The sequence below is a fragment of the Amblyomma mixtum genome, chromosome 8, assembly GCF_055824585.1.
Source record: "Amblyomma mixtum isolate Tamu chromosome 8, ASM5582458v1, whole genome shotgun sequence".
Classification (NCBI taxonomy): Eukaryota; Metazoa; Arthropoda; class Arachnida; order Ixodida; family Ixodidae; genus Amblyomma; species Amblyomma mixtum.
The window spans coordinates 95,174,685-95,246,579 of record NC_143019.1 but is presented as its reverse complement, the minus strand read 5'-3'; the positions used below and the strand labels follow the sequence as shown (position 1 = coordinate 95,246,579).

The 71,895-nt window shown below is 49.9% G+C and overlaps 1 protein-coding gene and 1 pseudogene across 1 annotated transcript; one reads left to right on the top strand and one right to left on the bottom strand.

Annotated features, from left to right (window-relative positions):
- The first annotated feature begins 27,188 nt into the window (after window positions 1–27,188).
- Window positions 27,189–64,225, top strand: LOC149333609 (BTB/POZ domain-containing protein 2-like). The gene is made up of 4 exons (XM_089557759.1): window positions 27,189–27,272; window positions 61,083–61,306; window positions 62,436–62,744; window positions 63,868–64,225. Exons 1-4 carry the CDS (start codon window positions 27,189–27,191, stop codon window positions 64,151–64,153), a joined length of 903 nt encoding a protein of 300 aa, XP_089413885.1. The 3' UTR covers window positions 64,154–64,225.
- A 7,126-nt stretch (window positions 64,226–71,351) lies between these two features.
- The window catches only part of LOC149333608 (uncharacterized), a 2,048-nt pseudogene continuing 1,504 nt past the window's right edge, over window positions 71,352–71,895 (bottom strand).

The following is a 71,895-nucleotide window of genomic DNA, read 5'->3' as shown; positions in this document are numbered from 1 at the left end:
TGCGGTAGAATCGATGTTAGAGCGAAAACACGAGAAATGGCAAAGGCATAAAATAACGAAAACGCACCAACAATCGGCAGCAGCAAGAGAAATGTTTTCGCATTACTACACCTAAGCAGACTTGAGTGCACCCTTGAAATTTTTCGTTCACGGAGCAGCAAAGAAGTTTGGCACCGCGCTTCAATCCTGCAATTCAGCCGCAGAGCAATGCCTTGCAACATGAAGCAACTGTTTACTGTCAAGCGGTGTTTATTCTAGAAACGCATTCTGGTGGCTTTTGTGAATACCCTTGTATTGCCGTGAAACTCGCCTCGGTTCTGCCGTAAGTGATGAGGCCTCCTATTACCGTCTATATTCTTAGAAGGCCACATTTTCTCTACTTCAGTCATGTGAAGCAAAATAGGGTACAAGAGCAACATAGCACATAAAACTTGTTCATGGTACTCTACAAACTGCAATAACGAAGGATCGCTTTCAAACTGCTCTTGAAAGAAAAATGCGACATCCCAAGTGTCTGAATTTCCTAGTACCTCAACCATAATGGTTTACAAAATTAGCCGAATGCATACCTTTCTTCACCTAGGCTTCTTGCAATGGGAACAGATCATGCGGTAAAGGCTAGGAGAATGAAGCAAGTCGTGCGCTGTCAGAAGCCCACGTAACGTAACATAGGGTTATGCTGCGACGAGTTCATCACACGATTTGGTAAGTGCGTCTGCAAGAAAGGTTGCACAAAAAGGTGTTAAGTACGCCCTGCCAACATTTCATGAGGAGCAAAACCTGGAACGGGGGCTCTTGTAGAAAACGCAGATAGATACAGGCGTGACAGAAAATGGCTTTTAATGGAAATATAACACTCTTTATGCTGGTCCTAAAACCATATGCATATAAATTTGACACACTAGAAAGAAGACTGTAGTACGGCTTCCAGTTAAGCTGACCACTTAGGACTGGAAATATTTTGGGTACACAACCAAGAACAAGTATAGTAAAGAATAATGCTGGGCGAAGTGCTCTTGCATGTTAAGAGAAACTTAGCGAAAAAAAAAAACGACAAAATAGGCAACACAAGGACGTTCGCATGTGCTACCAACTGGTGTTTTATTCAAGCGAGTGACGTAACAAAGAAAAGATGAACACGAGCCAAGAAATTAAGCGCATTATCAGCAAGATGCCTTCAAAAAACCACACTCTGCCGAATGAAGATTTAATGACGGGGCGCTTATACAGTGGCCATTGCAGGCAGAGGTTGTGTTTTAAGCATCTAGCAGCAGACGAGCCTTTTAGCTCACGTTCCTGTCTGCAATCTTCGTCATCTCAAATCTTTTCCGGGCCTTACTCTTCCTGTCCTGTCTGCATTACCCGTACATTGCGTCCCAGATGCGTTGTATCTTCCCTTCAAAACTAATTAGAAACAACTAGTTCGCCTTTCCAGTCGTCTATTAAATGTGTATCAGAGTACGTTTTGCCAGGCCTCACCTGATGGGGTCTCAGAGTGTGTGTCTGGGAGTTTTTACAGCCCTGTTTCCTAGCTCATTAGTGAGTCTTGAAATGAGGTCCGAAATCTACTGATGGCAGGGTCGCTGTTTAACAGGTCAGTAGCTTACGAAAGGTATCCCCATGTTTGTTTAACATCTGAGGCTATTATCCTCGTCAGAAAGGACATCAGAAAGGGAGAAGTAGGCAACAAGAAAAACTGTTTCTTAAGGTAGGAATAAAAAAAAAGTCTAGTGAATACAGGCTTTTCTACGCTGATGAATACCAGGAGTATTTAAGGTAAGGCTCTTGGCGAACGTGGCTCACAGCTTAAAAAAAAATCATTGCACACAATTTTGATGAATATTTTTTACACTGCTGCGTTTAATACCGGCCGCCTGTTAAAAACATCAAAAACGATGAATGCTCCAGGTAACTGGGATTTTGTAATTTTGCGGGGGCAGAGTAGATGTCACCTTATATATTTCTACGTATGGGACTCAATGCATGACAGTTTCACTTCCCATGTAGAAATCCCGATCCAGTAAGTTGCGTTTTCGCATCCAGCTTAAGAATTCGCACTTTCCTGATGTATTTAATTTGCGCCACTTTTCGCTTTTCACGCCAAATCATATACTTGTTTTCATAGACTGAAATAACACAAATAAATACGAAAGAAACTGCCTCCTTTCGTACGCTCTGCAGTTCTAAATTCTGTTGTAGTTGACTCATCACTGTTGCCGTGTTCAGCAATTGCGGTGCTTTAATTATTAGCGACAACTTTGACATTTCACCGTCTTTGTCCATCGCTTTGTGATTCGCGCAGCCTTCGGTCTACCTGAGGCATTTTTGTGTATATGGAGTCAGGTGTAGATATTGTCACGTTGTAGTGACGCCAGTCCAGTGGTCAGGAAGACACCAGCCAGTCTTGGAAACGAAGCTCTTTATTTGGGCTGACTTGCGCCCGCAAAATAACTGAATCACTCGGCGGCGGCGTAAGCAACAAACGTGCTCGTCGGTCGTCGAACTACGAATGTCCGCCGCTCACGGCATCGCTCAATTTAAAGCCGGCAATGAAACTTCCAGATAGCAGGACAAGATCATCTACAGTAATCTGGAAAAACCTAGATGCAGCCTTTCATGGCTGCGATCAATCGAGATTAGACTGGTCGCTTCTCGCGTCACGAACAGAAATGATAACAGCCCTTTCCTGCAGCCTTGAGCGTGAACAAACAAATACTACAATGATACGTGGCATTACCCCCCTCTCAAAGAAGCATCGCCTCGATGCTTTACAATGAAAATAAACACAGGGAATGCAAAATTCGAGTCCTTTAGCGTTCGTAATAAGGTTTAAGGGCAGCGGCAAAAGCGTGAAGTCTGGCCGTGTTGTCGTCGTTGGTGTTGTCGTCGTCGTAGTCGTCGTCGTAGTTGTCGTCGTCCTAGTTGTCGTCGTCCTAGTTGTCGTCGTCCTAGTTGTCGTCGTCCTAGTTGTCGTCGTCCTAGTTGTCGTCGTCCTAGTTGTCGTCGTCCTAGTTGTCGTCGTCCTAGTTGTCGTCGTCCTAGTTGTCGTCGTCCTAGTTGTCGTCGTCGTAGTTGTCGTCGTCGTAGTTGTCGTCGTCGTAGTTGTCGTCGTCGTAGTTGTCGTCGTAGTCGTCGTAGTTGAGGCATAGTCATGTGTTTTCGTCGATGGACGATCTTTGTTCTTTCGCTCAGAAACAACCTCACCTCCAGAGGCTGCTTTATTCAGTTTAACCTTCGGGGGCTGGGGAAGCGTCCACGCACTGCGTAGCCTCGGCTAGGAGATACTTAGCGCGGTGACGATGGCGACGGAGAACGCGATAGGCGGCTCGGCGATGAGTATCCTTCCCGACGCAAAAAATCCTCGATTTCGGCTGGTCGCTGGCCGGGTCGGGGTCCTGGGGCGTCGTAAGGGAACCCTCGGATGCCCATTCTCCTGTATGGGCAGTACCGGAGAATGTGACCGGCTTCTCCGCAGTGGAAGCATTGTGGGCGGCGCTGGTCGGGTGTTCTCCACTCGACGCATTTCCTCGGCCGTGTACGACGCTCGTAGGACGGGCGAGTTGGGGCGAGAGGGCGGCGCTCCAGCGCAGCTGGCTAAGGGCGATAGGGGTTTGGGTCCCGTCGTCGAGGTACAGGACGGCGCACTGCTGCGGCGTAGTCATGGCTGGAGGCTCCAGAGGCTGCGTGGTAGACTGGAGTCAGGTCTTCCGGCGAATAACTCAAAGGGCTGGCGTCACGACTTGCAGGGGTTGCCCGGTACCTGGAAGGCTACCCAGCACCTCCACCAAATGTCACGTTGTAGTGACGGCAGTCCAGTGGTCAGGAAGACACCAGCCAGTCTTGGAAACGAAGCTCTTTATTTGGGCTGACTAGCGCCCGCAAAATAACTGAATCACTCGGCGGCGGCGTAGAGAGAGAAGTTTATTTTTTCTGTTTTAACATAGAAAATACAAAACAAAACAGATGAACTTAATTCTCTGATCAGTCTAGCACATGCGCAGTGACGCAGCACTGAGCACGTCAGTAAGCAACAAACGTGCTCGTCGGTCGTCGAACTACGAATGTCCGCCGCTCGCGGCATCGCTCAATTTAAAGCCGGCAAGGAAACTTCCAGATAGCAGGACAAGATCATCTACAGTAATCTGGAAAAACCTAGATGCAGCCTTTCATGGCTGCGATCAATCGAGATTAGACTGGTCGCTTCTCGCGTCACGAACAGAAATGATAACATCCCTTTCCTGCAGCCTTGAGCGTGAACAAACAAATACAACAATGATACGTGGCAATATTGCGCAGGTGAACTGCTACCCACTACACTTGCACTTCTCGACTGTGTCAGAATAAATACAAGAAAAACATTTACATACGCCTCCTGCGATCCGTGCTGTGCCCACAGAAAATGCAGCTAAGAAAGATTTCCGCTACCAGAGTTCCTGAAGACACCGCAAGGGAATAAGCAAAGAAAGTGAAGAAACCGGAAAGCTCTACCAACCGGTGACCTGAATCTACTGCGGAATTCAACCGCCGCAACTCATTTCTATGCTCATCTAATGTATTCTCGTGCAGAAGGTTGGTTTCGCGCACTCTGAGTAAGAACAGCCTGTACTGCACTTTCAGGCTAAACGTCTTTCGGATTATGGTAGTCACGAAGATATTACTCAACTTGTCCTTAGACACCCCGATACCATGACTTACATTCCTGACGACGTACGACGGCTGCTCTTCGACCAGACAAATATGGTCCTGCCTGAGCGCGCCCATGATACAGTTCTCGAGCATGTTTGTCTTAAGTTTTTTATCCTCACTGCTAGTACTGAAGGCCAGACTGACCTTCCGAGCCAGCGGGTTTGGATTTTGGTTAACCTTAACCTTGTGATGTATTGAAGATCCGGCTATCACGCAAGGGTACAGAGAACCGCGTCCCAGGGCCTCTTCCAACTCTTCGATCGTGTCCGGAGAGTTCAGTGCCTCTCGAACACTGAGCGTCGATATGAGATGACTTCTTATGTAAGCCGACAGACGAAAGACTCCCAGGAACCAGAAGCACAGCGCCGTATTTCTGCTGCGCTTCCATTGGCGCCATGCGGGCAGCTCAGCCGAAGTCGTATGCACGGCGGCCAACACCACCATCACGGAGTCTAAAGTGTGGTCTTGGAATGAGGATCTGAACTCGAGCATATCCGCGACGCACAACACAGCTGCGGATAACAAAAAGCCCGCTGTAACCGACGGGAAAGCTACGCGTGACTTCAGCAGAACGTCTTGAAACGAGAGCATCTCACTGCTAGCCCGTCGCGAATAAAAAACTGTGTTGTGAAAAGACACTACGGCCGGAAGGTCGAACCACTCTGCTAGCCGTTCGTGAAGCAGCACGGTCGTCATGGCCACTTCGATCGCACTGCGCAGCATTTCGAAGCCGTAAGTCTGTTCGTCTAGAAAGGTTATTTCACGAACTGTTAGGTTGAGAGCTCGCAAGAAAGAAATCAAGCGACTAAAAGGATGCACGTGACATGTCAGCTCTGCTGTTACACTAATCGTGCGCATACAGGCATTCTTTATGGCGGCTCCATGTGGAAACACCTGCGCCTCTGGAGTCACCTCTCCGCGTGCTCGGTCACAGTTCTTTGCGAGGATCCTGAAAAGAGTTAGGCCGTTCACGCACCCCGCCAATTCTCTGTCTGGTATTGTGCACACGAAACCCGTTCGGCACAGCTGGCTGCCACGAAGGCTGAAGTGTAGATTCGCCAAGCGTTCGACGGCTTCATCTTCGCCTAGTAGCATCCACACAGTTCGGTACGTCGTTACATCATCTTTATTAAGGAAGTTGGCGTACTCTTTGAAACCATCCGGGCCGCCGCGGAGGCTCAGCGGTTATGGTGCTCGGCTGCTGACCCGAAAGACGCGGGTTCGATCCCGGCAGCGGCGGCTGGAATTTCTTTGGAGGAGAAATTCTAGAGGCCCGTGTACTGTGTGATGTCAGTGGACTTTAAAGAACCCCAGGTGGTCGAAATTTCCGGAGCCCTTCACTACGGCGTCTCTCATAGCCTCAGTCGCTTTGGGACGTTAAACCCCATAAACCAACCATAAACCAACCAACCAAACCATCCGGCCTCAGCGAAAGCACAATAACTGCTGTTTCATAACCCTTTGCCTGGTTGGCCTTCAGGGACCTGTGCATGCCTGGGCCACGAATCAGCCAGTGGCTTGAGTCTTCGACAATAAACGAATCCGTGCAACGTCCGAGGGATCCCAACATCCTTTGAAAGACACAACGCAAATATCTGCGCCCTTGGCTGTCATTGACTCTAGAAGAGCTTCGGGTTGCAAAGCATTTTCTTCCAGACGTTTTTGAGGTGAACAATGAAGAATAACCAGGAGCGTTATCTTCCAAGAACTGATGGTAGATTGATGGGTTATGCTCCCAAACTGCATTGTGCCAGATAAGGGGTGACGGTGGTCTTCATTCGCCATGCTTACGGACTGGCCTCGGCACGCGCTGGACAGAAGGATGAAAGAACCATGAAACTTCCGCAGTGATTCTCGTGCTAACCTTGATGAGAAAATCGCGTGAGCAGAGTCTGTGCCCATCGTGCGTAGCAGAGTGATTGGACGCAAAAGTGCCAATTAAATGTCGCGCTGGCTAGTGCGGCCTAAAACTTTGTCCCGCAATTTATGGGTTCCTCATAATGAAGCGTCGTATCGTTCGACTGTGATAACAAAGTAAACTATTCGTACAGTATAATTTCTGCAAGAAACCGAAAATGTTGTCTTTCCAACTAAAGCGGCTGTAGAGACCGGTCACGCAGCCCGCCATTGATGTGAAAATGAAAAAAATAACTCACCCGAAGAAGTTTTGTGCTTGCGTACTGAAAACATTTCGCTTATGATTGTTCAGATTGAAATCCTGTTCCGATAGATTTTTTAGAGGTGTGAGATTACAGCAGTAAACCCATTCATGTCACCTCATATCTCACCTTATATCAAATTAGCCCTATATCAATTGTCTTGGTAGGGGCGCTTCAGGTGACAGGAACTTTTGAAACACTTTCTAAAAAAGTACCAGTCCAAGGAATTATTTGTACTTTATGGCATTTCATTCTCCGGCCAAAGCTGCGAAGAAGATAACACCTCACCTTACTCGCTCTACTGCGCTGGCGTATGACTGTAGAACAGGTACAGCTTCTTAGCTTCTCACAGGTCTACCCTTCGATCATATTAGCTATTGGTACTTTTGGTCAGCGTTATGTCACAACTTGCTAAAAGACAAAATGTGAGGAGTGGTTACGGAAGACCATAATTCTCTCTCAAAATTGGCTCGCGGCAAAAATAACGGCCACAGATACGGTAAGCCATTTTTGTGCAAGAAATTCTTATGGGGCGGAACGCGGCAGCGCAAGCATATCAAGGGAGGCTTCTTTTGTGTAACACCAAAATTTCTGGCATGGGGAATAAAGAAGTTAATGAGGACGTGCAAAAGATCATAGCAAAAAGTCGTTCATGCCCACTGCCTATACATAGTTGCATTATGCATAAAACAGCGCGAACAAACGGGGACGAAAGGAAGAATACACGGTAACAGCGCTTGTTCCTGTTTGAATAATGCATCACCAACTCGCCCGCTTAGCTATCCTGTTGAATAGTTGCATTGAAAGGCTCCAGAGGGCTCTAACGACGAAGCCGCTAAGTGACGCCATTACCAGATTGTGCACAACATATCGCTAGACTGTTGCTGCACATACGAACTAAACCAACAATGCGCAGCAGAGAGGTAGGCGATGTGGGGAACGTTTTCAAGGTCACAGATTAAACAAGCTCGACAGGTGGTCGGTTTGATAAAAAAATCTGTAACGATTGATAGAGCTGCGCTGCCTTAGTTTTCGCGGTAGAAGAGCTACTAATGTTTGTCAACAGCGCAACAGAGCGACAAGACACAAGGACGAAACATCGCTGGCTTCTCTTAAGTTAGTTTAAGATGGACAAAAAATTGATATTTGGCCATGTATCCAATTAAAAAACAAGAAGAATGTTATCAACGTCAACCTGACCATGCCCACTGTAGGGCGAAGGCTTCTTCAATATCTCTCCAATCAACCCCGCTATTTACCAGTTTTGGCCACTGTATGCCCGCGAACTTCTTGATCCCATCCGCCCACCGAGCTTTCTGCCACCTCCTGGTAAGCTTGCTTTCTCTTCAAATATAATCCGTCACCATCAAGGACAGGCGGTTATCTTGCCTTTGCATTACATGCCCTGGCCAAGCCCATATCTTCCACTTCAATTCGACTAGGATGTCATTAACCCGCGTTTGTTTCCTCACCCACTCTGCCCGCTTCCGTTCTCTTGACGTTACACTTATCATTTTTCTTTCCATAGCTCGATGCGTTGTCCCAAACTTAAGCTCAACCCTTTTAGCTAGCCTCCACGATTCTATCCCATAGGTGAAGACTGGTAAGGTACAAGTGTTGTATGCTTTTCTCTTGAGGGATATTGGTAAATTGCCATTCATGATCTGAAAGAAGCCGCCATATTTGCTCCACCCTATTCATATTCTTCGAGTTATTTCCCTCCCATCATCCAGATACGCGGTCGCTACCTGCCCAAAGTAGACGTATTCCCTTACCACATCCAGCACCTGCCGCCGCGGTGGCTCAGTGGCTATGGTGCTCGGCTGCTGGCCCAAAAGACGCGGGTTCGATCCCGGCCGCGGCGGCTGAATTTCTTTGGAGTAGAAATTCGAGGCCCGTGTACTGTGCGATGTCAGTGCACGTTAAAGAACCCTAGGCGGTCGAAATTTCCGGAGCCCTCCACTACGGCGTCTCTCATAGCCTCAGTCGCTTTGGGACGTTAAACCCCATAAACCAACCAAACCAACCAACATCCAGCACCTCGCTACCAATTTTGAACTGCTGTTCCCTTGCGAGACTGTTGAACATTACTTTGGTTTCCTGCATGTTCATTTTTAGACCCATCATCCTGCTCTGCCTAACTCATCGATCATGCTTTTGCAGTTCACCTCCTGTGTGACTCAGCAAGCAAATGTCATCCGCGAATCGCAGGTGACTTAGGTATTCTCTATTAAATCTTACCCCCAAAAGTTTCCAATTCAGGCCTCGAAATACCTCCTGTAAACAGGCGGTGAATAGGCATGACGAGATCGTGTCTCCCTGGCTGGCAGAGTTCCTTATTGTAATTCGCGATGATCAAAGTGCGAATGTTATCAACAGATGCCGAAAAAAAGAAGATGAAGCAAGGCGATTTCTGTTACTGAGAGTGCGACGCCCGGCTGAATGACTTAACCCAGGCGCCTGTTTTGAAGAAGGAGGCTCCGAATTTTTCCCTGTTGTTTGCTCTGGGATTTCTCAACTGATCCTCGCTGCAGAGGAAAAGTGGTAGCGACCGCAAGAGTGTAGACACGGATGTCAGACGTGAAGACTGCACATTTGAAAAAGTGCCCGCGTGCTCCCGTATTGACGCATGGTTCGGGCTCTCTGGAAATAAAAAAAAAATATACAGACATCGGTTCAGTTGGAAGACATTCCTGTTTTCAAGATAAAGCGTTGTTCAGAATGACATGATCATGATTTTTATCCTCCTGAATAGTTTATTAAAGGCATCGTAATCGCATTTGTTTAAAACTGTCGTCATTTCCATTTAATGCGCGAGCTGCGGTTCTCACGACCAACTAATCTAGATGTACCAGAGACGCTGCCGTTTTCTCCGTGGCAAAGATGTTTTGCTGTTTTCAATCTGTTTTGTTGCGCATAATGATGACGTCCTGGGAAATAACGTTCTTACTAACACTCTTCAAGAAATTGCGCAAAGGACTGCAGAGACTCTTGAAATATATTATTCTTCACAATCAGAACAATACTAGTATATTATTCATAGTGCAGATATGCGTCGTGCGCATGTAATTATTGCCCATGAAGCAACTCAGCAGTTTTACTTCCACCAGGAATATACAGATACAGGGCAGAAGCAAGCTTCTGCATAGGACGTCCGCAGTGACAGCTGCCGTTCCACAGAGTTGATGAAGCAGCTCAGGCACCCTCAGTCTGCGGTGTTGCTGCGTGCAATTTGTCAGTCTGCTGCGATGACCTCAAGTTTTGAGCACCTATTCATTCAGCGCAATGCAGGGAAATAATAAACAGGCGACCATCTAAAATTCCTAAAGTTCTGCATTAGAATCAGACCTTGCACATCGTAAAAACCAGACGCGCACAGGACGAAACGCCACAAACAATTGTTCATTCTTAACATTAACATAGGAATACATCAGATTTCATATCTTCAGGGAAAGCGCGTTTGTCCCGACGATATCAACACCACGAAAAGCAGAAAATGCAATCGAATAACGCCATGTGTGCGTAGAAGTCATCTGACGCCTTGACATCGGGCGCGACCGTCTCGGTCTGTTACTGCGAGTGTTTTGACTTCCCAGTTCACGGCAACGACATCATTGGCTTACAACTTTTTGAAGACTTGCACGCCAGGGAAATTGTAGCCTCTTTCTTCTATAAAACACGTTTATGCACAATCCGTTATTGATGGTACCATCGGAATCTGTTTCTGCTACAACAAATCAATTGAAGTGTCCTTTGTCAAAAACGTTCCAACGTCTCAGAGAAGAAAAAAGTGACAGCACCAGATAGGTTTTCCTATAGTAGGATACAATTTAAAAACAGCAGTTGCTAACACTGCGCCACGGTCTGCGGCGTTTTATATTACTCCGCTGGCCAATTGGAACCGTAAACGGAATCAGCTTTTTAATGTCTGACTGTATAAACTAGTTGAGCGTCAAAACTCTCTAGCTCGTAATTTTTTTCTTGTGATAATTTCTTCTTGTTTAGGTATAAAAGAAAAGTTTCAACAATGGAATACGTGGCAGAATTCTATGCGGCGGTTCTGAACGTGGGCGGAGCTTCACTGCAGACTTAAGTTGTAAGCGGCTATAGGTCTGCCGTAGCACTTCGTGGCGTTCTTGGTGACGGACGCGGAGGAGCAGGAAGAACAGGGGCTTTTTCAATGTTTTTTTCGGTTGCGGCAAGTAGAGCATTCTTAGTGGTTAGAGGAAGGTAAAGCAAAGTTTGATAAGAGGGAAAGGGGCGAGGTCAGCCGTGACCATGGCCAGCTACTTAACACGGGAGAAAGGGGAAAGGAGTGGTAGAGTGCGACTGGAGGGTGATGATGTCGTAATATAATGAATTGCGAGGGGTGACCCGGTCAATAGAGATGTCCACGCGCACACTAGCTGGCACTCGCTTATTGATGATTCGACGCGTAGCATATCCGCAGTCCATTTAATGCGCACACACCGACGCATGTTGCTTATGCAGTCTTCTGATATGGCTCGCCATACAAACACACACCCTAGCCCACCTAAGTATGATAATACAGGTTTGGCTATCAGTAATACATTTCTCGCACAGGTGCAGAGACGGGTTCTGTCACATACACACATGTCCTAGTGCACACGGGTATGCGCAGGCGTAGTCTGCAGTGCGAATCATGTAGGCCATGCGTAGATTTCAAGTTGTGTCACAGATAGGTTTCAAGGAGCGCGCGTGTGATCAACAGTCATAATCTAAGCTGGAATACACATGCTTTCCTAGGGAAGCTTTCCTAGGGAACTAACACTATGACATCTTTCCAGCGCACATAAAACACACGGACGGAGGAAGAGTAGACAACACAAGACAGCGTCCATGATAACCGTGGTGTCCGTGGCGTCCATTCTGCCTTTACCCGTGTGTTTTATGTGGGCTAAAAAATATGAGCCGTAGTCTTACAAACCACCAACTAAACCAGCTTTTACGCTTAGTGATTTCGTGGAAACTGTTCGAACAGTAGGACGGACCGACACCAGCGTGAGGAGGTTTTTAAAGCTGTAGCTCTACTTGATGACGAATAAAAAAAAAAACGTACGCGGACACGACGAGACGCAGGCCTGACAAGAATGTATATGCAGCGCGTTCGAAAATGTCTGCCTCTCCCGTAACCGAGAGTAGATTAAGCATGAAATGTTTACGGGCATAACACATTGCTTGTAGATGGTACTAGTCAAAATCTTGAATGGGTCTAGTGTTCGTTGTCGGCTGGGCAGGGGCGAGCAGTCTTCTTCTGTGGCGTATCACTCGCAAAGCGATAGGTTTCCGCAGCGCTTCCTACCTGTCGTTTTATCAGGCTCCTTTGCTCGGCTTAAGCAGCTGTGAAGGTGGCGGCATTGAAATGCAGGACGATGCAGAAGCGTACGCGGACACGACGAGACACAGGCCTGACAAGAATGTATATGCATCGCGTTCGAATGCTGCCAGAGGGGGAACCGGCATGAGCTGAAGGCCCAGCGGCTGGTCTTTTACATGCGTGTGTGTAGGACCGTAGCGCCATCCTTGGGGAGGGCACGAAAGCAGTTTTCCGCCGAAAGCCCTTCTCGCCCTGGAGTTCCGCTCTTTCTCGAAGCGGCCTTCTCTCAAAGCCCCTAACAGATCACGTATGACAACGAAGTGTATCGTGGCATCTATGTGCTTTTTGCACGCGTTATTAGAAATCGGAAATTATATTTCCGTGCATTATCAAATGTACAGCTCGAGTGATATCTTGATGAACATTGAGAAGACACTGGCAGCAGTGTTTTTTTATTGTAACTCGTTTGGAGAGCAACCGGCGCTTGTATGCCGGTCCCGTAGGAGGGCTTAGACAGTCTCGTTGAATCTCGCTGAGAAGATACATCTGTGGCATTCGGCCGCAGCCTTCGGGCTGCGCTCGTGTATCTGTTTCTTCAGCCAGCGTCCGTCCCGGCGGGCGCGGTTGTTGCGACGCGCGTCTTTATTCTCTCCTTTACTCTGTCCTCTTATCTTTGAACTCTCCTCTATCTGCACGTGGCAGCGGTGGTGGCTCGGCTTGAGCCAGTTGGCAGGCCCGTGCACTTTCGTTTTCATCCTTCTCTTAGTCGCAACCAACCAACCAACCAATCTCGCTGAGGATATCTGTTCTCGCTTCGGCGAGCGGGGCTTCGGCCGCTTATTTGCTGCAGTGTCGGCTCCAGCGGACGCAGTTGTTGCTGCGACGCGCGTCTTTTCTTTCCTTTTTCTCTATCCTCTATCTGCACGTGGCAGCGGTGGTGGCTTGGCTCGAGCCAGTAGGCAGGCCCGTGCAATTTCCTTTTCGTCCTTCTCTCAGTCACAACGACAACAATGTCGTTAAATTTCGTACGGTGCCCGGATGTTCTCGCTTCAGTGCCTGGATGAGTGGAATTGAGTACCCGGATGTTGGGTCTCGGCGTGACGTCACCACACTGCCGACAACGGGAGCTAAAAGCATTTCATGCTTAATAAATAAATATTACCATGGCTACGATTCGAACCGGCGGCGGCTCGATCAGATCAGCTTCGCTAGCCAGCGGACGAGAACATCATGTTGTCGCCGCGGCCGATCATGCCTCGTGTTAAACTGCAGCACACTCTCGCACTGTGCATTGCACATCGCGCCGCAGATGGAAGTTGAAGACTACGAACAGATCCCATCAGCTTAACCTCGATCAGAGGTTAACCTCAGTCTGACTTCGTCGCCGGACGTGCCGACCACCGAGCAAAGCAAGACCATGAGCCAATCAGGCTAAACACATTCATTCGCAAGTCTACTCCTTTCTTTCTTGTTTTCTTGGTTGCATTTTTTTGGTACCTTTGTTTTTTTTTTGGTTATGCGGCAAGGTTCGCCATAAATAAATCGCGCTAGGCGATGGTGGTAAGCCAATGCAGGGCGATTTTGTTCCGCAGCCAAGCCTGCAATGATGTACTTTCCGATTACCACGTCTTCCTTGAAGAGTCCGTTGAACTATAGTTTCCTTTCTGGAAAGGCTTCTGTCGTGCCCAGAAGCGACAGTACGCTGCATCTTTGCATGTGATGTGTTGCTCTTTCTGCGATTTCATCGTGACCCACCCAGCTAGAAGGCGTAGTTTCCTAACTAAGGCTGGCTATTACATAACTGTCCCGACAGAGTGACCTCTACTGTAAAATATATTGCACCAATACTTCCTTAATTGTTCCCCTCATACGAAGAATGGCAGGGAAGGGCACACGATGTATGCACGAATATCCTGGTGCTTGAGAGCGGCGGTTGTAGTTATTTCTACCACTGTGCACCTTTGTGGACTCTGGGAGCGTCATTTTCTCACGCTACGAAACGACCGCACGTAATCGTTTCGGCATCGGAATTTGGGGGAATATTCCTGTAATGCGCTCAAAGGGTTAAAAGCAGAAGTCGCTTTCTAGTAACAGCATGCCACCGCTTACATTCAGTGCCTTGACCCCCAACCTGCGGTGCGATGGCTCGCCACCACTATGGGTTCGTGCCAGCAGGGACAAACACGAGCATTCTACTAGGAAGAGCGTTTATTACCCCAGAGCAATACAAGCGGCAACCAAGAAAGAACCGCCGTAGAGAGGGAGTCTTCCGCTCGCGTACGGGGGTGAAAAAGCGCAAAAGGGGAGAATGCACGCGAAAAGGTGGAAGATGAATGTTCCGCTCACTTTGCATGGCTCCTCGCTCATGGCCCGCGGCCGCCATGTCACATGTGGTAGCCGGGCGATACGCTGACGGCAGCGGTCTCCGTGGCAGATGTGTGATCCGAGCGTTTTCACGGCTCCCGCCAGAAGACGAGGGAGCCTCGGGCGAAACTCGGCTCTCCCGGGCTGTCGAGATCTCTCTCCGTGCTGAGAGAGTAAAGGGGAAAAGCCTCCTCGCCAGCTTCTCCAAAAGGAAGCAAGGGCGGAGTGTGTGTCCTTGCATTCAGAAAGGAAGTGGTGCTAAGGGCGAGAGATAAACAAATCAATTAGAGAATGTCTGGCACTCAATGTGCGGCGGTCGTAACGTTTCTAGCCCGAAACGCTTGTCAAAGTGCTGGCGTTGAGGTCTTCTGTATAAACCCGTAATAAAATATGGAACCATTTATACAAAAACATTGGAAGGGCTGGCTGGGATTGGGCCAGTCCTTTTGTGCGTTATATTTCATGCACTTCTGTCAAAATGCAGAGCCACAATAATTTTCTTATGGAGAATGCATCGCTAAGGCCTATACATCCTAGCCTCTACTCATCCTAGCATTAACGACGGTGGCAATTTTCAGCCTAGCATGTGATTGCACCGAGACTTTTGCCCCTTTGAGATTTACCCTCGGTAAGCGAGTGTTGTAAGGAAAGATATTGCAGCTCGTACTTGTGTCAGTAGAAGTGCTGGAAATTAAGTTATACGTTAAGATAAGAATCGAATGGCTTTGCAGATACTCTGTCTCGACATCACCCTTTGTGACGCACCATGAAGAGTATTTAGAACCATATTGCTCGGTTGCAAGATCTAGTAGTTCACTTTCAGAAAGACAGAAGCTGGCTTTGAACACAGTGCACTGAGCGTTAATAAAAGCCCCATACTCTTTTATATAAGTTCGACTGATGTTTTCGCGCGTACAATTTACGTCCGTCAGATGCGATGCTCAAACTTTATATGACGGCTGAACTCACTGACGGCCTTCCATTGGTCACATGGCATGCGTAACCTTTGTCTCGTTTTTGCTCGAGCATTTAGCCCCAAATATAACAGAACGTGTCACTGATTTTCATAGCTAGTGAACCAACCAGGTGTACGAACTAAGGCGGAAGCTGAAATACTCGTCAAAAATGCCGAATGCAGGTCCTACTGCGTACTTGGCCAAAACAGATGACAAGGATTTCCGCGACAAAGACTACAAGTGAAGCCGTCAGGGAGAATATAAAGTACGTGAAGAAACCGGTAAGCTCCATCAACTGGTGGCTGGTTTCAGCCGTGGCGTTCATCCGCCGCAGTTTGCTTTTGAGATCTCCCAGGTGAGGAGGGTGCAGAATTCTAGTCTCGTGCACTCTGAGCAAAAACTGCCTGTACTGCGCTTTTAGTTCGAACGTCTTCCGCATTAGGGTCGTCGCAAAGATGTTACTCCACTTGTCCCTACACAGTAAAATGTCCGGACTCACAGCCTCAACCACGTACGACGGATGTTCTTCGCTTAAGCGTATGTGGTCCGGCCTGAGTGCGCATTTTAAGCAGCTCTCGGACACCTTCGTTTCGAGTTTTCTGGCGTGGCGGTTGGCGTTGAAGGCTAAGCTGATCTTTCGCGCCAGCGAGTTGGGATTGAGGTTGACTGTCAGCTCGTAGTGCAATGATGACCCCGCCATAGCGCAAGGGAAGAGGGAGCCGCGATCCAAAGCCTCCTCCAGCTCTACAAGTGTGTACAGAGAGTTTGGTGCCGCTCGAATATTGAGCGTCGAGATGAGGTGACTCCTCATGTAAGCTGACAGAGGAAAGACGGCCAAGAACCAGAAGCACAGCGCAGTGTATCTGCAGCGCTTACAGAGGCGCCAGGCAGGGATTTGCGCGGACGTCGCGTACACAGCCGCCAGGACCAGCATGACTGAGTCGTAGGCGTGGTCTTGGAACAAGAATTTGAACTCGAGTACGTCGGCGACAGCCAGCACAAATGAACACAAAACAAAACACGCTATGAGCAACGCGAATGCAAGCTGCGACTTCGCTACCACGACGTCAAACGAAAGCGCCTGCCTTATGGCTTGTCGAGAGCAAAATACGCTGTTATAGTAAGACACCACACTAGGGAAGTCGAACCACTCGGCGAGCCTCTCGTGCAGCTGCACTGGCGTCATGGCGACGTCGATAGCACTGCGCACCATTTCGTAGCCGTAAGACTGTTCGTTACGAAATTCTTTCCTGAGTACTGATACGTTCATGGTTTGTAGAAACGTAATCAGGAGACTATGCGGAAACACCGAGCAAGACATATCGGCCGCGTGACTGATCATGCGCACACACGCAACGCTTATGGCGGCGCCTTGGGGAAAAACGTGACTCTCTATAGTCACATTAGTTCGCCCGCGGTCGCATGTTCTAGCCAGGATTCTGAAACGAGTGAAGCCCGTCAAAAATCCCGGAGTCTTCCTGCTTGGCATCATGCGCACAAATCCGGTTCCGCACAGGTGGTTTCCAGGAAGGTTGATGTGGAGATTAGCCAGGCGCTCCACGCCTTCATCCTCCCCTAGCAACACCCACACTGTTCGGTATGTTGTCATGTCTCCCTGGCTTATGAAACGGGCGCATTCGTTGAAGCCATGTGGTTCCATCGATGGCACCAGGAATACCGTCTCCAAACTGTTCGCCTGGTTGGCCATTAGTAACCGGTGCAGGCCTATGTCTTGCGTCAGCCAGTGAGTAGAGGCCGCCGACAGCAGACGAATCCATGCGGCGTCTGAACGGTCCCAGTGACCCTTGCAAGAGGCAACGACGAAGACTCGGCCATGCCCAGTCAGTGAGCGGACAAGTGTTTCAGGTTCCTCAATGTCACTTCCGAGACAAATAAGTGTCGAAAGAAATGCCGTCAAGTGCAGGATTAGCCACATAAAACTTACGTGCGCCCTACGGGAAATGCATACAGATCGCATTGTATGTGGTCTCCCTGGACGCTTGCGTTCAACCCGTTTGTAGACTACACTCTGCGTGTTTGCAGAGTTGTTGAAGAGCAGTGAAACCTTGTGCGTGATGGGGGGAGTGGGTGCGATGGATATTTCGCGTGCGTAGGTCACGCTTGAAGAACGTGCGGAAGGGGCCCTGGATGTTGAGGGTCTAAATTAATGACTGGTATGGGCACCGTTGTTGTGACTGCGTTCCTGCACAGAGATAATAATGTGTTCACCGCGATGATATGCAGTCCGCCTGGTTCGTTAGTAGAGGATTGGGGATAAAAAGTGTTTTTCGTAAAAAATCAACCACGGTACCTGGCGCTCCACAAGGCGGCAGTTAGCCAAAAAGCAAAAAATAGGTCATGCCACATGGCGTCGCGCTTGCGTCCTTAGGCAAAGAACTATTAATTATTTCTGGTATTTAAATCACACGAGCGCGACGTCGTCTACCAAAAAATTTTCGGTTTCTCTCTAAAGAAAGTTCCAGATTGGTTGATGGTCGCAAACTTCTCAGCACTGCCAATCCGACAAATCAGACCCGCTAATCTACCTTAAATCACCGATTAATCCTCACTCATGCACAGATATCAGTCAATAACTCCAACTAAGTCGCCTTAATACATTTTAAAGGGTCTGCCTACTACCAAAATTTTCAGGTCTTTTGGAATTTTCGCAGGTGGGCCAACTTCCTAATGCTGTTGCATTTTCTTTAGATTGTGTTAAAGAGGCCTCCAAGTTTTCTGCGGATCTGATGGTGGATCTTAAACTCTGTTTTTAACCTTTATAACACTCGCATATTGTGAGCTTGCATACCTCTTGCCTTGTTTGTCACAAAATGTCGCTTGGCCAAATATTACTATCATGCATATTTCACTTGGTGCTGTCTTGCTTGTTATTGCTATTGCTAACAAATGTTATTAATCTGTACAACTTGTTAGAACACGTCCCCGTACAGTAGTAATGACCTCGACCTGTTTCTGCAGTAGAATATGCATTTTGCTGTTCTGTCTATCTTTACAGTGATCTTGAAACTGTTGTTCCTATATGGGCAACTATCACCGTCATCACCTGCTGTTTGCCCATCGACAGTGTTGGCCAGTGGGACAATCCGCCATGTTTTTTTTTTGTCAATCAACGTTGGCGACTTTCATTTTCCTAAGAGCTCTAAAAGTTCCTTCGCTACCTTGAAATGAGGGCAAGAGGCTGGGGAGTTTTTCTAATTTTTTTTCTAGAACGCAAGAAAAGGGTACAGAAAGCTTCAAACGCAAAATCAGGAGGAAGAGGGAAATTTATTAGAAAATGTGGTTGCTATGATTGGGATTGCCAGAGTCGTATTCACTACGTGGCAGAGTGCTGTTGTGACGGTAACCAAGATCTGCTTGAGAAAATCACGGACCGTATCGCAGCTCTGGCCATGTGTTAGGCACTTAGATTCTGCAGATGTGTTCTAGTATGCTTCTAGTATGCATACAAATTAGTACCATTGTTAAACGAAGCTGCTTCAAGGTTTTGTCTTGGATCTTCCGAAACGATTGCACTTTCAAATTATTAGCTTGTATGGCATAAAAATCACGCGGAGGCCTAATATATTTGCGTACGCAACATTAATGTCGGGGTTATAATAGAAGGATAGGGACGGTTCATTTTCACTTTTGTGGCAAGTGAGAAAATTTCTCAAGAAAAAAAGGGTGGTATCTAGACTCCAGTTACCATGATTTTCTTGTCGTGCCCACGTATTTCGCCTTCGCTCGCCACTGTGGCCAGAACTACCCCCTCCAGGATGAACTCTACGCGAGTGTTCATGGCCGTGTACGTTTGCACAGGATGGCGATACCAAAGGCGGCCGGAAACCATGTTCCTCACCTTAATTTCGCATCTAAGGAAGGGTTTTCAGCACCCCGTTTACTCCGTTTGCGGTGTGCTTGAAGAGTTTTATTGCGAACGTAATACTACGCCAGGTCTAACCGCTTGTCGCGTGGTCCGTGGGCCCCCCTGCTTTCCAAAACGAATTGGCCAACATGGGTGGCACATTCACTACCGTTGGCTCTGATAGAAACACGCACCTGTCAGTGCAGTGGTGCATCATTTAACCGCTGCCAATATGGGCGGCACATTCTCTACCGTTGGCTGTGATAGAAATAGCCATCTTCCAGTGCAGTGGTGCGTCATTTAACCGCTGCCAACATGGGCGGCACATTCTCTACTGTTGGCTATGATAGAAACAGCCTTCTGCCAGTGCAGTGGTGCATCACTTAACTGCTGCCAACATGGGTGGCACATTCTCTACTGTTGGCTGTGATAGAAACAGCCATCTGCCAGTGCAGTGGTGCATCACGTAACTGCTGCCAACATTGGTGGCGCATTCTCTACTGTTGGCTGTGATAGAAAAAGCCACCTTCCAGTACAGTGGTGCATCATTTAACCGCTGCCAACATGGGCGGCACATTCTCTACTGTTGGCTGTGATAGTAACAGCCGTCTGCTAGTGCAGTGGTGCGAGAATTAACCGCTGCCAACACGGGTGCCACATTCTCTACCGTTGCCTGTGACAGAAACACGCACATGTCAGTGCAGTGGTGCATCATTTAACCGCTGCCAACATGGCCGGCACAATTCTCTACTGTTGGCTGTGATAAAAACAGCCATCTGACAGTGCAGTGGTGGCTCATTTTGCCGCTGCCAACATGGGCGGCAAATTGTCTACCGTTGGCTGTGATAGAAACAGCCATCTGGCAGTGCAGTGGTGCATCATTTAACCGCTGCCAACATGGATGGCACATTCTCTACCGTTGGCTGTAAAAGAAACAGCCATCTTCCAGTGCAGTGGTGCATCAATTAACCGCTCCCAACATGGGTGGCAAATTCTCTACCGTTGGCTTTGATAGAAACAGTCATCTGCCAGTTCAGTGGTCCATCAGTTAACCGCTGCCAAGATGGGTGGCACATTCTCTGCCGTTGGCTGTAATAGAAACAGGCATTTGACAGTGCAGTGGTGCCTCATTTAACCGCTGCCAACATGGGTGGCACATTTTCTACCGTTGGCTATGATATAAACAGCCATCTGCCAGTGCAGTGGTGCATCATTTAACCGCTGCCAACTTGGGTGGCACATTCTGTACTGTTGGCTGTGATGGAAGCAGCGATCTGCCAGTGCAGTGGTGCATCATTTAACCGCTGCCAACATGAGTGGCACATTCTCTACTGTTGGCTGTAATAGAAACAGCCATCTTCCAGTGCAGTGGTGCATCATTTAACCGCTGCCAACATGGGTGGCACATTCTATACCGTTGGTTTTGATAGAAACAGCCATCTTCCACTGCAGTGGTGCATCATTTAACCGCTGCCAACATGGGCGGCACATTCTCTACCGTTGGCTGTGATAGAAATAGCAATCTTCCAGTGCGGTGCTGCATAATTTAAACGCCGCCAACATGGGCGGCAGTTTCTCTACTGTTGGCTGTGATAGAAGCAGCCATCTGCCAGTGCAGTGGTGCATCATTTAATCGCTGCCAAGATGGGTGGCACATTGTCTACCGTTGGCGGTGATAGAAACAGGCGTCTGCCAGTGCAGTCGTGCATCATTTAACCGCTGCCAACATGGGTAGCACATTCTCTACCATGGGCTGTGATAGAAACAGCCATCTGCCAGTGCAGTGGTGGATCATTTAACCGCTGCCAACATGGGCGGCAAATTCTCTACCGTTGGCTGTGATAGGAATAGCAATCTTCCGGTGCAGTGGTGCATCATTTAACCGCTGCCAACATGGGCGCCAGTTTCTCTACTTTTGGCTGTGATAGAAGCAGCCATCTGCCAGTGCTGTGGTGCATCATTTAACCACTGCCAACATGGGTGGCACATTCTCTACTGTTGGATGTGATAGAAACAGCCATCTGCCAGTGTAGTGGTGCATCATTTAACCGCTGCCAACATGGGTGGATCATTCACTACTGTTAGCTGTGATAGAAACAGCCATCTGCCAGTGCAGTGGTGCATCTTTTAACCGCTGCCAACATGGGTGGCACATTCTCTACTGTTGGCTGTGATAGAAACAGCCATATCCCAGTGCCGTGGTGCATCATTCAACCGCTGACAGCATGGGTGGCTCATACTTCACTGTTGGCTGTGATAGAAACAGCCATCTGCCAGTGAGTAATGCATCATTTAACCGCTGCCAACATGAGTGGCACATTCTCTACTGTTGGCTGTGATAGAAACAGCCATCTGCCAGTGCAGTGGTGCATCATTTAACCTCTGCCAAGATGGGTGGCACATTCTCTACCGTTGGCGGTGATAGAAACAGGCATCGCCAGTGCAGTGGTGCATCATTTAACCGCTGGCAACATGGGCGGCACATTCTCTACCGTTGGCTGTGATAGAAATAGCAATCTTCCAGTGCAGTGGTGCATCATTTAACCGCCGCCAACATGGGCGGCAGTTTCTCTACTGTTAGCTGTGATAGAAGCAGCCATCTGCCAGTGCAGTGGTACATCATTCAATCGCTGCCAAGATGGGTGGCACATTCTCTACCGTTGGCGGTGATAGAAACAAGCATCTGCCAGTGCAGTGGTGCATCATTTAACCGCTGCCAACATGGGTAGCACATTCTCTACCATGGGCTGTGATAGAAACAGCCATCTGCCAGTGCAGTGGTGGATCATTTAACCGCTGCCGAGATGCGTGGCACATTCTCTACCGTTGGCTGTAAAAGAAACAGCCATCTTCCAGTGCAGTGGTGCATCATTTAACCACTTCCAACATGGGTGGCACATTCTCTACCGTTGGCTGGGATAGAAACAGCCATCTGCCAGCGCAGTGGTGCATCATTTAACCGCTGCCAATATGGGTAGCATATTCTCTACCATGGGCTGTGATAGAAACAGCCGTATGCCAGTGCAGTGGTGGATCATTTAACCGCTCCCAACATGGGCGGCACATTCTCCACCGTTGGCTGTGATCGAAATAGCCATCTTCCAGTGCAGTGGTGCATCATTTAACCGCTGCCAAGATGGGTGGCAGTTTGTCTGCTGTTGGCTGTGATAGAAGCAGCCATCTGCCAGTGCAGTGGTGGATCATTTAACCGCTGCCGAGATGCGTGGCACATTCTCTACCGTTGGCTGTAAAAGAAACAGCCATCTTCCAGTGCAGTGGTGCATCATTTAACCACTTCCAACATGGGTGGCACATTCTCTACCGTTGGCTGGGATAGAAACAGCCATCTGCCAGCGCAGTGGTGCATCATTTAACCGCTGCCAATATGGGTAGCATATTCTCTACCATGGGCTGTGATAGAAACAGCCGTATGCCAGTGCAGTGGTGGATCATTTAACCGCTCCCAACATGGGCGGCACATTCTCCACCGTTGGCTGTGATCGAAATAGCCATCTTCCAGTGCAGTGGTGCATCATTTAACCGCTGCCAAGATAGGTGGCAGTTTGTCTGCTGTTGGCTGTGATAGAAGCAGCCATCTGCCAGTGCAGTGGTGCATCATTTAACCGCTGCCAACATGGGTGGCGCATTCTCTACCGTTGGCTGTGAATGAAACAGTCATTTGCCAGTGCAGGGGTCCATCATTTAACCGCTTCCAAGATGTGTGGCACATTCTCTACCGTTTGCTCTAAAAGAAACAGCCATCTTCCAGTGCAGTGGTGCATCATTTAGCCGCTGCCAACATGGGTGGCACATTCTCTCCTGTTGGCTGTGATAGAAACAGCCATCTGCCAGTGCAGTGGTGCATCATTTAACCACTGCCAACACGGGTGGCACATTCTCTACCGTTGGCTGTAATAGAAACAGGCATTTGCCAGTGCAGTGGTGCATCATTTAACCGCTGCCAACATGGGTGGCACATTTTCTACCGTTGGCTGTGATAGAAACAGCGATCTGCCAGTGCAGTGGTGCGTCATTTAACCGCTGCCAACATGGGCGGCACATTCACCACTGTTGGCTGTAATAGAAACAGCCATCTTCCAGTGCAGTGGTGCATCATTTAACCTCTGCCAACATGGGCGGCACATTCACCACTGTTGGCTGTTATAGAAACAGCCATCTGCCAGTGCAGTGGTGCATCATTTAACCTCTGCCAACATGGGCGGCACATTCACCACTGTTGGCTGTAATAGAAACAGCCATCTTCCAGTGCAGTGGTGCATCATTTAACCGCTGCCAACATGGGCGGCACATTCACCACTGTTGGCTGTAATAGAAACAGCCATCTTCCAGTGCAGTGGTGCATCATTTAACCTCTGCCAACATGGGCGGCACATTCACCACTGTTGGCTGTTATAGAAACAGCCATCTTCCAGTGCAGTAGTGCATCATTTAACCTCTGCCAACATGGGCGGCACATTCACCACTGTTGGCTGTAATAGAAACAGCCATCTTCCAGTCCAGTGGTGCATCATTTAACCTCTGCCAACATGGGCGGCACATTCACCACTGTTGGCTGTTATAGAAACAGCCATCTGCCAGTGCAGTGATGCATCATTTAACCTCTGCCAACATGGGCGGCACATTCACCACTGTTGGCTGTAATAGAAACAGCCATCTTCCAGTGCAGTGGTGCATCATTTAACCTCTGCCAACATGGGCGGCACATTCACCACTGTTGGCTGTTATAGAAACAGCCATCTGCCAGTGCAGTGGTGCATCATTTAACCTCTGCCAACATGGGCGGCACATTCACCACTGTTTGCTGTAATAGAAACAGCCATCTTCCAGTGCAGTGGTGCATCATTTAACCGCTGCCAACATGGGCGGCACATTCTATACCGTTGGTTGTGATGGAAGCAGCGATCTGCCAGTGCAGCTTTTCGCTTCAATAAAGCCCCGCTTTATCCAAGCCGTACGAACCTCCCTGAGTGGCGTAGGCGTAGCGCATCTCACTCGCAACCCAAGGGCCAGGGCCAAATTTCGGACTATTTACTTAAGGTTGCTTTTCAGCGAAGTTTATTCACTTTGTGTGCTTACGTGTCATAATTACGTGGGAGTAATAATCGGTACCAAACCGGCTCCTAGGCACACACCGACGAAGACGCCCACCACGGAGGGTTCTTCGCTGAGAGGGACCCTTAACACTACCGAGTTGAAAGATTTCGCCGATTTTAAGTTAGCCGGAGGTTCACAGAACAGCACTTTTACAACCCGGAGAGATGTATGGGGACAATTACACCTGAGTGAGATTACATTACAACACACAGCGGTTTAAACCACCAGAATGCAAAAGAGAGAATGAAATACACGCAATTATTTACTGGCCACTGCGATAGCCCAGCGATTCGAAGACTCTCAAGTCGCCGTCACGAAGTATTTTACTTCCAGCCTGGAGCGCATTTGCTGAAGTTCTTTGTAACGCTAACATTTTTACTACCACCCTGCTTAGAGAACAGCGGCAAAAATGGCTTGCGCTCAGACAGTGGAGCTAATTCTGATCTGAATAGGATAAACGTGCCGCGTGTTATATGACCCTTACTGTAGCTCACTGCTTCTTCACTACGCGCAAAGAAACCAATTTTTTTCGCAATCAGGCCCGCGAAAAACTATGTGACGAGGCTGACGCTGCATTTCAATTTTTGGAAGCCGAGGCCTGCATTTTGTGCTGCGTGCGTTTTGTGTGCCGTGTACTTCGCTTTGATTGCTTGCCATACAACACAAAACGGTAAAAGTAGACACCAGCTAGGGCTACCTTTCAAACGGCCGAAAGCCGGTGACAGCTGACGTCATTTATGCACGATATATTCAAACAATGTCTTTTTTCTTTTCTTCCGCACTTGACACGTCACACAATCGATCTTTAATTCGCCTGTATTTCTGTCAGCCTTTCCTGCTATTTGTTTTTTTGTTTCAGCCTTAAAGTTGTGTTCACAAATCTGACCTACGGCCACGGAGAGGAACCAGCCTGCTCTCCGGCACCCCGTAAGCATGAATGTGTTCTCAGTGGGCACCGCATATGTTTACCAATCGAATGCCAGAACTGCACACGTTCAGTTCCGCAGCCTTTTCGTTGTCTCCATCAGATCACAAGAGCTCAAGGAGTTAGTAATGCCAGCAAAGTTGGGATTTTTCCTGCTGGTACCAGGCTTGCTTCTTGAGCAGTATGGGAGGCGTAGTTATTGTCTGCTGTAGAGTCTAAAACGCTTCTGAGACCGCTGCTTAGTGCTCCGGCCGTGATGATTTTTATCATCTTTCATACGAGCTTGCTTATGAACTGAACCGACCTGCTCATGCAACTAGATGCAGTTGGCGAGTCCTGAGCCGAGTGGCAGAAGAAGCGTGAATTGACGCTCGTCGAAAAACTGTGGCACAGCTCTCAGGCAACTAATGTAGGGTAGAAGGCACCCGAGCTATTTCGAGGCAATAGCTCATGAGCACTACCCCGCGTTTCCGACAACAGTCAGGGACACGAAATCGAAATCAAATTTTCCGTTGAACGAACGACTGCCCACGTGGAAAAAAGTTTTCGGCGGTTGCAGTAGTGAAGGACGCTTTTGCGGTCGCCGGTGAGCACCTCCTGAATCTGCATTCTTTGTAAGCACGAGCTGATGGGCGAGTTGGTTGTACATGATATGATTGAAACAGCGCAAGTCCGAAGGCTAAAAAAGAGAGCGGAGGAAAGGAGGAAATGGACAACACAGCGCTGAACTAGCAACTGTCATTTATTTGGCACGCTGCGCGTATAAATACATTTAGGCACCAAAATAGAAAACAACGCATAGAGCAATTTATGCACCAGGATCCCTGCAAGCAAACACAAACTAAGAAGTGCGATTCAGGAAGCGAAGTTCTTTTTGTGATAAAGACACTTATGCAGCACTTACACATGTATCACCATGCTTCTTGATATTCGAAGCCTCGATAATTTCCCGGCAAAGCTGGTCTTTGTTCCTAGCAACAACTCGGCAAAAATTAAACTGTGGGGTGCAATAACATTCACGGCAATGCATGCTAAGGTTACGAGACTCTTTGTTATCTACATTGTGTCGGTGCTGCCTGAGCCTATCATTTAAGCACTGTCCAGTCTGGCCAATATAAAACCTATTACAAGTGAGAGGAATGGAACACACGACATTTTTTTGACACTTCACAAATTTTCATTCATGGTTTTTGGGGCAATCGGCGGAAGTTTTCCCTGGGTTGTTGACACGTACGCGTACACAAGCATGATAACTTAACGGGGGCCGAAAATCAACATCCACTCCGACTCTTTTACCAACACTTTTCAAATTATGTGATATCTTGTGGATATAGGGAATGGCTGCTACTCGCTTACTTGTTTGACGTTCAGAACTGGCGGAGCATTTCAGTTTCTTCAACAAAACTTCGGCCACAGAAGAAAGCACGTGAAGCGGATAGCCACTAGCAGTAAGCCTCTCTACCTGGTTACTAAAGCTGCGTTTGTGCTCGCGATCCAACCGTCTATATAGCTTCCTTGCATTATGGTAAAGTATCTCCACTCATAACTGGGCTCTTCTTGACACCTCTAGAATAAGGTAGCCGCATCGCGCCACACGAACAACGTACAAGAACACAGTTCGTTAAATTTGCCTTTTACACTGTGCCCTTCTCATTTTGATATGAAGTTTACAGATTTGGGATGCGTATCAAAACATAGAACGCACTCTTTAAGTGTTAGGGCTTCGAGCACTCTTGTCCTGTACGTTGCATCCCATCTTGAAGAAATGAGGGCAGTCGCTATGCCTCAGTCGAGACCTTGCACCATCGGGCTGTTTCTCGGGACAAAGGAAGGTCCTAAGGATGCCCACTCGGCGTACGACGAGGTAGGCACGAACAGTGTGTGTCGCTTATGTCGCCACTGCCGTGGACGGACGGACGGACGGACGGGTGGACGGGTGGGTGGACGGGTGGGTGGACGGGTGGGTGGGTGGGTGGGTGGGTGGGTGGCTGGACGGACGGACGGACGGACGGACGGATGGACGGATGGACGGATGGACGGATGGACGGATGGATGGATGGATGGATGGATGGATGGATGGATGGATGGATGGATGGATGGATGGATGGATGGATGGATGTTTATTTGAATGTGCCTCAACAGCCAAGTGACCTAAATGAGTGCACACTAGGTCAGATACATCAGAATTACCCTTTAAAACATTTAAAACCAGGCAAGAAAACCACAATTAGGCAAATATGCCCGAGTCAATAAACGTTTTGCTATATACAGGAGTTGTAAACGAGTCATTGGACAGATGGCTTGCAAATCGGTATAGATTGCGTCAAAACATTTTGCGGCTTTCGCATGCGGCACACGAAAATTCCGCGACATCAGTAAGGTCTCACAGTTAATGAAACCGCGCACGACTTTTTGCAGAAACTGTATGTCAGGTATGAGTCGCCTGTCGCCAAGGGTACACATATTGAGGTCTGCCAAGAGAGAATCATAGTCGTAGAAACGACGGCGACCAATATATCTGTCATAAAAGATGAGTATGAGCTTACGCTGGACATTTTCAATTTTTGTGCAACAGACGACAGATACGCTATTCCAGGCTACTGACGCGAACTCAAGACGCGGTCTCACAAGCGCACAGTATAGAGTGCGTAGACATTCGTGGCATCGAAATTTTTTTGTTAGCATAGAGATAAGACCAATATGCCTCAATGCGCGTAACACAATTGAATTTACATGCCATACAAAATCAAGCCTTCAATCAACAACGACACCAAGGTCTCGTACATGGGCCACACGTCAAATTTGACCTGCCAGAAGTGTATAATCAAACATTACTGTGTCGCGTTTCCTAGTTAGAGACAGGATGGAAGTCTTCTTAATATTCAGTTTTAAGCGATTCATCAAACACCAATTCTCGACGTTATTAATGTCATCTTGCAATTGGCGGCAGACCTCAATATCTCCAATATAACGAATTAATTCGAAATCATCTGCGAAGAGCAAAAGTCTCGCGTTCTTGACATGTAGCGGCAAATCATTAACAAACACAAAAAACAACAGAGGTCCTAAGTTGGAGCTTTGAGGCACTCCCTAAGATGATAGAAATTCGTTGGACACACAGCCGGAAAACCGGACCATGTTACGGCGGCTGCCAAGGTAGCTTGTGAGCCACCTGCAGTACATGGGGCAAAGTCCGTATTTTTCCATCTTCATCAGAAGTACAGTCTTTGTCAAAAGTTTAGAGCCCAGGGGGTTTACTTCCTAGCCTTGCAGTGGGACTCCTAAAGCGTTCTGGGAAGTCCTACCCACTGAAGCAGGCAGAACCAGAAATCTTCTTACCCAGAGGAAATTTGGAGTGCTGGAGATGCATCACGAACCACACAGTGAGGCTCAGAAGCAAACCCCCTGGGCTCGAAACTTTTGACAAAGGCTGTACCTCATGGGAAACCATATCGAAGCCTTTAGTCATGTCAAAGTAGATTGCATCTACCTGACCGCGATTAAATACATGGGGCCCAGTATAATCAAGAAAGCTGCACAAATTCGTTTCCACATATCGACGTTTTAAAAAACCGTGCTGCAGAATGGAGATCTGTTTGAAGTATGACTTCATGCGTTCGAACATAACCATTTCAAAAACTTTGACAAGAGAACAAATCAGTGACACAGGTCGAAAGTTGTTTACATAACTAGCATCGCCACACTTGAATACGGGAACAACTACTGACAACTTCCAATGAGAAGGAAAACCACCAGTTCACAACGATAAGTTGAACAAATGCGCCAAAACAGGGCCAGAAACGTCAGCGCATCCTTTGATTACCAAGCTAGGAGTTTCACAATATCTGTTGAAAGTTTTGGCTTAAGTTTCTGAGTCGCCGAAAGAACCTCATGCTCGGTGACAATATCATAAGCTAAACAGTCAGCGCTGTCTTCAAAAGCGATAATATCCGTTGTGTTATCATGGAGCAAAGAACAAGAGATGAAGTGATCAGCAGAAGCTTGGCACACATCTTGAGGTTTAAAACAGATACCATCGCGCGCCTTTAACACAGCACCACTAACCTTATCTTTTCTTTGCTTGCGCACGAAATCCCAAAAACTGTTTGGTTCCTTTTTAAAGTTCTGTTCAAGAAGTTTGTGATACTCGGATTCATCACGTGCAATCAGTTTTTTTCACAATTTGTCTGCACAATGAATATCTTTGGTAACAATATTCACTTTCTGATTTCACGTAGAGTTAGTGATACTTGTTTGTTTGTTTGTTTATGGGGTTTAACGTCCCAAAGCGACTGAGGCTATGAGAGACGCCGTAGTGGAGGGCTCCGGAAATTTCGACCACCTGGGGTTCTTTAACGTGCACTGACATCGCACAGTACACGGGCCTCGAATTTAGTGATACTTCCGTTTTTTCTTCAAGTAGTGTCTCAAATAGCGCGAAGACCAGCAAGAAAATCTACAGTTGTTGGATTTACGGCGAAGTATACATTTTTTCATTATACCCTGTACAATTGATGTAAGTAGCTCAACAACTGTGTTTACATCCTCACTCTCAAGCAATTCTGACTAGTCGTAGACGAGAAGATCATTGTACAGCCTAAGGCAATTGCCATACGCGTATCTAAATTTTTCTGGCACCATCTCACACACTGGACGAAAAGACAAGAAGAATGACAAGGTAAAAGAGCAGTGATATGTGTCTACCAGAACATGAGGATCGCGCACCACTTGCACGCCAAAAACAGACACATTAGATAGAATTAGGTTGACAATGTTTCCAGCACATGGGGTTGAAGCATTGTATGCACGTTCAGCCATCTCTTTCCGGGTTGTGTGATCAAGGTGTGACTGCGGGCCGATTCAGCTTGGATTTTTAAGCCCACGTATATTTCTCCCACTGCCGCTCAGGCATTATTGCTGTGATTATCGCGATTTCGTTTTTAGGAGGACGAGCTGATGATGTGACAGTTTGAGTGAAAGGTCTGCGTTCTTTACGCAGGCGTTCCAGCTGCTCGGATAACCACTCACACCCATTCAAGTGACGCTGAGGCACTTTATCAGTGCTGGCGGCAGTAATATAGAGGGGGTAAATTCGATAGCTGGAATAATCGTAAGTGTGTGTCAGTGTATATCAGTTCATGCATGCTTTAGCGCATTAATCTAAACCCGGCTACGAGACATTTGCATTTCACTCCATCTAAATGCGGCTGCTGCGGTCGGCATTCGATCCCACAACTGTCCCGGTTTCAGCCGAACGGCAAAGCCCCTGGGTCACCAGGCGGGTTAGCTGGATCTCGAAAAGATGTGTTCCGAACATGCGGTTGAAAAAGGCATTTTAGAAATGTTCTAAAAACTTCGTACTATAGACGTCTTCTAGGCGTTTAAATTGAACGCAAAGCGTGTATAGTCGTTTGTAGCGGTTCTCAGGCGTTTGAAGGACGTTTTGTGTTTTGTGGGTTCAAATAGGTTTACCCAACGTGCGCTGACGGCGCAGTGCATAATTGCATTTTCTTTATTTTTGCGGCCATCTAAATGCGGCCGCCGCAGCTAGAATCGAACCAGCAACCTTGGGATCAGTAGCTGAGCGCCTCAGCCACTGAGCCGTCATGTCGGGTCTCTTTTGTACATGCTTTCTGAGACAGCGAATGGTCCCAAAATTTATTGTTGCTTAACGTGGTTGGGCCGCTGCATCTCTATTGCACAAATGATATCGTACGTGAAAGAACGGAAGATGAGCTTTTATCTCTAGATGTTTTCTTTGTTAGAGCCGGGCTAACAATTCGAGAAGGGTTTTCTGGCGGGCTAGTTGGTGCTTGTCGTTCAGTATTAAACTGCGCGAAAAAAAAAAACACGGGCAGACACAGAAAACACGCACACACATAGAGCGCACAGCCCAGGGGAGGAGAAATATATTCACCAACATATTCACCAAAATATATAGCAGCAACTAGCCCGCCAGAAAACCCTTCTTGAATATATTTGTCCTACCCTGGGCTCTCCGCTCTATGTGTGTACGTGTTTTCTGTCTCTGTCCGTGTTTTTTTCGCGCAATTTAATCGCTAACAATTCGATTAACACAATCTGCAAACGTGTGATAGGGAGTGGCTAATAAAAATAACGATCTCACATCAGCTTGGCTGGCGGGCATTGCCAAATAATTCCCGAAAGCATATTACAGAAGCGCAGATTAGGTTTTTTTTTGTTGTCCCGTTTGTTATCCGGTAGCCTGGGTGCAATATTCACCCTGCATAGCGCAGACAGCTTTCGGTGGCTATGCATAGGCGGTAGCACGTCTAATTTTGTCTGCAAAAGAAGAACAAAGATTCTGCAACATTCTGCAAGAAAAGCGAGGCTGAACCGACTCCCGCACCGGTTCGAAACGGCTCTTGTCAATCGTTCCGGATCGCGTTCAGTTCGGTTCGGTTCCGGATTCGGGTTTAGGTTCGGTACCGGTTCGGCACAATCAACAGAACAGACTTTTGGACTTCATTCTATTGACGCGCGGCAATTTGTAATTCCAGTGGTGTATTGAATAAGTGGTTCGGTTGTACACACGTGTGTAAGCCATCTATGGAAGTTACCGAATGCGACTTCAATTTTATCACTAAACCGAATGCAGTTTGATTCTGATGTGGCTCTTATATTGTGACGCTGTAGTGAAGGCAGTCCAGCGGTCAGGAACCAGTCTTGAAAACGAAGCTCTTTATTAGGGCTAACTTACGCCCGGAAAAGAACTGAATCACTCCGCCGCGGCGTAGAAAGAGAAGTTTATTTTGATCTATGAAAACAATAATATACGAAACAAAACTTCTGAATTCAATGGTTTGAACATTCGAGCGCATGCGCAGTGCCGCAGCACTGATCAAGTTAGTGCTCAGGCGGCGGCGTGGAAAGAGAAGATTATTTCTTTCTAATGTCAACAAAAATACAAAGCAAAGCTGCTGAACTCAAAGTCCTGATCTTTCAAGCACATGCGCAGTGACTCAGCACTGAGCATGTCAGTAAGGCAGTAATGAGGCCGACACTCGACCGCCGCGCAGGACGATGAAGTATGACTACCATCTGCGCAAAAACTTAGCCTCGCTTATTGACACTGCGTACGCATGCTTGCTCAAAGAGGCGCGTGCGGAGGCGCTGCAACATTGGAAACATTGTTCTTTGCCGACGACCATTTAGGGAAGCCACTCCACGCTGCCGCGACAAAACTAACATGCCGACACACAACAGCATATTTTTAAACAATTCGGACGAATTAGTGCGCGCTTGCAGGCGGGTTACAAACATGCGTGACACTAAAATCAAAAAGGTGCGCGCCACTACGCAGTCGAACATTGCGTTCCGCAATGTTTCTAAGAGACCGCATTGCGGGCATCGGGCGTAGGGCGCCACGCCCCACGCCGCAAGGCGGTCTCTTGTGGGCAGGACCCGCCAGACTCGCAACCAGCCGAAGTCCCTGATATCTGCAGGAAGTGCAGGTGAGGTCAGTTGGCGCCAGCGCACCCGTCTAGACTTCAATTTATCACTAAACCGCATGCAGTTTGATTCTGAGGTGGCACTTATATTGTCACGTTGTAGTGACGGCAGTCCAGCGGTCAGGAAGACACTAACTAGTCTCTGAAACGAAACTCTTTATTTGGGCTGACTTACGCCCGCAAAAGAACTCTATCACTCGGCGGCGGCGTAGAAAGAGAAGTTTATTTTGTTCTGTGTTGACATAGAAAATACAACAAAACGGATGAACTTAATGCTCTGATGAGTCAAGCACATGCGCAGTGACGCAGCACTGAGCACGTCAGTAAGGCAGTAAGAAAGCCGATACTCGACCGCCGCGCAGGACGATAAAGTACGTCGACCAATTGCGCAAGAACTCAGCCTCGCTCATTGACAGAGCGTCCACGCATGCTTTTTCAAAGAGGCGCGTGCGGAGGCGCTGCAACATTGGGAACATTGTTCTTTTCGGACGCCCATTTAAGGATGCCACTCCACGCTGCCGCCACAAAACGAACATGCCAACACACAAGAGCATATTTTGAAACACTTCGGGAGAACTAGTGCGCGCTTCCAGGCGGGTTAAAAACATGCGTGACACTAATGTCCAAAAGGTGCGCGCAACTACACACTCAAACATTGCGTGCTGCAAAGTTTCAAGGAGACCGCACTGCGGGCATCGGGCGGAGGGCGCCACGCCCCACGCCGCAAGGCGGTCTCTTGTGGGCAGGACCCGCCAGCCTCGCAGCGAGCCGAAGTCCCTGACATCTGCAGGAAGCGCAGCTGAGGTCAGTTGGCGCCAGCGTGCCCGTCTCGTTTTCTGGAGTTGTTCGCGGGTCAGCGCAGCGACCGTTAGTGCTTCACACATCCTGGAGGGCGGGGTTTCATCAACATCCAGATCGGGCACGCTGGCAGTCAACGACGCCAGTGTGCGACGCACATTAACGAAAAATGCCGGCGGCTGCTCGGCTGTAGGGCCAACCACGTGTTGTGTAAAAATCACGTTACGCGCTGTACCCAGCAAGTATGTGAGGAGTGTTCTCTCGGGATAGTCTGGGTTGCGTACAAGATCTCGTACTCCTCGCAAGGCGAGTACATTGCACATGGTGCGGATACAAGGTATACCAAACCCACCCATGTACGATGGAAGGCGCATGAACATTCGTGACACAAGTTTGGTTTTGCCCGCCCAAACGAAAGAGCCACAGGCCAAGGTTAGCCTGCGAGCAAACGTGCGCGATGGGTTTGCGACGCGGGCGACAAAAAAACATGCGGCTAGGATTGTGGACTTAACTATATAGCAGCGCTCTGCCATTGAAAGGCGGAAAGTTGACGCCACCGAGAGGCGTTTCTCAGCGTTCGTGCGGAGGTTAGTCCAGGTTTCGCGGGCTACTTCTCCGCTGGCGAGGAATACTACTCCCAGGACTTTCACTCCCTGCACCCACTCCACCTCGCCCGCAAGGTTCGGTGTGAAGGTGCCAAACCTTAGTGCCTTGCTTTTACCTGTTCAATAGGGCCCCCGATATCTCGCTGTACTCGAGAAACAGCCGCGAAAAAGCGGCGTAGCTATCCTCGTCCTTGAGGAAAAGCGACACGTCATCGGCGTAGGCCGATACCTTGATTCGGCCCTGGCCAGGCAGAGGGAAGCCGCGTATGGATGGGCTGTCGTTAATGCGCCGGATGATTGGATCCAGGCATAACACGAAGAATGTCGGGGAGAGAGGGCATCCTTGCCTTATGCCCCTGGTGACTGAGAAGGGAGCGCTCTGGTGGCCGTTTACAGAGAGACGAGCATTCAGGTCTGCGTAAAGCAAGCGCAGCCTGCTGACAATTTGCGGAGGGAATGCGAAGGCTTCAAGGACTCCGAACAGATACGAGTGTTCCACCCGATCGAATGCTTTCGCCTGGTCAAGCGAAACAAAGCACCCGCTGAAGCCCGTCCTGCTGGCAAATGTGAACAGGTCTCTTGTGAGTGTCAATGCAGAAAACAAAGAGCGGTCAGGCACGCTGCTGGTTTGAGCACGGTGGATTAGGTGAGGCAGGATCGTCCGCATTCTTCTGTTTAGTAAAGATGCGACTATTTTGTAGTCTGTGTTTAAGAGGCTTATGGGCCGCCATGCTTGCGGGTCGGAGGGGTCACCGCCCGCTTTCGGAATGAGTATGATGCGACATTCGCGGAAAGAGTTCGGACGTAACCCATCCGCGAGAAAGCCGTTGACCATTTTCAGCAGTGCTCCTTGGATCTGGTAAAAAAAACTTTTAATAAAAACTTGTTGGAATGCCGTCTGGACCGCGGGCAGAGGCTGCATTCATACTCTGCAGGATGGCGTGCAGCTCTTGGCTTGTGGCTGGTGCGCAAAGGTTTTCATGCAACTCTTCAGCTACTCGTGGCAAGTTTCCAAAAAAACTTTGTAGAAGCCCGTCATAACCATCTTGAAGATGTAGCCAACTTTCCGTAGAGAACAGGTTCGAAAAGTGGCTTGCGAAGATCGTGCAGATATCGGCCGTGGTTTTGCTTTGGGTGCCGTCTGGGAGTGTCACGAAAGGCACAGTAGCGGGAGCGAATTCCTCCGCCATGCCATCGCGTACGTGTCGTAGCACAGCCGGGTCTGATATCGGCCGCCCGAGCTGGTGTGCACGACTAGCTGCCCGTGATGACTGGCAGAGCAACACGTGGTAACGTGCTTTAAGTAGACTCAGGTAATCGCTCATGGCAAAGGTTAAGGGTGCTCCCCTTTGAACTATACGGATGCGCTTGAGGGTGTCATTCAGTGCATGAGTTACCCGGCGTCTGCGGTCTTGACCGGCCGCCACCAGAGTTGCCTGCCAACGAGCCTTGAGTGTGTCCCATGAATCAGTCGCAACGAAGCACTTGCACGATGCGGCCAACGCCGTACGCAGTGACGCCATGCTTTCCGGGTCGCGTGTTCGCCAAATGCAGCCGGTACAGCCAGCGATGACTGCGCCGCCCACCGGCAGGTAGCAGCCACATTAAGGCTGGTTATAAATATTCATTCAGAACGACGGCTTGACATCGCCGCTATGGCGCAGTGGATTAGAGCCACGTGTTGCGTATGGAAGGTCGGCCGTTCGACTCCGCTCTCCGTACTGTAATTTTATTGTTTTTTAAATTTCATTTTTTTTCCAATTTTTTCCGTTTTAGGTCGCAAATCGTGATGCTTAGTGGCATATAACGCCGTTTAAGAGGATTTATTATCCCTTTTAGGTAAGCCGTTGTGACAATCTTCAGTCACCGTGATCAATTCACCGCGATTTCAAGCCATGTGGCTGTACAGGCTGCAGTTGGCGAATACGCGGGTCCGCCAGTAGGCTCGTGTCCATGCGCCACGTAACAGTACGTGGGGTGTCCTCACCAAAGTCGAGCCTGACCGACAAGGGGTGGTGATCGGAAATCACCGGCGTGCCTGCAGGGAACGCGAGAACTTCGCAGCTAACGACAAAAGAAGCGAGCTCTGGTGGAAAATATAATTTGTCTATCCTACTCGCTGACTGTGCTCTTTCCCACGTCGCTCCAAAGGCATCCCCGTGAAGCTGCACCCACGCGTCAGACAAGCGGAACTGAGTCACGAGATCGCGGAGCGCGGGGGCACCGCAATAACGGCGACCGTGACCCTGTCCGCGGACGTCACGGTCGATGTTAAGTACTCAATTGAAGTCACCGACGATGAAAGTGGGGTAGGGATCAAGGAGGAATGAGTCGAGGCGCTCAAAAAAATCAGAACTACTAGTCTGCCGTGCTGGCGCATATACAACCAATGCACGTACCCGCCGCTGGTTTAGTGTGAAGTCGACCGCAAGAGTGCGGCCGTCCAGCCCGAAAGTGCAATGAACACCCGCGCGCAGGCAGGGGTTTACAAAAACGACACCAACACCGTACATATGAAAATCAGTCAACGAAAAATGAGCAAAAACAGAAAACCGGGTGGTGAAATTCAGCACATCAAGTGAAGTACGGAAGTTGCATTCCTGTAAAAACAGGATGTCGACGCCCCTAGCCCTGGCAAAGTGCATCACCTCTCTCTGTCTGTCTACGGATTGAAATCCCCGAACATTCAGGGAGAGGAGATGCACAACCGCCATGACTGCCAAGAGCACTGACGGCATAACATACAACCTAAAGAGCGCTGCCATGGGCGGCGCTTGACGCGCGCGGCACTTTTTTACTACAATGTTCGTGAACTGTCCCTTCAGATTCCGATGATTGGGGGTGGGCACGTTTGAAGTCTGGTCGGGAAAAGTCCATAATTTCGGGGACGTCGGCGCTTGTGGCCTCGCTCACCGGTTGCTGCGTGGTCTTGGCGACGCTCGCAGCTGAAGCCGATGCCGACGCCAGGGTCCCCGATGGGAGGGTGTGGCTCGCTGGTGACGGGAAGCGCGCGTCGTCCGCACCTCGAGGAGTCGTCGCTCCTGACACCTGGCCGCACGTCAAGTCGCCTGTCAGGCGAAGCGGCGTGACTTTGTCCGCCACCTCCTCCAGGTCGTCCGACGTCACGCTCGACTCGTCGCTGCTGCTCACGGTGTCATAGTTGTCTGTGCCGGGTGGCGGCGGCAAGGGTTCCGCAAAAAAAGCAGCGAACGGCTCCACCTCGTTTGAAGGCGTCCCCTCGCGCTGCTCCTTCACGGGCCCCTCCGTCGCGGGGGCGGGCTCGAGCTCCCTCGGGCTGCTGGTCGTAGGGTCCACGTCGGCAACAGGCGTCCGGAGGGTTGGTGTGCTCCGTGTTTCCGCGGCCACGTTGTCTTTGCTCGGGGCTTTCCTCGAGGCGGCGGCCGCCGCATACGACCGTGGCCGCAGGCAGTCAGCTGTGGCGTGGCTTCCACCGCAGCGCCTGCAAGCCGCTCCGCATCCTGCCGTGTCGTGGCCGAACACCTCGCAGCGAGCGCACCGCGGCGTTCGACATGCCGCGCCGATGTGGCCGTCCTGCCCGCAGCGGGAACACACCTTCCGGACGCCTCGGTAGTCAAACATGACGCGGTGGCCCTGGACGGTCAAGAAGTTCGGCACCGCCTGCTTCATCTCGATCCGGAAAACGCGCGTCCCGTTGCCGACGTGACGACGGCCCTTGAGGACGGGGTGGGTGATGTCCAGCACCTTGCCGTAAGAGCTAAGTTCTGCCGCCAGCGCCGCATCTCCCACGTACAGCGGCACACGAAAAGCCGTCACGTGGCCCACGGCGGGACCCACGCAGGCTACTGGGACGAAAGTGCCGTTCACGTTGAAGGCGCCTTCCACTAGCATCTTCTCCGCCGCCGCAGCCGAGGCCAAGGCGACGCAGAACTTCATGCCTCCATGGTGCTGGAGGCTCTCTAGCCCTTTCGGGCCGACAACCGACTCGATGCCGTCGACGATGTCGTCAGCAGTCGCGTCGGAAGTAACTGAAAACTGGAAGCAGTGCGCCTTTGGGGGCGGCGCACGGAACACCGGAGGGGCAGCAGGTCCCGGGCCTCCCATGACGTCACGGGTGGCCGGCTGGGCTGCTGCTTGCACGAACTTCACGCAGTTTGCCCGAGCACCGGCAAAGGCACGGCGCCTGGGCGGGGAGGCTGGTTGCGGAACCTCCGGGTCGCAGTGGATCCGGGGCCCGCCTGCACTTGTCGATGAAACTTCTCAGGAAGCCAGCGCCGAAATAAAACTTCGCTGGGTCTGGACGAGCTCGGGCGTAGAAAGAGAAGTTTATTTTTTCTGTTTTAACGTAGAAAATACAAAACAAAACAGATGAACTTAATTCTCTGATCAGTCAAGCACATGCGCAGTGACGCAGCACTGAGCACGTCAGTAATGCAGTAAAAATGCCGATACTCGACCGCCGCGCAGGACGATAAAGTATGTCGACCATTTGCGCAAGAACTCAGCCTCGCTCATTGACAGAGCATCCATGCATGCTTGTTCAAACAGGCGCGTGCGCAGGCGCTGCAACAATGGGAACATCGTTCTTTGCGGACGCCCATTTAAGGATGCCACTCCACGCTGCCGCCAGAAAACGAACATGCCGACACACAAGAGCATATTTCGAAACACTTCGGGAGAACTAGTGCGCGCTTCCAGGCGGGTTAAAAACATGCGTGACACTAATGTCCAAAAGGTGCGCGCAACTACACACTCAAACATTGCGTGCTGCAAAGTTTCAAGCAGACCGCACTGCGGGCATCGGGCGGAGGGCGCCACGCCCCACGCCGCAAGGCGGTCTCTTGTGGGCAGGACCCGCCAGCCTCGCAGCCAGCCGAAGTCCCTGACATCTGCAGGAAGCGTAGCTGAGGTCAGTTGGCGCCAGCGTGCCCGTCTCGTTTTCTGGAGTTGTGCGCGGGTCAGCGCAGCGACCGTTAGTGCTTCACACATTCTGGAGGGCGGGGTTTCATCAACATCCAGATCGGGCACGCTGGCAGTCAACGACGTCAGTGTGCGACGCACATTAACGAAAAATTCCGGCGGCTGCTCGGCTGTAGGGCCAACCACGTGTTGTGAAAAAAAAAACACGTTACGCGCTGTACCCAGAAAATATGTGAGGAGTGTTCTCCCGGGATAGTCTGGGTTGCGTACAAGATCTCGTACTCCTCACAAGGCGAGCACATTGCACATGGTGCGGATACAGGGTATCCGGCGGATACAAGGCTCGGCGGTCGTCGAACTACGAATGCCCGCCGCTCGCGGCATCGCTCAATTTAAAGCCGGCAAGGAAACTTCGAGATAACAGGTCCAGATCATGTCCAGCAATCTGGGAACACGTAGATGCAGCTCTTCATGCCTGTTATCAATCGATATTAGTCCGGTAGCTTCACGCGTCACGAACAAAAATGATAACGCCCCTTTCCTGCGGCCTTGCGGGAACGAACGGACACTACAATGATACGTGGCAATATGCAAGAATTGTCGGTAAATCCCGTGTTAGGAAAGGCTCAATAGGCTCTCCCAGCGCTATCAGCCATCGTTGGTGCGCTGCCGTATCTCGCTTTAATCACAATGGATAGCTAGCGCCACCTCTTTACCATCGTGCGAACTTGCATTGCCCCTGCTGTCTGAAGGATGAGCCATAGATGAGCCGCTAAGTTTTGTTTCCTGACTGTCTTGCATGGTGCCTTGGTTCTTGAAGAACACGTTTTGGTCCATTGCGAAGGAGCTGCGCTCTTCAGATCAACCTGCAGCGATACAATGACTGAATACGTGAGTAATGTGCACCTGTGAATTTCTTCCACTGCGGCGTGTTTATGACCCATCGGCGTGGCTGCCGTCAGTGTGCTTGCGCAGAAAAATGTCAGCAGTTGCGCGGATCTCATGGTGTCGTCGTCTCGGGCTGGGCGCTGCAGGTCAGATTTCACCGCCGCTGCGGCGTGAACTGACGTTAATCTCCACTCGGGGTAATGTTTTCTGCCGGGCAATGGCATCATGTTCGTAGTTTACGGCGTAGACCTGCAGTAACGCCGCAGTACACATTTGTGCAACTGAAGGGTCAACACTGAGGCTGATACTCAGTTGAAAAGCGTAGTTGAAAGGACGTAGTTGCAGCGTCTTCGTTCGGCCCCATTTCTGATTTGCCTCTCTCGGACGTGGCCTCGCTCGAAGTTTGGCAGCGGGCATTTTCGCTTTGAGCTTCTCACCCGCCCCTGGCGTGTCGCCGACGCTTGGAGAGCTGAGAGGTTCAAAGCCCCAGTGCGGGCACACCTCGCGATCACGTGGGTTCTATGCGTGAAGGAAAAGTCGCCCTTTTTCGTACACGGTCGTCCACTTCTACTTTGAACCCGGCTCGCGCAGCGCCTCACCCGGAAGCATGCATAACTAGCGGCAGGCGTCATGGCCTCCGATGTTACCCTTAACTCGTTGAACCAGTGGGTAATCTCGGAGGCCATGCAGGCACACAGGAAACTACAGGAAACCGCAGCCGTGGCCGACATGGCTTTCGCTGCGTCGTCTGCTACAGCGCGCCAGCACCGCCGGATTGAGCTCGCATTGCGGTGAAGTTCATTTCGCATTGAGTGCTCAAATCACCCGGGGGATTGTTGTTTCCGACAGAGCAGCTTAGAAGCCCACCCCTCCGCATGGTTGATGGCCGCATCCAGGCGAGAAAGGCGCTTTCATATCGTTTCTTCTTGCAATAAACTCGAAATGAAAGGTTGCAACGGGAAAAGGCTTGGTACAAGTGCGAGTTCAAGCTGTTTACTCGCAGGCCATCACCTGTACTTAGCTGCAATATTTTATAATTTGAAGGACTACGTGCCTAGGTAGCTTCCGTCCAAATGACCCTCCCATACCTCTCTTGTTAACTGTGTCTTCTGCCAGCGACTGCTACATTATCTCCACAGACTTCCTAATCTGCAGTCCCCTTCAACGCTTGCCTCCTCTTGGAAACCATTCCGTTACCCTAAGGGCCTATTGCTTACCTTGCCTATTACGTGTTCTATCAAAGCCCATTTGTCTTCGAATCTTCGACTACGAAATCATTAAATCGCGTTTGTTTCCCGACCAATTCTGCTCGCTTCTTGGCTCTTGACATTGCATAAATCAGTTTCCTTTTCGTAGCTCACTTCGGTGTCCACGGGTTTATTCCAAACCATTTCTTTAGCCTCTACCGTTCTACCCGTATGTTTAAAATTGAGCTCCTATGCTTTCATCTTGAGGGCTGTTGGTGTTATTCCCTTTGTGGACGATTTAACATTCGTTTAAATTTCTTCATGTTTTCTTTAGGTACACCGTTCTGCTCTGCCTGTGTAGGTCATCGATTATGCTGTACATTTCGGGTTAGCGAGGCAGCGTTTCCAGCAAATCAGAAACTACTGAGGTAATCCCTCTCAGGAAGCATTATGATGGACGCAACAAATCCATAATAAAGGATGGACGCCTCGCATCTGTGCTTGTTCTAGGCGCTGAAGCGTTTCCTGAAAACGTAAAGGAGCTAACCTCTCCACAAGTTCTTTTAAATTCGTATTAAACTTTACCCCCAACTGTTCACAATCCAGTCTTTCTTGCAGCGCCAAAAGATAAGGATGCAGAGAAGAGACGTACACACGGACGCAAAATTACAACCGACAATTTACTGCCAGTAAGCCCACTTTTGTAGGCAAGTTGTTTAACAATCAAGAAAACATTGGAAAAAGGCATAAAAGAGCAGAAAAATGAGTAATTAAAGAAAACTTATCGTCATCAGGGTTTAACCTTGTAGCAGAAACGTCATTGCTTTGTCGGATAAAAGCACTGATGGCGCCCTGACACGTGTGTCTTTATTTGATAATATTGTAGCGTGCAACGCCAAAAAGAACACCCGCGCAGAGACGAAAAACCTGCGGCGGTCACCCAGTGGTTCGAGCGCGCGCGAGAGAGCCAACTAACTTCTTCCTCTTCTAGCGCATGCACTACTTCTGTCTCTTCTTCGAATGCATGTATCACTGCCCCCCTCTTCTGCAGCATCGACACGATGCGGCTAGGAGAGAAAAGTCAGCGAAAGGGTAGAACACAGCTGCAATGGACCGCAGTTCAGTCAGGTAGCCGGTCGTGGTAAGGCTTCATGCGAACAACGTGTACGACTTCAGTTCGGTGCGACCGGCGCGATGAACAAGCTGTCGGGGCGGGAGCAACTGCATAAGTCACATCACTGATGCGGCGCACTACTTCGTAAGGGCCGAAGTATCGGCGCAGCAGCTTTTCAGAGAGCCCGCGGCGACGAACAGGTATCCAAATCCACACAAGGTCGCCGGGAGCATAACTGACGAAACGGCGTCCACAGTTGTACTTAGTGGCGGCAGCCTCCTGTTGACGGTGGATGCGCAGGCGGGCCAGTTGACGCGCTTCCTCAGCACGCTGAACGAAGGTATCTACGTCGATGTCAGCGTCAGAGTCGCAGTAAGGGTCGACGGGCAACATAGCATCCAACGGAGTGGTCACCTGGCGACCGAAGACAAGCTGAAAGGGGGTCAGTCGGGTTGTTTCCTGCAGGGCGGTGTTGTACGCAAACGTTACGTACGGCAGAATGGCGTCCCAAGTTCGATGCTCGACGTCAACGTACATTGATAGCATGTCGGCTAGAGTGCGGTTGAGTCGCTCTACCAACCCATTTGTCTGCGGGTGATACGCCGTAGCACGTCGGTGGCTCGTGTGCGTCAGAGTCATCACGGACTGGGTTAAGCGGGCCGTGAAAGCAGTTCCCCGGTCAGTAACAACAACGGCGGGTGCTCCATGACGCAAGACAATGTTGTGGACGAAGAACTGCGCCACTTCAGCAGCAGTGCCTTTGGCAAGAGACGTGGTCTCAGCGTACCGTGTGAGGTAGTCAGTCGCAACGACTATCCAACGCTTTCCAGACGAAGACTTCGGAAATGGGCCAAGGAGGTCCATGCCCACTTGATGGAAAGGGGTCTTCGGTGGATCGACGGGGTGAAGAAATCCGGCCGGTTTCAATGGAGGAGTCTTCCGACGTTGGCATTCACGGCATGTTTTGACGTAGGCCCGCACCGATGGGAGTAACCTGGGCCAATAATAATTTTGTCTAATCCGCGCGAGTGTACGGCTGACTCCAAGGTGGCCGGCGGATGGTGCATCATGACAGGCACTCAAGATCTCAGACCGCAGCTGTGATGGTACGACAAGTAGGAACACTTCTTCGCTGTTGGCAAAGTTGCGCTTGTAGAGAACACCAGACCGTAAAGTGAAGGTGTGAAGCCCTCGAAGAAAAACACGCGGAATGGGAGCTTCACTGCCTTCGAGGTAATCGATGAGCGGCGCCAACTCCGTGTCCGCCCTCTGAAGCTGCGCCATTTGGGTGGTACTAACAGAGCCCAGGAAAGGAAAATCATCGGTGGTTTCTTCGGTATTGATTGGGATAGGCGCGCGCGACAGACAATCCGCATCCTGATGCTTGCGGCCAGACTTGTAAACTACTGTCAAGTCGTATTCTTGCAAGCGTAAGCTCCATCTAGCCAAGCGTCCTGAGGGGTCTTTGAGGCTCGCCAGCCAGCATAAGGAGTGGTGGTCGCTTACCACACGGAAGGGTCGTCCGTAGAGGTACGGTCGGAACTTGCAGATGGCCCATATCACTGCAAGACATTCTTTCTCCGTCGTAGAATAATTGGTCTCGGAGCGCGTAAGTGTCCGACTAGCATAACTGATGACCCGTTCTGCACCGTCTTGCCACTGGATCAGTACTGCACCAAGGCCAACATTGCTGGCGTCAGTGTGGATGTCCGTGGCAGCATGCTCGTCGAAATGGCCGAGTATCGGAGTGCTTTGCAGACGGCTGCGAAGCTCGACAAATGCAGCCTCTTCGTCGGTCCCCCACAGGAAGGGCGTGTCGTCACGGGTCAGTGCGTTCAGCGGTTCCGCGATTTTCGAGAAATCTTGAATAAAGCGCCTATAATAGGAGCACAGGCCTAAAAACCGGCGAACGGCCTTCTTGTCAGTTGGGCGTGGAAAACCTGAGACGGCAGCAGTCTTGTCAGGGTCCGGGCGAACACCTTGTGCGCTGACAACGTGACCAAGAAAGCGAAGTTCCTCAAAGCCAAAATGGCATTTCTCGGCTTTGATGGTCAGTTGCGCGGATTTGAGCGCTTGTAGCACAATGCGCAACCGCTCCAAGTGTTGGTCAAAGGTGGGCGAAAATATAACGACATCGTCCAGGTACACCAGGCAGGACTGCCATTTCAAGCCGGAGAGGACAGTGTCCATCATGCGTTGGAAAGTGGCCGGTGCTGAGCACATACCAAATGGGAGCACTTTAAACTCATAGAGGCCGTCAGGCGTCACGAAAGCCGTCTTCTCCCGGTCTCTCTCGTCCACTTCGATTTGCCAGTACCCGCTTTTAAGATCCAATGACGAGAAGTATCTGGCGTTCCGCAATCGGTCGAGCGCGTCATCTATCCTGGGCAGCGGGTAAACGTCCTTTTTGGTCACGCTGTTAAGTTTCCTGTAGTCCACGCAGAAACGCAGAGTATTGTCGTTCTTTTTGACAAGAACCACAGGCGATGCCCACGGACTGGTGGACGGCTGAATGACATCGTCTGCAAGCATCTCGGCAACCTGATTCTGAATGGCTTCTCTCTCCACCGGGGAAACACGATATGGGCGCTGGCAGACGGGTCGCGTAGTCTCGTCAGTGATGATACGATGCTTGGCGAGTGGAGTTCGGCCGACCTTCGAGCACGTAGCGAAACAGTCCGCAAATTCTGCCAAGAGGGCCGACAGAAGATCCCTCTGAACCGACGGCAAGGCAGGATTTATTCTGACTGACTGAAGAACATGATGTGGGCCAGCATACTCCGGAGAGGGTCCTCCCACGGTGCACAAACCTGGAACCTCAGCAACGTCGTGGAGGAAGGCAATAGCCATGCCTTTGGCCAGGTGCTGATATTCGTTGGCAAAGTTAGTCAGGAGGACGTGGGTGCGGCCGTCACGTAGTTGGACGAGACCTCTTGCAACGGCAAGTCCCCGCTTAAGCAGCAGTGGACTATGGCTGTCCGCTAGGCCCTCGTAGTCATGAAAGAGGTCGTTCCGCACGAGCACCAGAACACTGCACCGCGGCGGCACCGTGACGTCGTTCTCGACAATGCGCAGAGCGTTGCTGCAGGGATCGCGGGAGTCAAAGCGCGCCACGGCCTGTTTGGTCGAGAACGTGACACGTGCCTCCTGAAAGTCAATCACAGCGCCGTTCGACTGCAGGAAGTCGATCCCCAGAATCAAGTCTCTGGAACACTCGGGGAGTACGACAAATTCACCAACGTACGTAAAACCACTAATCCCAACTCTAGCCGTGCACTTGCCCACAGGGGAAATTAGGTGGCCACCAGTGGTGCGAATGGGGGTCCCCGTCCACGGTGTCAGAACCTTCTTAAGTTCTCCAGCGAAGGCACGGCTCATAACAGAGTAATCAGCACCGGTATCGAGCAGCGCGGTAATGTCAGTGCCATCAATTGTCACACGCAAATCGGATGCAGCGTATCTGATACTGTCGCTGCCTATCTCTGTCCGGGTATCGTCGGCTCGAGGGTTCCGCGATGGAGGATCTTGACACGTCCCGACGTCAGCGGCCTTGCCTCCAGAGGTCGCTGGTGGTAGTTTTCCCGACGCGGACTCGGCGAGCGACGGCCAGCAGAGCTACTCTGGCGGCCAGGGCTGGAAGAGCGATAACGGAGAGGCGAAGGGGAACGGGACTCGCGCCTTCCAGAGTAGGCAGGGTTCTGGCGTGCCCAGAGATGCTGTGCAATCTCATGCGGTCGTTCGCCGTTCTGAGGGCAGGGTGCGTCGGGATGGAAACCGCGAAGGCCCACTTGGCGGTACGGACAGGCGCGGTAGAGGTGACCAGGCTCCCCACAGTGGTAGCAGAGAGGCCTGCGGTCCGGTGTACGCCACAAATCCGACTTGCGAGGGCGTGGCCCAGCTGTAGCAGATGCGGTTGCAGAATACGTGGCGATGTTACTCACGGAGGTCGACGGGGTCACACCGTAGCCAGGCACGCTTGCGTGACATGTGCCGATGTTGCTCACGCCAGGCGTTGGGGCAATGGGACCGTAGCCTGTCGTGCGACGTACAACAGATGCGTACGTGGGTCGGTCATCGAACCGGGATGGCGCTTCGGGGACAGGAGGTGCCTGCGCAGCCTGTCGCACCTCGTCCCTGACAACTTCGGACAGCGCTGCCAGCGGGGCAGGTGCAACCTGAGGCAGATGGATCCGTTGCAGTTCCTCCCGGACAACGGAGCGAATTAGTTCACGCAAGGTGTCTGCACTGCCGCCGAGACACGACGAAAAGCCTTCGGGCACCATGCAGTTGATGTCCCGGTTGTACTGGCGGGCCCGTTGTTGCAGCGTCGTCTCCATCGTGGTCGCCTCGGTTAGAAATTCCGCCACCGTGCGGGGTGGGCTGCGCACGAGGCCCGCGAACAGCTCCTGCTTAACCCCACGCATGAGATGGCGCAGCTTCTTCTCCTCTGTCATGTTGGGGTCGGCGCGCTTGAAAAGACGGGCCATGTCTTCGGTGTACATGCGCACGCTTTCGTTCGTGCGCTGATTTCGGGAGTGCAGCGCAGCTTCAGCCTTCTGCCGGCGGTCAGCGTTGGGGAACGTAGCCAGGAGACTCCGGCAAAACGTCTCCCAGGTGGGAAGTGTAGCCTCGTGGTTTTCAAACCACGTCCGAGCAGACTCTTCCAGGGCAAAGTAGACGTTATTCAGCTTGCGCTCGTCGCACCAGCCGTTGTAGCGTGCGACCCGCTCGAACGTCTCCAGCCAGTCCTCAGCGTCTTCGAACACGTCACCGTGAAAAGATGGCGGTGTTCGCGGTGGGTGGCAAAGGATCGGCGCCAGGGGCCTGGTGTCAGCGGCCATGGCAGTTGGACTCGACGGTAGAGGCTGGATCGGCGGCTGGGTCCTGGTGTCAGTGGCCATGTCAGTTGGACTCGGCGGTCGAGGCTGCGTCGTCCTTGTTTGCGGGGGAAGGGGCCCAAATTCAGGCGACTCTCCGCGGAGACGGCGGCTGGGTCGCTGGTGAACCGGTGTGAGGTCCGTAGTGACGCTGTACGGAGTTTGCAGGTCGGGAAGCGTACCCAGCACCTCCACCAAACTGTAGCGTGCAACGCCAAAAAGAACACCCGCGCAGAGACGAAAAACCTGCGGCGGTCACCCAGTGGTTCGAGCGCGCGCGAGAGAGCCAACTAACTTCTTCCTCTTCTAGCGCATGCACTACTTCTGTCTCTTCTTCGAATGCATGTATCAATATGTTGGGCGCCTCAATCGCTTCCGTGGTGACCCGATCACAAGCGGACCTATGACGTCACAGTTATAAAAATCTCCTTGGCGGCTGGCGACGCCGTTCGTAACACCATTTTTGTGCTCGCGCAGCCGGTCATTTACGCACGTGCCTGTTAGCGCAATGTATTTTCGGCCACATTTCAGGCGATTTCCAAAAATCCCTACTTTATCACATTGAACAAATTCCTTTTCATGATTAGTTTCACAAATTCTTCCTTTCTTTGGACGACGGATGGCACAGTTGCGTACCTAAGAAAGCTTTTCGGGAGTCAAAAAAAGAAAACTGCCTTCACTGTAGCACGATTCATAAACATTTTAGGATTGCGTGAGAGAGTGTGGCAGTAAGGGATGGAGGCCACTTTTTGTTTCTTTTTTGTTTGCTGAGTCTGATCATACTGACCTACTTGACGTTTCTTGTTCTTTTGCAGCTTTTGGGCGCTGAAATTAGAAGATATATCAGTGGTAGCCTGCTCCTCACAACCGATTAAATTGTTTTTGAAACATTATTTCCATACTGGGGCAGGGCAGTGGTGCACCGCTTAACCGCTGCACCACTGCGCCAGGATTGATTACTCTCAGCGATCTAATAATGTGAAGAAATAAATGAGGAAATTCGCGCACAGCAGAGTCGCGATAATTCAGATTCGGATAATTTGTGCTTTCTGTTAACTGAAACAAATTTCAAAATTTTGGCCGGCTGGCTATATTTGCAATGCATTTTGAAACCGCTTAATTCGTACCACGATTTCGCTTAAATTCGGTTAATTCAAACTTTTCTTGTCTTCTTAGAACCCTCCCGGCGCGCGAAAGAGCGGAGACCGAGGTCGGATGACTCAGGTTTGCTTAGCTGCGTGAACTGAAAATCCGGCCCTTCCAAGCGATTAGCTCTCAACAGGGCCGAAAGTGGGCAGCGTCGATCGTAGTTGCTCGGTGGCGGCATAGTTTCGTTTTCTGAGCTCCGCTAGCAGCCCGAGACGATTGCGCCTGCCAGACGGGGGCCTGCGAACTAAGTCGAAACGATCGCCGATTGGCAACTAATTGGCGCATCGGTGGTCTTTTCAACGCGAACGCGAATAGCGGTGAGGGGCTCATGAGGCAGAAAAGCCGGCATCGTCATCGCCATCTTCGCCGCAGTCTAGAGCTGCCCCGCTTCGGCGGCTTCGTCGTATCAACGTACATAAAGGGCGCCTCCTCCCCCCCCCCCCCCCCCCCCGTTCTTTCCACGTGCGGCTGCTGATAAGAGGCGCCGGCCTGACAACGCGATCGCGATCCGCTCTTAAAGGGAAGCTTAAGCGTCCTCCGAGTTTTTTTTTTATTTTTTGCAACGCATATCGCCGTTCTTGCGCCAATTTGCATTCCCCTCGCGTCAGTTGGCGTGGTCCTGTGCGTCGATAAGGCGCCCTGATTGCGATCTGCTGGTTGTGTGGTGAAGCCTCCTTACAAGGACCTTCTTACATATTGCTGACAGTGGCAATGCACTACAAAATGACGGAATGGCGAAAAACCATCACCGCAGCGCAGTCTTTCACTGAAAAGCACACAACCGCTGGCCATTTTTTCTTCAATTAAACTTGCTCCATTTTGGAATAGTTTCATGAAGTTTCTTTTTTGTAGCCATTCGACTTTTCGACCTTTGATTCGGAGCTTTTCTCGTCCCTTGCTGTTTTTGCTCTATTGCGAAACCAGTGCATCATTGGTCGCTTTTTTCGGCCACACTTGAACTGGCTGCGACGCATATTTGTATACATAGATATCGATACAGCAAATTGCATTTACTCTTGGATGAAATTGGCCGCCGCGGTGGCTCAGTGGTTATGGTGCTCGGCTGCTGACCCGAAAGACGCGGGTTCGATCCCGGCCGCGGCGGCTGAATTTCTTTGGAGGAGAAATTCGAGGCCCGTGTACTGTGCGATGTCAGTGCACGTTAAAGAACCCCAGGTGGTCGAAATTTCCGGAGCCCTCCACTACGGCGTCTCTCATAGCCTTGGTCGCTTTGGGACGTTAAACCCCAGAAACCAACCAACCAACCTTGGATGAAATTAAGCTGCACTTGTGACAATTCAAACTTGCGGATAATTCAAGGAAAAATCTCTGCTCCCTTGAAGTTGGACTTAATGAGAGTCTACAGTATATGGGTATTATTCCATTAATGCTATCGCGTCACACCCTTGAGGCGGAGCTTATAAGTGCCTCTTCAATTTCTTTGCACCATGTCCTCATCACTGTGGGTTAATTTGTGTTAGCGGAAGCCGCCGTAATAAATCTGGGCTTCGATTGTAATGCCTGCGTCACATACTTTTGGTACCTTTCAACCTGTCTCCCCATCTGTCCTAGTTCTTCTGATTAATTTTGTGATAGTTTTATTGCAGTGCTCTTATTCTTGAGCATAGTCAACATTTTGTTTTTATTCAGAACATTTTTTCTGTCTCTCTATCGCTAATTTCGTTTGCCTTGCTTTATAATTTAAATTACTCTCGCTGCTAGTATTGTGCGTTTCTTGGCCCCAGGAGTCTGCGAAGCTGAGCGCTACTTTTTCACTGGGTGTCCTCTACATCGTTTCCCTGGAAATAGAGAGGGCTGATTGATTTATTACAAACATCGACGCGGCTTGGGTGGGACGATTGCGTGAATGAAATGCGCTGTAGCCTAAAAGTTAAAGGAACGATTGATTCGAGAGCTCATTCCAAGACAAGATATTTTCCAGCTAAAACAAAACAGTGGGAAAAAACTGTTCACTCTAATGGCTCCGACCACCGCCCGACTTGCAGGTGCACGCGGTTAACCTGCATCCATGCATCTATCCGTGCTCTGTCATCAGTTCGCACCTGGAGAGCAGTGGCGCTCTTAGAAATATTTTTCACGGAGTGTTATAGCCAGCCGGCGGTAAAAAAAAAAATAATGCTTAGACAGTATCTTAGTCATTTTTCTGCTTTAATCAATCCGAAGGGTGTGTTGTTTCGTTCAATGTAATGCCTAGATAAAAATACGAGTGCACACAGGATTCTGAGGACTTTATTTGTTAAGAACATTTATTTTGTCACAAAAAAATACTCGCACGAAAAATCGCCGCTATTTACAATATTTTCACATAATATATTGGAGCTTTTCGGAGCTTTTCGAAGGTGTCTCTGGGCGTCGAAAGGTCGTCGCGGCGTGGGGTCGGAGGTCGGATCGCATGCTAACGTCGGTGAGCGGAGGATGTTCGTCATTATGTCCGGTGACGGCGGCCCTACCTCCGGGGGTCGCCGTCCTCAGTTTTCCCGGCGCGGGCTGGAGGACTGCCGGACGTAGGACTGATGGGCTGGTGAAGAAAACCGTCGAGGCGACGGTGACGTGGACTGACGTTGGGCAGTGGGTGCAGGTGGGACGTTGGCCGCTAGGTACTGATCGATCTCGCAGGGTTGTTCACCATAGCGTGGCAGGGGTGCGTCTGGCGAAAACCCGCGCAGGCCAATCCGGCGGTACGGGCAGTGACGACGGATGTGGCCTGCTTCGCCGCAGTGGAAGCACGGGGGCCTGTTGTTCGGCGTTCGCCACATGTTTGTCTTCGTGACGGGTGGGCGGTCGTCTGGCAGCGCTGCCGTGTACGGGAATCGGTGGGACGGCGCGGTAGGGTCAGGAGAGTAGAACGCCGGCGGTGGTGGCGCAGGACTTCGCAATGCCTCGCTGTATGTCATCACATAGGGCGCTGGCGGTTGCGGAGGTGGAGTGGGCTGCACCGTGCGGCGTATCTCGTCACGGGCAGCCTCCGAGATGGCGGTGACACTAGGAGGCTAGTCCACAGAGCGAAGCTTCTGCAGCTCTTCGCGAACGATGCTCCTGATGAGCTCTCGGAGGGAGGTGTTCTCATCCCCGGGCCTCGGCATGTGGCACTCCACAGCAGTGATGTTTGACGGACGGCCGTAGTGCGCAAACCGCTGCTGCAGGGCGCGCTCCATGCCTGCCGCTTCCATTGCAAAATCGGCGACTGTGGCCGGAGGATCGCGCACGAGCCCAGCGAACAATTGCTCCTTCACTCCCCGCATCAAATGGCGCACCTTCTTGGCTTCCGACATCGAAGGATCAGCGCGGTTAAAAAGCCGAGTCATATCCTCCACGAACATCGCCACGCTCTCGTTTGGCTGCTGCGCTCTCGATTGCAGGGCCAATTCAGCACGCTCCCTCCGTTCGTTGCTGCTGAAGGTATCCAGCAACTGCCGCCGGAAGTCTTGCCAGGTGTGGATGGCGGTCTCGTGGTTTTCGAACCACGTCTTGGCGGCGTCCTGGAGGGCAAAGTAGACGTTCCGAAGCTTGCGGTCCTCGTCCCACAGATTAAATTCAGCGACCCTGTCATACCCGTCCAACCAGTCCTCCACATCCTCGAACTTGTCACCATGAAACGACGCGGGCGTACGAGGCGAATGAAGAAGCAGCGGTGGCGATCTCACAGATTGCTGGAAGGTCTGGCTGGCCACCGTAGAGGTCATCTTGCGGGATGGCGCGGTGAGGGGATTGTACTCGGGGGCTAAGCCTTCCAAGCGGCGGCTTGACTTGTGGACAGGTGTCGTGTCCAGGGGGTGTGGCTGAGCGCAGGAGGTTCCTGGGACCTCTTCGTACATAGATCGTACCCAGCAGCTGCACCAAAAATGTCACGGACGCCGGTAGGACGTTCTATCCCTGGCAGAACAGTACCTGGCGAGCACACTGGGCAGAGCGCAGCCGGCAGGCCCTAGCACCGAGCAGAAGAGGACGAAGTCCGGCGCGCGACAAAGGTCGAAGACAGACCGCACAGGGGCGCCGGTAGAGTGATGTCTAAACTAAGTGCGGCAATATACAACAACACACAGGCTTCTGTTCTGCAACAAATTCAGCAACTGCTCACGAATGGCATTCGTGAAAACAATTCTGCCACATTCCTGTGAACCTGCGCCCAGCCACAGAGGCGCTTTTAAAAAAGCAATTTTGGCGGTAGTTTATGAATCACTTGAGAACATTACAGACTATGAAAAGGTAGGCGGACGGATAAAGGTTTGTTCATTTGGGTTAACCGCGCCTAGAATTGAAAGGAGTGTTTTACGTCGTGCAATGCGAAGAGTGACTTTTTTCTGCATTAACTTCCGCTTCCTAGTAATATAGAGCCGCGACAACATACATTAATCTTTTCGAGAATAAGCTGCAGAGAACACGGGGGGGGGGGGGGGCAGCGCTCAGAAAATTTCGGTGGGTGTGCTGACAACAAAACGCCCCTCCTGGCTCGCCCCTGGTGTGGAGGACTACATATTGGGTGATTTTGATGATCAGCAGGTGCTTTAAATAGCATTGTTTTGGTTTTCTATATGAGCCTTTTCGTTTTTCAGGTTCCCGAAGATATGTCGGCTGCACCCGCTTTTCGGCAATATGTGAGCATGAATTCATCTTACGTTGACCACTACCCGTTTTATGAAACCAAAAGCTGGTGTCGTAGCACGTGTCCAGCGAAACCTTTATAAATTATAGTACATATTTTCCTATCATGTTACTCCGGCTCTGATTTAAACAGCGTCCATTCTTTTACCTTGTATAAATCCATCCTTGTGCATTCTACAAAAAGTGAATTTGATGTCATTTGATATATGATGGGATATTACGGCTGTGAAGCCAAGTTTAGTGTACATCACGTAAGGCATAAAATGTGAGATATAATTGCAGCCTTGGTGTTTTAATTCGCTAAAGCTTAATGACGTCTTGCCGCAAAAACAAGAATAAAGAAGGGGCGGATGTACAGTCGAGCCCACTTATAACGAACCTGACGATCGAGCGGATTTTGTTTCTTGTATCCAGGGTTCGTGTTAAGCGGATATTTTTTAGGTAACAAGCAGTGGGCAGCCGCGGCAGGTTCACATGCGAATGGCGAGGAGTGGCTGGCGCTGTAGTGGCATAAGGACTTGGGCAGACATGGAAGTATTTAAGTTACTGTGATGAAAAGCACCAAAATTGCTCTTTTCAGTAATATATTATGTTATTAATGATTCTACTGGGCTGGTAATTTATTGACGTAATGAATTACTTTAGAGAAGTAATTTCATGGCAGGAGTAATTAATTGCTAACGAAATTACTTCTGCTGAGTAATGAGTCCGTGGTGCTCCTTTATCGGCCATGCTTTGGCCTCGCGTGTGCGGGGTTGAGCGCCTACAAAGCTAGAAAAAACACGCGGCCAGCAACAGCCAGCACTCCAGCGAGGCGGCTGACGAGAGGCGACGTGCGTGCGTGCGTCTGCCCCGCCATGGTGGAGTCTGTAGGACTGCTACATATCTTCCAGCACTGCGTACGATTGCACACGCAGACGCGGCGCAGGGTGGCCACCAGGTAACCTCCATGACCATGCATGTCATATTGCACCTTCCTACAGACGCACTGCGAGTGCTTGAGCGAGTACTTCTGCCTTATGTACACTGTCACGTCGCCGCACTGACAAAAAGTCTGAAATCACAACTAACAAACTTGGTTGTGTGTTTTAGGGAAAACTAGCTTCTGTGGCCTGACTTGAAGCTTTGTTTTTAACTCAAGGATAACCTATACGACAGCGTTAATGCATCACGCTATCTATTTCGACCAACATGCCTCCAGAACGAGTCAATTGAACAACAGAATAGGCAGCTTCTCTGCGGCATTCTGCATTTCTGGGAAGATGACAGTGAACAATCAGTTTATGCACTCCCGCTGTTTACGTGCACGACAAATTCTTCAAAAACAGGATGGTGGGACCATAATACTCATCAAAGAGGCACTTCTGATTTATTCGTAAGCAATTATACAAATTTTGAAGGTAAGCTGACGTCATGTATGTCAGCAAAGCGGCTGTTCAATGGACTAGGGCTAGCTTTCCTCAAAGAGGGGCAAAATAGACTCAGTGGCGGTGCAAAAAACAACGAAATCTGAAAGTTTTGTAGGATTTGTGACCAGTGCGCAATATTTTATGCGTCCGAATTAAAAAATGGCTGAGGCTTAGCTTAGGTTAAGCCTAGTCAGATGCGAAGCATATTGTCGCCTAGTTGCATATCGATCACGCCACTTGGCTAGACGTTCTTCACGCTCTTCTTCAGTCTCTGTAGCACGCCGCAACTTTTGCTTCTCATTCCAACGAGCAGCCCTGTCTCCAGGAGGCATCTCTATCCCGTGTACGCCTAGCAGAGGCAGGCGCACCCCGTTGTATACCGCCGCTCCAGCATCACGTGTAGGGTGCCTCGATGCCAGCGCCGCCGTTCAGGGTGGAGACAACATCGCGGGCGCCGCCATATTGAATCACACAGGATCAGCTGCGCTAGCGTGTGTAACGGCGCCACTCTTACTCTCGGCGGGCGTGAGAGTGCTTTTGACTTGAACAGTCTTTTTCATCAACATCGCACTTAGTATCTTTTCACTCATAATAGCCATTTTAACATCCGAGGCTCGAAGGCCTAATTGCATGACTTAATTTTACAGCCCCAGGTGGGCGAGGTTGAACATTTACTGTTCCGTCTGTTGGTTTGAAAAACGCGCTAATATTTTAAAGATCTGTTGCCGGGCAGGTGCTGCTGCTCCATGCGGATAGAATAAATTGCTGCCTCTGTTTTTCCCACGATATTTTGGATTTCAATTCCCAAGTTCTGTTAACGCCCGCGTGTCGTCAGCCGCCCGAGTGCTACGGCTGGTTTCGCTATCGTCGCGCGGGCTGTTTCCGTTTCTTCTTCACGCAAAAATTGGTGTCTGTCTACTTTCTAATCTTTCAAAAGGTAACTGCGAGTTGCTTGCCCGTTTATTGCTCACAGGGGCGCAATTACATCTGCTTATGGGGTGGGCGCTGGTATATACAAATGATGCCGCCGTATACCGACGTTGCCACTGCTCCTGCGTTTTCTTTCTCGAGGCCAAAGAAAATGAATCGCCCCTCGTTGGCGATATCATAAAGGATTACTGGAAGTTTCTCGCTCGTTTCATTTTTATGCGGAGCGCACAACCACCGACGAATGTTCTTGCGTGCGCTCGCATGCACACTTCGCTTGCGCCATGGACATACGCACCGGTTGCTCTCCTGCGATTCCTCACTTTTGTGAAACACCATTCTACACATATTTTTTCATAGATATTTTATTCCAGTCAATCGGTATTCATTAATAAACCATGCATTTCAACCTGCTCAAAAAAGGGTGGATGTTAGTCATTAAAAAACTCCACTAATTCTGAAAATTTTAAATTCGAAATCGAATTAATCGACATTGAAAAGTCAGGCTTTTCAAAAAATCGACCATAGAGGATTTTCTTTAAAAAACGCGGTTTTTAACGTTGGCTATCCGTGTATTTCCTATTCTGTCTACAAAATTCTGTGCTGATGGGTTAGCTTTTCAAAAATAACTGCTACCTAAAAGTTGATCTTTATTACTGATGAAGACAAATATGTAACATCGCTTTTCAGCCCACTCTCTTACAGAGGGCACAGAGAACAAAACAAAGGACAATGCAAATTATTCATTTAATTCCAACTGTAATTGCAGGTCATGAAAAAAACACGAACTACAGTATAAGTAAGCAAGACATTGGGACAGGAAAGTGGGGCATGTACTGTGGGGTGTAACCTTAAAGGAAAACATAAAAGCAAAGCATGAAAAAAGGTTCAAACCACGAAATAAGTCAACAAGACTTAGGGGGAAAATGTTGTTGTGCACAGTGTGGTGTAACCTTCGCCGCAAACATGAAAACAAAGTATGAAAAAAAAGATGCAAACCACGAAATAGTAGAACGAGACAGAGTGGTAAAAAGCATAGTGAGGTGTAACATTTAAAGCAATGTACTCTAGGGCTGATCCCGCTTTCATTTCATTTCATTTGTTGATCCCTTAAAGGCCCGAAGGCATTACATAAGGGGGGGCATATTGGTTTCCAACGGCGATGAGCTTCCCATTTTTTCCTTCGCTCGGAGTCTCGGGGGAAGCGAAAACAGCGCAGACTTTACGCGTTGACCCGGCGCACATTGGCACGCAACAACCCGTCATGCTGCCTCGGTGGACTTGAGAAGCTCCTCAGTCATGCGGTAGAGCACTATCAAACAAATAAAGCCACCAGCGATCGTCCGCAGCCACTGGGCCTCGAAAAACGGACAGCTGCGTGCACCAAGCAACTGAGACCAGCCCGACCGACCGCTGTGATTCAAAATGGCGCCGCAGGGAGAGAGAGGCGGCGTTGGAGCGGTCAAAGGATGGCACCACCCTGAACGGCGGCGCGTGTATCGAGGCGCCCTAATCACGTGTTCACTACAGCGCACCTAGCGGCAGGAGCAGGAAACACATTGGTCGCGACGCCTCGCGCGACGACGCGAGCTGGGGCCCCGTTTCTCCTATGTCGTTACGTCACGCATCACGTGGTCCTCCTTGGTCGCGACGCCTCGCGCGACGGCGCGAGCTGGGCCCCCGTTTCTCATCTGCTGTGACGTCACGCACCACGTGGTCATCCTTGGTCACGACGCCTCGCGCGACGGCGAGAGTTGGGCCCCCGTTTTTCATCTACTCTGACGTCACGCATCACGTGGTATGACATGGAGGTCACGAAAGGTCAATGGTAACGACACCGCCGCGCTCGAGGAGCTGGGTAGGGCTATTTTAGTATGCTGCGCATAAAAGTAATGTCAAAGTAATTTTCATTACATTTGGGAAGTAATTGTAATGTCATTGCATTTTGACAGCAGTAATTTCTATTGTAACTTAATTATTTCTGCAACATTTATAGGCTTTAAACTTCTACAAGATTTCTACTTCTGAAAGTAATTTTGCGTGTATGCACTCGGGGTATTGTGACGAACAGTCCATGCAGCAGACCCACCGTCAGAGATCGTTCCCCCTTGGATGCTCTCCCGCCTCGTAGGGAGTGCCACACAAAGCGGCCATGTTTAGTGGTGAGCTGTCTCGTCTCGCCATATATGATTTGAGAGCTCCGGAAGCTAAATCACTAGGGCCTTCAGTGGTTGTACGAAAACCTATACCATTGTTTGTACATTCACTCTGCATCTCTGGAGGAAACCAAGTGTCTTTGCAACTCAGACAAATTAGGTGCAAGCATTTGCAAAAGGCTGTGTTGAAATCTGGCTGCGATATAATGGACAGATTTTGCTACAATAACAATGCCTCTTCGTTACAGCAATACCAGAAATGCTGTACATTACTACTGCAGTAAAATTGATTAGAAGGTTCTTCTTTTACCACCTTTATTGCCCGTTTTCTGAAGGATTAGTGAAGGTACCACCGTGAAAGCGGCCCTTAGGAAATGCGGGCATGCTGTGCCGGTTCTGACCCGTTCAACTGCTCTCAGAACGCAAGCCCATAGCTGCGGACAATGAGCGGCCCCACGCCTTTTGTTGTATTTCTAGGCCTGGAGGAGGGCGCAGTTAAGTCGGGGCTCGAACCCTTCTGGACTGGAACAAGATAGCTGGAAACGTCTGCTTGCTCGCAAGGGCTGCGGTGGTGTAACTAACTCGATGGTCCATAGTTCGCGCCAACACATTAATTCAAATGCGACGTGAGATAAGTGATAATGTTATCGCGACAAATAAGTGAGTTATTTTTATCCTTAGAGCTCAGCTTTTAGGCAGCTCTTTTTGGGCTAAGCCGCGCCGGCGTCGAAGGCGTAAAAGAGCTAGGGGGGGGGGGGGGGAGTTAAGGGGCGCGAGCGGAATGAGAGAGGCGATCTCTGCTGCTGGCACGTCCTAGCGCAGGGTCATGGCCCTCCTCTCTCTGCGACCTTGGCGAGGTGGCGCGGGTGGCCACGATTTCGAGAAGGTCCGAGCCTTCTCGAGAATGCCAGGGGGGAGGAGACGAAGCTTAACGCGTGCTGTGGCGCCTTCACTCTCTCTCTCTCTCTTTGCGCCACCTCCCGCTCGTAGAAATTTTGGAGTTAGCTATTTAATAGTAGTAAGTGCTGCTCTAAAAAAAACTGATATGCATAAACGGGTCTAAAAATTAACATGCCAAAAGCTAAACTACTCCACAGTCTTGGAATAGAATAACAGTTTTCGATTTGTAGCAAGACAATGCAAGTGGTAAGGGTAAACGTCTACTTAGGGCAGATAGTGATTGTACACCTGGATCATGTGAGTAAAAAACTAAGAATTGGGCATATTTTACAAGTAATGTCAGAATTAATGGCAGTGTCCAATATCTCTAAAGAGAAAAGCAAAGCTAGCAATTAGGGGTGTGCGAATATCAAATTTTTCGAATACGAATCGAATACGAATACTTGATCCCGAATATCGAATCGAATATCGAATAATCAAGGACAGACGCATTTAACCACTACAAAACAATTATTTGAGCACCCAAGAACATCACAGTTCAGCTATCGATGATTGAATGAAAACAAAAAGTGTGTGTGGCTGCACAAAAAGTATCAAAGTCTCGAACATTGTTCTTAGAAAAGAGGAAATATCAGAGAGGATGGCTAGTACACAGCATTGATTAAGGCTAGCTTGCCATCAGCACAAAAACACGTTGCTGGGATGAACATAAAAGGTTGTCGTGAAAGAAAACCAGCTGCTCCACATGGTCAGGCAGTAGTTCCTTTCTAGCTGAAACGACTCCTCGAGCAACAGAAAATGCCCTCTCACTTGGCACTGACCTGGCACGTATTGCGAGGTACTTCATGCACAGCTCTGACTATAGCAGCTTCGCAGGTATAGCCACAAAAAAGCTCACCAGTGCAGTCAGCTACGGCTGGCCCTTGGATGGAAAAATTTTCCTTCATCCATGCTACAGTGCACTGAATCCATGCGCATTGCTCTGGGCGCCGCCATGCTGCTATGTCTCTGTCGATAGGACTTGCGGACCGAAATGAACGCCGGTGCTCACAATGCATATTCGGCTAGATACGAATATTCGCGTAGGGTCGAATATTCGAAAGAACACGAATACTTGGATCTCGAATCGAATACGAATACTGAAAATATAATATTCGAAATATATATTCGAAAATTTCGAATATTCGCACAGCCCTACTAGCAATATCTTGCTGTCGCTCAACTGTAGGCAGGAACGTGGGATCTAACCAAAAGGGTCCCGCATCAGATGAGAACAATACAGTGTGGAAATGAAAATGATAAGTGTAACTATAACAAACAGTAGGAGAGCAGAGTGCGTCGGAGAACAAACGCGCATAACTGACATCCTAATTGAAATTCAGAAGAAATGAGCTTGAGGCATGTGATGCATAGGCGAGATAACAGATGGCCGTTAAGGGTAACAGACTTGGTGATAAGACAAGGCACGTATGGCAGGGTGCGGCAGAAAGTTGGGTGCTGTGCACCTCCTTCACGAGGAACCTGCCGTTCGAGCCGCCGAATCAGACAGAGGTGCGTTCAAATCATGCATTAGGGAGTATTGTAATCGCCCTCATATTTGTTTCCTGCAGACATAACCTTCGCAAATGTGTGAACATAACTGATTAAATAAACGCTTTCAGCTGATTAGTCTGCTATGTGTCTCGAAATCCCCCGTTTTAGTTTCTGCAAAACGTTTCCTGGAAAGATGAAATATATTTAACCAGCAAGGGAGAAAAGATGGAAGCTTCGCAGCGCGATCAAAGATGGTAGTTTTTTGCATAACGTGGCAATATATGGTCAAATATTACCATCGAAATTCTTGTTTGTACTCTAAACACGTGAGTAGGAGCTGTAAGCGAGTACACTTCGCGTGAAATTTCTGAAAAGGCAAAAAAAACTCGCCTTACGTTCCTTAGGAAGTGTGAAGTATATACCAACAGCCAGTACGCGCTTGCAATGTTGCAAGATAAACGTCGCCCGTAGAGGTCAACCCAAATTTAGGTGACGAAATGAGCGATGTTGGAAGTCCACGTCAAATCAAACAAAGCACAGGAATACTTACATGCAGAAATTGATATAAATGTTCAAGACAAAAAGGGTAACTTGTATTAAAAGTTTCGATGAAATACGGAAACATCAATAGAGCCCAGAGTATCCCCAAGCAAGACCTAGCGGCAAAGTTAGAACTACCAGTAAAGCACGATGGCAAACTAAAGCCGAAGTTCACGCATTATCACCGACTTCTGTACATTTAGTTAATCAAGACTCAGCATATATGCCTCCCGTGGCTTGATTGGGAGTTTTTCTGTCGGGCGACAGCATACGCACCACGTACTAGGTTCTGAAACTTTATATTCTGCGCACCATTACTCAGCGCGGCAGCCAGTGTGGTGTGTGTGGTGTGTGTGTGTGTAGACATCACCCGAGAAACTCATTGTATTATGCCATCATCAGCCTTCATTCGCACTTTCCTTTTCCTCCTCTTCCCTTTCCCCTGTGTGGAGTAGCAGGCCAGGGCCATGTTACCACCGGCCGACCTCCCCACCTTTCCCTCATTAAAATTCCTTTCTCTCTCTCTCTAACATCTGTTTCATGCTGTCCCACTGCACCCCCCCTCTCCCTTTCATATGTTCTAACACCCGGCTGCAGATCGACCTAGAGGCCTCTCTCGACAGCGGTTACCTGACGGACGTCGAGTTCAATGTTCGCTCGGCTGTGTTTCCCAATGTTCCCGAACGCAAATTTCGTGCCCACAAGCGGCTTCTCGCCCTGAGTAGCGGGGTTTTCGAGGTCATGTTCTTCGGGGACTTCGCCGAAGGGGACGTCGTCAACGTAACGGATGTCCACCCAAAGGGCTTCGAGATCATGCTTAGGTGAGGAGCACTGAAGCACAACCCTCTTTTTGCAGGCAGCCGCCATCTTGTGTAGCGCACGTGCCAGAGAGCAAGATTAGACCTAAAGTGGCCAGAGATTCATTTGTGGACGACAGGGGCAGGGGGAATAACAAGTATACAGGCACTATCCTACTTTATTTCAGAGGTTATTCGCATGCTCAAAACAGCGGGAAGAAACGAAACGCGTTCTAGAGCTGTTTGTTAGCGAACGATGGACACCACAAAGGAACATTCCTTTCAGGCGCTTTTTACGCAATTGTGTGCGCAGCAAACTCGCAGCATGTTCTGAGACTGGTGCACCTGGACGTGATTTCATTGTTTCACTCGAACTGAGCACCCTTCCCATCGAAAATAAGTTGGTCTTTTGTGCCTTGTAAATCACACACAGCAAATAATATTTCACGTAACAGTGAAGTAGGTAGCAATTTGTTCGCCATTTGTGGGTAGACAGATTTTGCCGCGAGAAAAAACATCGATTGTTTTTTCTCAATTTTGAACATAATGTGCATCGTCGAAACAGAAAATGATTCCACGGTCCTTAGGGTCCTTACATGACACACGAGAACATTAAGATGTTAATTTTCCTACAAATCTGACAGTTTGTATGGAGTTCTGCACATTGTTCTAAAAACTTACCTGCTGGTTTTACACGCTCAAAAACTAACAAATTCCCTTTCCCGAGGCTTGAATATACTACTCAGGTAAAAAATTACTTGATTTCGGTCAGAACAAAGAAAGGCGCTCGAAAGGGCTAAAAATGGCGGAATTTCTGTTTGTCCCGGGCTGTTAGCTGTCAAGAGAAATACGTCATTTCATGGTCGGGCGACGGGGGGTTTCAACTGCTTTTCCTCCAGTGCCTGGCCAACGAGTGCAGTCAAGAAAATTGGGAGAGGTATTCACCTTGATTATCTTTTTTTGGGCGGATTGGTGTGGCGGGGGGGGGGGGGGGGAACGGAAGGAGGGTTCGTTGCATATGTGGCTCTTACAGGTAGTTTTCTGAAGTTTGAAAAAAAAGGGACTAAAAAAACCTGACGCTGTTGGCGTCTGTCACCACCCCGCTTCAGAGGTGATGCTCTTATCTTTTCATCTATCCATGCATACGGTGCAGGTACCTCTACTCTGGCTGTGCCCGCATCAGCACTGTACTGGACGCACTGCATGCCCGAGAAGCCTCTAGGAAGTACCACATAGCGTCGCTAAGCAGCGGATGCACCGACTACATACGCAGAAACCTGGTTCCTTCAAACCTTTTCGCCTACCTTGACTACTATAGCCTGACCGGCGAACCGGACTGGGTTTCCTACCTACCAGGAGTACTGCAGTCCTTGTCGGAGTCGCCTGCACTTGCAGTGTTGTCTCTCAAAAACCTCGCCGAAGCAGAAGAGCACATCTTCCGCCTCGTAATTGACAATATTAGGTATGTCCAGCCCCCTCAAGGTTTATAAAGATGCAGCGCCATACAAATCCCTGCTAAGGCCTCACTGAGAATATGCATCCCCTGTGTGGCATCAGCACTCGCAGCATCTCACAGCTGAGAAATCTGAAACCGGAAAGTCAGGTTTATATCAAGGCTGTATTGTAGACATGAAATCATAAGCGAAATAAGGAAAGAATATTGAAATGGAGCCTTTGCGTGCAAGGCTTCAGAAGCAAAAGCTGGAACTGAACGCACTAATTCGAAAGGCATTGACAAGAGAAATTACTTCAAACCGCATACACTGCCTCGAACAAAAGAGAGCACAGTTTTGAAACACGTGAAATGAATTCTGGACTAAATTAATGCAGTATTCCTTTTATGAGTCCAGCTGATGTGGTGTATGTAAGTCAGCATTCTTTTATCACACTATGTACGAATTATAAAAGTGCTGCTCTTTCATATTAATCACCGCAATGAGGAAGTGCAGTTGTTCCTATATTTTTGCTTATTTGTTCATCGTTCTTGTTCCATTGCTTCCTTTCTCCCTCCGCCATTTTTTTCTCTTCTTCGTAGCTATCTGCGTTCTTTTTGTGATTATCGTTAATAGTATCCGGTGCCGACTCTCACGCTATAATATTCCTACGCTACAGGGTGTTCTCGAAGTTTGTAAATGTATCTCAGGGTTCCAAGTGTCAATAAGCCTCCAGCAGATTCTGGTGGCTCACCAGAGCTTTTAATAACCCTTGTTAACCTTGTCGTACTCGCTACATTGTTTCTCGAGTAAGCTTCGTCGGCAGAATATACGAAAAAATTCGTTAACTGTTTCGCAATCCAGTTTCCCGCCTGGCGGTCGTTCATCGTCTGTTGCGTAGACAGCAGAGAGCTCTCGAAAGCTGGAGCAATCAAAAGAGTGTGGTACTAAGGCGGCTTTTCAAAAACCTGGAGAGCTGTGGCCTTCTAGGTCCATGCTATGGCAGTTATATTCCGTCTACATTGTGAGACGCAGGTGCATCAACTGTTTACATGTTCACTGTAAGGCTAATCGTCCTACAGTCTTCTCGTCTGCACACTGCGCTCTATAATACTTTAACAGACCTCTTTTACTGCTTTTCTTGCCTTTTAGGCACGTCCGGGAGATCTCGGTCGCCACAGCCGTCATGCGCTGGTCGAAGGAGCAGTGCGCCAAAAGCCTCGGCACGGATTCCCCGCTCCAGCTGAAAGATGTGATGCGTCCATTCTTTGCGAAGCTGCGCTTCCTGACCATGACCGCCGGGGAGTTCCTGACAGGGCCGGTCGCCTGGGGCGTCGTGGACAATGACGAGGCGATGTGCGTTCTGCGGAACATCGTGTCCAATGGGGCGGTGCCGCTTCCTCCGGGATTCTGCGCCTGCACGCTGAGCCGCTTTTAGTGTTTGGAGAACACATGCTTGAGGTTTCCAGAAAAGACGCACTTAAGGTGTGAGGATGCGCGTTGTAGCCTAAAGCCATCGTTCACCCTGAGTGCTTTCAGAGTTTCGTCACCACATGGAACGATAACGAAGAATCTTGAAAATTAACAAACATGTTAAACTTACAACAGTTTCAAATCAAAATGCATTGAGTTTTTTTTATTTCCTGACCATTGGGGATCGTTTTCCTCTTTTATGTGACAAAGGTTAATCCATGCAAGCAGCAAGAATTTTTTTTTACGTGTGTATTGCCTATAGTGTTCATTTTCGAAAAGGTGCATGGGTTTGTAAGCACTGCTTCATACCACTTTCTGTATTTTGTGCAAGTGTAAGTTTGAACGGTTTTCAAATGCTCCTCGCCACATGGAGCGCGGAAGAAGTGTTTTGATAATCAGTAAAAATTAAAATAAAAAGTGAATAATAAAAATAAAAATAATAAAAATAAAAATAAAAATAAAAATAAAAAATAAAAATAAAAATAAATCATATTAGACTGTGAAGTCTAAATGCAGTGAGATTTTTTAATGCTTTGAATATTGAGGAAGACTTTCCTTTACATGCGTCAAAAGTTATTTCATGCAAGCTGCAAAGGATATTTTAGCATGCGTATTGCCAATAGTGTGTTCTTCGTAAAGGTATACTTATTTCTAAGTACTGCTTCGTATTACGTTTGTGTATTTTCTGCATGTTTAGGTTCGAGCAGTTTTCATTGACCTTTCGAAAAACAGCTGGAAGCGTCGTTTTTATTCTAATCGCGCAATAAGCCTCGCTGATAGAAGCTGGGTACACCTCCCTTATAGTCCATCGAGACAAGCATCTTGCACTGGAGCTTCAAACGAGGCGTACTCTTTATCTGAATGAGCGAGCGGTTGGCTTTTTTTGCGAGCATTGTTTGCTTTCCTTTTTACTCATACAAATCGTGTTGTCAGAATGTCTGAGCAGTGTGTTTTCTTGCATTTATCTTTTCTGAATAAAAAGAAAGTGTTCTATTGATAATACACAGTGTCAGCTATCCCCTTTCTTCGTATATGTCCTCTTCTGTTTCATTTCTGTCTTTCAGTTAATTTTGCGCATTTGCGCAGCAAATGCTTAAGTACCTTAGCAAAGGCCGGATATTGTGATGCACAACAACTCGCCTGTGGTGAACACTTTCCGCTGCTTACAGAATATTGTAACGTACTTGTTGACGAAGGGGGGCTTTAATAACAAGTGTGAAGACAGACAAGGCCACGCAAGCTGGGGCAGCAAGGGCGACAGATTCCACACGGGGCGAACCCTTCTTCGTCGTCGTCAGCAGCTATGCGCCACCTGGCAATGCTAGGTGGCATTATTCCCCCCCTTATGAAAAAAGAGCGCTGTCAACGTAACAAAAAAAAAATAAACAAAAAACGAGCAAAGTTCCGCAAGTGAACCGTTCCAAGACATCAACACGTCTGCGTCACCGAGTATAGTACGGTTTAAGCCGTACAACGTGCACAATGTCAGAGCTGGGCTGTCGGCGTCGGGGTTGCGCAACACCGTCCGGAACCACTTCATAGTTTACGTCACTCACACGCCGGATCACTCTGTAAGGGCCAAAATAGCGGCAGAGCAGTTTCTCGCACAAGCCTTGGCGACGGACAGGAGTCCATACCCAGACTTGGTCACCGGGTTTGTAGTCAACCTGTCGGTGGCGAAGGTTGTAACGGCGCGCGTCGGTGCTCTGCTGTTGCCCGATGTGCACGCGGGCCAGCTGACGGGCTTCTTCAGCACGTTGGGCAAATTGTTGGGCGTCTGGGTCGAGTTGGTCATCCTCTGGGCACGGGAGCATGGCATCAAGCATGCTCTGAACTTCACGTCCGTACACAAGGCGGAACGGTGTAAAGCGCGTAGTTTCCTGCAGGGCGGTGTTATAGGCGAAGGTGACATACGGCAGGACCTCATCCCAAGTTTTGTGCTGGACATCTACGTACATGGACAACATGTCCGAAACGGTCCTGTTCAATCTTTCGGTCAAGCCATTGCTCTGCGGATGGTAGGCTGTGGTCTTGCGGTGCGTTGTGCAGCTCAGCCGAAAGATGTGGTCGATTAGCTGCGCTGTAAACGCCGTCCCCCTGTCTGTAATGACGTGCGATGGGGCGCCGTGTCGCAAGACGATGTTGTGCATGAAAAACTCCGCGACTTCGGAAGCTGTGCCACGAGGGATCGCCTTGGTCTCGGCGTAGCGAGTCAAATAGTCGGTAGCAACTATGATCCACTTATTGCCGGCCTGCGACAAAGGGAAAGGGCCGAGGAGGTCCATACCGATCTGGTCGAACGGAGCGCGAGGGGCTGTAACGGGCTTGAGAAAACCCGCCGGCTTAAGTGGTGGCGTTTTCCGGCGCTGACATTCTCGGCAGCTTTTAACGTAGCGTTTGACATCATCAGAAAGTCCAGGCCAGTAGTACATGTTCCGCACTCTGGCGAGCGTACGTGAAAAACCCAAGTGGCCAGATGTGGGCTCATCGTGGCAGGCGAAAAGAACGTCACCTCGGAGATCGGCTGGAATGACCAGAAGGTAAGGTCTATCGTTGCCTCTCGAGTTCTTCTTGTACAAGAGGCCTTGCCGCAAACAGAAGGAGCCAAGACGTCGAGAGAAGTGGCGAGGTATAGCCGTATCGCTACCTTCAAGGCCGTCAATGAGAGGGCGAAGTTCCGAGTCCGCCCTCTGCCGGGTCAGTAGGTCGGAGGCGGTCAGCGTACCAAGGAATCCTCTGTCGTCATCGGGCGCTGCGTCGCCAGGATCAACTGGTGCACGCGACAGTGTGTCGGCATCTTCGTGTCTGCGGCCGGACTTGTAGACAATAGTGATGTCAAATTCCTGGAGCCGTAAGCTCCAGCGTGCCAGGCGTCCAGATGGGTCTCGCAAATTTGCCAGCCAGCATAGGCAGTGGTGATCGGTTACGACTTTGAATGGGCGGCCGTATAGATAAGAACGAAACTTCATGGTGGCCCACACGACCGCAAGACATTCTTTTTCAGACGTGGAGTAATTTCTCTCGGCGCGGGAGAGAGTACGACTAGCATAGGCGATAACCCTCTCAAGGCCCTCGTGGTGTTGAACAAGGACAGCTCCAAGACCGATGTTACTGGCGTCGGTGTGAACCTCGGTATCGGCATCTTCGTCGAAGTGCGCAAGAACGGGAGATGTTTGAAGGCGCTGGCGGAGCGTAGAGAAAGCGGTCTGTTGCTCAGAGGTCCAGACAAAGGAGGTGGTATGCCTGGTGAGACGCGTCAACGGCTCGGCAATCGTGGAAAAGTCCGCAATAAAGCGCCGATAGTACGCACAGAGACCCAGGAAGCGCTGGACAGCTTTCTTGTCGGTTGGAACGGGAAAGCGCGCGACGGCGGCAGTCTTTTCGGGGTCCGGCCGCACTCCCTCAGCGCTCACAACGTGACCCAGAAATTTGAGCTCTTCGTAACCGAAATGACACTTCTGGGGCTTCAGGGTAAGGTCAGCCGAGCGGAGAGCGTCGAGGACAGCCCGCAGGCGCTGGAGATGTTGATCAAACGTTTCCGAAAAAACGACGACGTCGTCCAAGTAGACAAGACAGCTTTGCCATTTGAGGCCTGTGAGGACGGTGTCCATCATCCTTTGAAACGTAGCCGGGGCGGAGCACAAACCGAAAGGAAGCACTTTGAATTCATAGAGGCCATCTGGAGTCACAAAAGCGGTTTTTTCGCGGTCCCGTTCATCTACTTCAATTTGCCAATAGCCGCTCTTCAAGTCAATAGATGAGAAGTACTTAGCGCGCCGTAATCTATCCAGCGAATCGTCAATGCGCGGCAACGGGTAGACGTCCTTTTTGGTCACACTGTTCAGTTTGCGATAGTCGACACAAAACCGGAGAGTGCCGTCCTTCTTCCGAACGAGGACGACAGGCGAAGACCACGGGCTTTGGGAAGGTTGAACAACGCCATCATCAAGCATTTCCTGAACCTGGGTTTGAATAGCTGCCCGTTCTTTAGCAGAAACACGGTAAGGCTGCTGTCGTATAGGGCGAGCGTCGTCATAGGTGATGATGCGGTGCTGCGTGATGGGTGTTTGACGAACCTTCGAGGAAGAAGCGAAGCACGGCTTGTATTCCTTCAGCAGAAGCTCCAAAGCCAGTCGTTGTTCCCGAGGCAGGTGGCAGTTTATGTCGACGTTTTCAAGGGAGGGCTCGTCAGTGCCGGCTGCCGCGGAAGCAAAACAAACAGGAGTATCGATAAAAGGTTCGGCAGAAGCAATAGCGGTTCCTGCAAAAAGATGTCGGTATTCATTAGAAAAATTTGTGACCAGCACCGCAGATCGGCCACTACGAAGCGTTAGTAGACTGCGAGCGGCACAGATGCCTTGAGTAAGCAGGAGTGAACAGTTAGCCTCGGCGACTGCTTCTGCGTCATGCAAGTCGTTGCAGGCGACTTCAACCAAAACACTGCTCCGTGGCGGCAACGTGACACTGTCAGCAGAAACTCGAAGGGCGGCACTGCGGTGGCAAGAGTCGGCGAGGTGGGTGGCTTGACTGGTCGAAAAGCTGATGATTCGGTGGCGGAGGTCGATCACAGCACCATACTCCCGCAGAAAGTCAATGCCGATAATGAGATCGCGGGAGCAATTGCACAGAACTACACAACTGATGACGAACGTAGATCCATGAATCTGAACGCGAGCCGTGCAAATGCCCTTTGGGGTAACGAGATGACCACCGGCTGTACGAAGATGCACCACAGAACATGGAGTAAGCACTTTTTTCAGAAGAGTCGCCAATTTATCACTGATAATTGAATAGTCGGCCCCGGTGTCCACTAATGCACTGACTCTGTGACCGTCGAGAAGAACAGGTATGTCCAAAGAAACGGGGCTGTCTAGGTCGGATGACGGTGCCATCTGTTCACGGTCGGAACGTAGCGGCGGCGACGGGAGGTCTTCAGCGCAGCGACTCCCAGCGACCTCGCCCCCGAAGGTCGCCGGTCTCAGTTTTCCCGACGAGGGCTGGGCGAGCGACCCTGTGGTGCTCGCGAGGAGCTGTGGGGGTTCGGGGAAGAGCGCCTCGGAGACGATGAGCGCGGCTGATGCGGCACGCGGGCTGAAATTCGCTGTTCCGCTAGGAAATCTTCAATGGCAGGGGGCCGATGGCCAAACCGGGGTCTGGGTGAATCGGCTCGAAAGCCCTGCAGACCGAGACGTCGATAAGAGCAGTTACGGTAGAGATGTCCTGGTTCTCCGCAGTGAAAGCAGAGTGGCCGGTTATCAGGTGTGCGCCAGACATCGGCCTTCCGCAAGGGCGCTCGGCGATCGTCGAAATACTGCACTGGTGGCACTGAGGACCGCGGCTCAGGAGGCGTTACCGGAAACGGTGGTGGCGAAACCGCAGCCGGGCGCCTCGCAATTTCAGCATAGGTGGGGCGGTGGCATTCTCCTGGTAGGGGAGGTGTTTCGACAGCAGGAGCCCTGAACGCCTGTTGCACTTCCTCGCGAACAAGAGCAGAAATCGAACCTAGCGCTGGCAGCGAAGGGCTGCAAAATTTCAGGACCTCTTCACGCACGATGGTGCGAATAAGTTCACGCAGATCGTCAGGGTGGCTCCCGGAGGTAGCAAACGATGCGGTGACAGCAGCAGCATGCACGGGCCGGTCGTAGGTCGCAGAACGTTGTTGCAGCACCTTTTCCATCGTTGTGGCCTCTGTAAGGAATGCAGCAACGGTCGATGGTGGGCTGCGCACGAGGCCTGCGAAAAGCTGCTCTTTGACGCCACGCATCAAATGCCGGAGTTTCTTGTCTTCCGGCATGGCCGGGTCAGCTCTTCTGAAAAGGCGCGTCATGTCCTCGACGTACATCTGGATACTTTCGTTCGGCAGCTGGATGCGAGATTGTAGTGCACGCTCAGCTCGTTCACGACGATCAGCGCTTGTGTAGGCCTCCAGCAGCCGACGACGGAACTCATGCCACGAGATTAAAACGTCCTCTCGGTTCTCAAACCAGGTGCGAGCACCATCCTCGAGGCTGAAGTAAACGTTCCGGAGTTTGGCTGCGTGGTCCCATTGGTTAAACGCAGCTACGCGCTCAAAATGAAGGAGCCAGTCCTCCACATCCTCAAGAAGTTCCCCACGGAACGTCTTGGGAATCCGCGGAGTCTGCAGGGTGTAGTGAGATGGCGCGGCAGCGGCAGTTTGCAGAGGAGAAGGAGCGGCTGTCTCCATGGCGCCGCTCTCTACTAGTCCTACCTCCGAAGGCAGTCCCTGGATCCTCCGACAGAAGCGGTGTACCGGGGTGTCGAGTGGTACAGGGCTGGCGCGACGGCTGCCTGGAGGGGTCTCTTGCATGGGCTCACGGGTACCCAGCACCTCCACCAAACTGTAACGTACTTGTTGACGAAGGGGGGCTTTAATAACAAGTGCGAAGACAGACAAGGCCACGCAAGCTGGGGCAGCAAGGGCGACAGATTCCACACGGCGCGAGCCCTTCTTCGTCGTCGTCAGCAGCTATGCGCCACCTGGCAATGCTAGGTGGCAATATACTTGGTGCAATATTACTCCACTGAGAATTAACGTCTACAAGTTCGCATACCCCTGGGTTTGTTCTCAGAGAGACAGAAGCCAACCTGAAACCCGATAATTACTAGGATTTGAATGCGTGATGATCTGACTGTGTATTCAGGGAATAGGGGCTGCTTAAAATAAAACTTTTATAGCCAATTCTTTGCCGAGCTCCCGCGGCAGCGGTGAAAATCGGCGATGCTTAACCGAACAACACTCATTTACCGAATCACGCTGCTTCCATAAAACTTTTTGAAGCGTGTGCTTCACTACGGGACCTCGGGCTTCAATCGCAGATTGTGTAAACTTGACCTTCAGCTGAGTTGAAGCTGAAGTCGTGGAAAAGAGAAAAGGAAATCGAATCAATATCCACGACTTGGAGTCGAACCCGCGGCTACGAACAGATCTCCTTTTAGGGCCTCTCAGCGAGACCACCATAGGCTTAGCCAGATAATGAGGTTTCGTTTGAAGTTGACGCTGACTCGCCGTCCTGGGCGGCGGAACGAAAAACAGGCAAAGAAACAAGTGCACAAATGTCAAGGATGCACATGCACACAAAAGGCACACATACGCACGCAACAAACAAGACCACAGTGGTCCTCGCATGCCTTGCAATCGATTATCAAACCAAACGATTCAATTTCAGGTACTGAGCTATGGAGCGCCAGCAATCAATATTAAGTGCATCGAACTGCGTGCTGCCATCGCCAGCCTCGCAAAGAAACGCCGCGCGCACAACACCAGCATAGATCATGTAGTTGTTGTGCAGATAGAACCTTGCCTTGTTTACGTCCACGGACACCTGTAGCTCGGATTTTCCAGACAGCGACGTTAGGTGTTCCTACACCTATGCGGTACCACACAATGCATCGAAGCCATATGCGCAGTGTTTGCAGAAATTACTGGCCCTGCGTCAAGGCTCATCACGAATTTCGCTGAATTGTTGAGCAGGCCCTAGTTCTGCTCTTTAGCATCGTCCATCACTTCACAAGCCCACACCACAGCTTTACAGGCAGAGCACCTTACACTAACCCTCGACAGGAAGACATTCTTGGGGGTAATCTCTTGAAGCATGCAAAGAACCGCGTCGGACCTGTTTTTAGTGCTCCCGATGCGCAGCTCAACCAAGCTTCTCTTGAACTGGCCAACCAGAAGAGACAGCAAAT

Excerpts from the sequence above, each read along its gene's own strand:
- LOC149333609 (XM_089557759.1), top strand. The coding sequence starts at position 27,189 with ATGCCTCAGTCGAGACCTTGCACCATCGGGCTGTTTCTCGGGACAAAG. Across the intron at positions 27,273-61,082 it reads CCCACTCGGCGTACGACGAG|ATCGACCTAGAGGCCTCTCT; the intron begins GTAGGCACGAAC and ends ACCCGGCTGCAG. Across the intron at positions 61,307-62,435 it reads GGCTTCGAGATCATGCTTAG|GTACCTCTACTCTGGCTGTG; the intron begins GTGAGGAGCACT and ends CATACGGTGCAG.